General features: G+C 45.4%; 4 protein-coding genes across 10 annotated transcripts in view; 2 read left to right on the top strand and 2 right to left on the bottom strand.

The window, feature by feature from the left end:
- Positions 1–8,392, top strand: part of si:ch211-186j3.6 (neural-cadherin) — a 168,466-nt gene extending 160,074 nt beyond the window's left edge. Inside the window, exons 32-33 of the mRNA XM_031569628.2 lie at positions 5,405–5,559; positions 6,976–8,392. Of these exons, the coding sequence (XP_031425488.1) occupies positions 5,405–5,559; positions 6,976–7,644 (824 nt within the window). The 3' untranslated portion in view covers positions 7,645–8,392. The remainder of the gene's footprint in view (positions 1–5,404; positions 5,560–6,975) is intronic.
- A 4,712-nt stretch (positions 8,393–13,104) lies between these two features.
- dpy19l3 (dpy-19 like C-mannosyltransferase 3) lies at positions 13,105–43,702 on the bottom strand. 6 transcript variants are annotated; one of them, XM_031569624.2, is made up of 19 exons: positions 43,621–43,702; positions 42,150–42,278; positions 41,566–41,693; positions 38,225–38,315; positions 36,015–36,136; positions 35,630–35,775; positions 35,326–35,449; positions 34,710–34,844; positions 31,585–31,716; positions 27,631–27,732; positions 27,158–27,231; positions 26,363–26,521; positions 25,495–25,623; positions 24,906–25,017; positions 24,211–24,267; positions 23,815–23,897; positions 18,403–18,535; positions 15,944–16,102; positions 13,105–15,019 (listed from the first exon to the last, which is right to left on the bottom strand). In XM_031569624.2, the coding sequence occupies exons 2-19, from the start codon at positions 42,256–42,258 to the stop codon at positions 14,816–14,818; spliced, it is 2,199 nt and encodes a 732-aa protein (XP_031425484.1). In that variant the 5' UTR covers positions 42,259–42,278; positions 43,621–43,702; the 3' UTR covers positions 13,105–14,815. The 6 variants fall into 6 exon arrangements, with proteins under 6 accessions (XP_031425484.1, XP_031425487.1, XP_012670213.1 ...); XM_031569627.1 differs by lacking the exon at positions 43,621–43,702 and adding an exon at positions 43,451–43,508; XM_012814759.3 differs by lacking the exon at positions 43,621–43,702 and adding an exon at positions 42,859–43,230.
- Positions 43,332–45,912, top strand: LOC122132968 (protein AF-9-like). Of its 2 annotated transcripts, none has more exons than XR_006152465.1 (4): positions 43,332–43,517; positions 44,487–44,643; positions 45,076–45,154; positions 45,320–45,912. XR_006152465.1 is itself a non-coding variant. In XM_042708095.1 (4 exons), exons 1-4 carry the CDS (start codon positions 43,625–43,627, stop codon positions 45,377–45,379), a joined length of 669 nt encoding a protein of 222 aa, XP_042564029.1. In that variant the 5' UTR covers positions 43,332–43,624; the 3' UTR covers positions 45,380–45,912. The 2 variants fall into 2 exon arrangements, 1 of the variants encoding a protein (XP_042564029.1); XM_042708095.1 differs by having other exon boundaries at positions 43,332–43,997.
- A 1,717-nt stretch (positions 45,913–47,629) lies between these two features.
- Positions 47,630–58,318, bottom strand: znf507 (zinc finger protein 507). Its single transcript, XM_012814758.3, has 7 exons — positions 58,173–58,318; positions 54,505–56,891; positions 53,557–53,677; positions 53,028–53,145; positions 51,777–51,881; positions 51,298–51,432; positions 47,630–51,089 (listed from the first exon to the last, which is right to left on the bottom strand). The coding sequence occupies exons 2-7, from the start codon at positions 56,887–56,889 to the stop codon at positions 50,627–50,629; spliced, it is 3,327 nt and encodes a 1,108-aa protein (XP_012670212.2). The 5' UTR covers positions 56,890–56,891; positions 58,173–58,318; the 3' UTR covers positions 47,630–50,626.
- Positions 58,319–70,957: the final 12,639 nt, after the last annotated feature.

The raw sequence follows: 70,957 nt of genomic DNA, 5'->3' as shown, positions 1-70,957 counted from the left end.
AGACACACACACACACACACACACACAAACAGGCACGGAAGCCAAGCAGAGATATCCACAAATCACTGAGCAGACAAGCATCAGTGGACTGTTGCACAGATCTAAACATTTCCAATCCCAAAGAGGCCATCATTGGATGTGATGCTCAATTTATGCCAGAAATCTGTGCATAGAGAATGGAGAATGGAGTTGGACCTGCTGATGCTTTTCTGGATACACTCAGGAGGAGCCCATAGGGATGATTGACAGGGTACAATTCATATACTAACTTACATAATGCTTAACTAATGCATTACTCATGAGGATTTAATGCAAGATATCATGAATTCATGTTGCCTACCTTGGACTAATGATCAAGTCACTGTGGCCTTATGTGAATACTTCACACTTACTTCATCATCAGTTACAGGGTGTTAATTCACAGTTACTTCAAACAGTAATCGATATGCCACCAAATTAGCTGGATTCCATGTAACGGTAGCCAGCAGATACAGTGCTGTGCAGTGAGTAAACCTCATTCCTAGACCCCTTAACAGCTAGTCTTTACTAATTATGGGTTCATCATTACCTAATGATGAGTTCAAGAAAAATTTGTACCTTTAAGGAAAGTCACACAAAAGTCTTCTTATAGTAATTGTTAATTTCTTAATTTAAGTCTCTATTGCCCCATCACAATTACAAAGAAATAGCTGGTTTGGCATCCGTTCCACACACGTGTCGCCAAAGTGAACAGTGATGTGCATTCACTATACGGATTTGGTTTCCCATCTGTTGTTGTGATGAAATATATACGTGCAACTTTTGTGAGTTGTCGACAAATTTCTCAAAGATGGCTCTATCATTGAGTCAGTCATAGCCTAGGGAGGTTATAATGTATACACTAGGGTACAGTTGGAACAAGGGTACAGTTTTGTAACTTGCATAATTTATCAGCTGGTGTCTAGCCATAATTTCGATTAAACCCATAAACATGTGTGATGGCATCAGTATGCTACATTCAAAATTCCAGCTTGGGTCTCAGTCTGTCAAAATGTATAGACAGAAGTTGTTTTGTGGGGCAAATTTGAAACTTTCAAGTTTTGGGCGAGATTTTGACTGCCCAGGTGATGCATTTTGACAGGAGCACAAGCACCAGGTGGTTGTGATCAGTGATTGCCGATCTAGACGTTAGTATTATTAGCTGTATGCAGTGTGTTATTTTCCAATTATCTTATCAAATATTCAAAGAGGTCAGCTGGGGAAAGTTATACCACACATTACATACAATTACATTGCAATCAGCAAGTGTAGCTATTTGGTGAAATAGGCTAGCTACTTTTGCGAGTAGAGAGTGCTGGTCAAGTATGATAAGTAGCCTACAATAGGCTTAATTATAAACTGCTAACCCTGTTTTATACAAGTACTGGATACTCGTAACAGTGTTGTATCGAGGGAAATGTTGAGTGGACTACTGGTAGCAGGGTGAAGCTGTAAAGACTACAACTTGCAGAAAACCTGCATCCTCCACGATTTTGACATGGCTGTTGCCGTAGATTTTACTTTACCCCTTCAGACTGACATGCTACAATTGTCCTCAGCCACTCTTACTCCTGTCTCCGACACATGGGCACAAAGACACTCACTGCATTTAGATGAACATTAGAGTAAAGCTAAGCTAAGGCACATATTGAATTAATGAAGTAAATGTATAGAGACAAGAGGTGTGTTACGTATGTTACTACTACGCCTACACAGCTTCACACATTCATGTTGTCAATTTGTTGTTAAAGATGGATGCAAGCAAAGATGAGTAATTTCATGTTGAAATCAGTTAGGCTTACTAATGTTGACCAAGGTAAGACCAAGTGTCAACTTCATATCATTACTTGAATTCTTTTCTCTATTTTCAGAGATGCGCTAAGAGCTCTATTATTTATACCTCCTGCACCCCCCTTGTTCTTGTGCAACCCTACATGCACAATAATGTATTGTTTTAAAAGCAAGATATCATAGTACTATCCCTTAAGCCAGATTCAGAACCATGTGTGACGCACCATGTGAGTTATCAAAGGGAGGTACATTTACTCTGTGAGACGCACTGTGTACATGTGTAGACACACATTGTGTAGAAATATGCAAAATAATAACTATTACAACAAATAATTCAACCCCCTGTTGTTTTTTATACTCTGTGCAAACAAACAAGAGCTGCTAATGTTTTTTCTTTTTTTTTTTTAAAGAACTGAAAAAAATGAAATAAAACTGTCCAAATAATGTCTCTCATTTTTAATGTTTGCCATCTCATTTTCCTGTTCCCCACTCCCTCCCATTCCCTGCTATGTTAGGGATTGCCTGGTTCGTTAAGTTGCTTCAATTCAAATCATTAACAATGCAAATATCACTTTTATGTTATAAAAGTGCATGCAGCATGAAATATTCATTATGGGATTGTTGTAATGCTGTTGCACCACATAGCGAATCAAACCTCTATTTGCCCACTGATAGCCTGCTGTATTTGCTATATTCGCTTTTTTAATTAGCTGTGATGGGGATTACAGTTTATTATTTGCTCTCTGAGGTACAAGTCAGATTGTGTGTGTTTTTGCCCTTTATTTGACACTGCTGTCAAAAGAAGTGTTCTTTCCTTCATATCTCACACTGAACTTTCAACTCTACAGGAGATGACATTCAGTATTCCATACATAGTTAAAGCTGAACCAGAAATCGCTCTCCCTCCTTGACAGCTGTGAATGTTATCTCTCAAAGGTCTTGACAGGAAATATAACTTTTTCGAGGTAGCAAAACATGAATATTCGCCATAATTCTGATAAAATATAGTGACTTGTTAGCAAGCTTACACAAGCCTTCAATGGTTGCAGGTTTGTAATAATTTTTTTTATAAAACTGGTAAGAATGTCATTGTTACTATAAAAAAGAGTCGATATAAAACTCTGACTCCGTGCGGCAACACTTTTTTGCTCGTTGTGCCACTGCCGCCTCACCGCCATCTTAGTTGCCTGTCTCCAAGGGGATTAATTGCTGTGACGACAGCTGTAAATGTCAGGGGGCTTTCAAGCATTGTCTACACTTGGACCTTGTGAAGGTGTGGATCTAAGCTGAGACAGGGACAGACAGGGCTAAATCTCCTTCGATCTAAGGTGAGACATGGACAGACATGGCAAAATCTCTGAAAAGAGATTTTTTTGCCGATGTTAGCTGTGAAACTCCAGATGTGTATTAAGAGGCAATGAGAGGGAGAGGAGGAGGGAAATGAGATGAGGATGTGTGAATATGCATATATGTTATAAAGATCTAGATGTGTGTCTGTTTGCGTGTGTAGGGAGGGAAAGAGAGAGAGAGAGACAGAGAGAGAGGTAAACATTCCCTGAGGTAAACACTATTACAGTAGGCTAATAGCCCAGAGGCCTGTTCATCTCATTATTGGCTGATATTGATTTATTCATTTCAAGAAGTCCGTCCGCTGTCTGGTAGCTCTGAGTGAAGAGGAGATTTTCAGAGGGTATTTTCCCTCAATTTCACCCAAGCAGGTTGTATTCAAAATGCTCCTAAGTGTATACTTTTTCTGAAAGGTGCATCAGGAATAAATGGCAGTAGTCAGAGTTGCAAGCTGTTGAATCACTGGATATCAGGTCAGGTATAATGTCTGCTTGTTTTGTGTTGTGGCAAGCTTTCTGAATAATAGATGTGTCGGATGTTTAAATGTGAAATATTTTCGAAGTCGACACTTGTCAGGCTTGGCGTGAATCGGTCTGTGATTAATTTGCCTCAAGCTGCAGTTTTTCAGCCCAGAGAAAGCAAAGAAGTGATTTGTGACTGACTGAGATGCGTCCGGTGGGCTGAAAAGTGAGGCAGGTTATCACCGGAGTCAGAAGATCAATGAAGCAGACAGGTTGTGGTCTGGGCCATTTGGTCATCTGGCTGGACAAAGAAACGCCTCAATTTACTCAAATTCAACAACTTCAAAGTCATATGAAGTGACACGTCTTGCAAGAAGTCTTCTGAAGTAGCATCTTTTAGCTGGAAGATGAAAAAGAAACATGAAAGAAAGCCTTTAAATCATTTAATTTGAAGTGGGTTTTTTTTTTTTTCTGAGAAAGACCATGGAATCATTTGGTATATAATGTGCTTTGAGGTGTATCAGTCTTAGTGTCTTAGACCAAGCTAATACTTCACAACCTTAGTCTTTCTTGGAGCTTTGAATTGAAATGTGCTATCATTTTTCATTTTCCTCACATGAGCAATGCTCAGTGTCTACACAGCTTTCCTAGGTTTGATGAGTAAAAAATAGGTTTTTAAGGTAATTAATGAAAGGGTTGTGTCACTTGCTCAAATATTAACAGATCTATTCTCTAGCTGCTTCTGGGAACATCTATACCTCTTTGAAGTCCCTTTTAACAATATCTGACTGAGTTGTCTCTTTGGTGTCATTAATTGAGCTAACAGCTAAAAATGCATTTTAGCTCTGGGTCTCTGCGTTCTTTTGGCACCAATATAGCGTGACAAATCTTCACAGAAGACAGATAGCCCATGTTCCTATTCGTGGGTTGCAATTGGCAAAGAGTAGGGGATTTGTTTTTTTTTAGGTGTTAGATTTTTGTTGTTGTTGGTCTTTTGTGCTTCCGGCTGAATTGCACAAATACACTATTTCACATTTGCTCGGGTTTGACACATCAGTGACTGATTTTCCTTAAGTGGTGCTTTTAACTTTTGCAGGCTATAGTCAACTGCCATCTCAGCAAGAGGTTGGCAATGGCAGGCACAAGTGTGGGCTAAACATCACTTGATGAGATAAAGGTGAAGGAATGAGTACGAGAAAGAGCACAGTTAAGAGTACAGAAAAAGGAGACAGGCAGAGAGAAAAGGAGACCGCGGGAGAGAACATTAGAGAGAGCGCGCGCGAGCGAGCGAGATGGAGTGCGCTCAGGGCCAGATAATATACTGGAAAGGTCATCTGGGTCCCAGTGTGGATTGATTCTCCGTGCAGCGCTTGACATGGCTCCAAGCTCTTATCGAGTTAACGTCGGCGCTGTCGAATGGTGCCCCCATCTCGGCCACAGACATCGCTCTGTCAACACGGTACATCAGAGCACGCGAGCAGCCGCTCCGCTGTTCTCGCTCGGTACAGAGTGGGATGTCTGAGGAGTGCAATCAGTCTACTACAGGGCAGCACAGATCTTTCCTTTGAGACCCACAATCTGCAGGGATTCAATTTGTTTCCATTTCATTCTTGCACACTAAAAGAAAGCGAGTTTTATCCAAACCCTTCTTCATGCTGTGCGGTAGACTATTAAAGCACATAGTAGTATTAGAAATGTAAATTAACTGAAACTGAAAATCTGCTAGAATCTGGTAACCGTGGCTGATTTAAGTGTTTGTGTTGGCTATGCTGTGTTGCACCCCTCAGTGCTCTTGCTGGGAATCTTCTTGTACACCCGCTGGCGAAGCTACAAAGGGCTGAAGGAGGGCGTGTACCATGTGTCTGCGCATCATGACGGCTGGGAGGACATCCGCGAGAATGTCTTGAACTACGACGAGGAGGGAGGTGGAGAGGAGGATCAGGTGAGACCCATAGCACTATCCAAGTTATTTTCTCATTTCTCTCCATTTCTTATGCTTGTGGAACCATAATTGTTTTTCAAATCCACTCAAACATCGAGCCATTTTAACCTCTCCTGTCCCATAAATATAACACCTTCCTGCACAGTAACAATGTCACCGCAAAGACCACAGCAGTTTCCTATTTGCACCCTGTTGCTCCTTCATCGTCACATGCTGTGACACACCTATGGCTCCTGGTCGCTATGGCAACGCATCTTACTGAGCGCTTTTCATCCAGGTCACCATAGCAACCTACAACACCAAAAGCCCCCCAGCTATTCTTTTCTCACTATCCAGCAAATAATAATGTTTTTTTTGACCCTGTCTGAGCACAATAGAGTAAAAAAATATAAGACGTAAAAATGGCGGAGATACTGTAACTCCTAAGGCTACCACTTTTAAAACCTTTCAGCACGCTACAATTTTGTGCTGGAAGGCGGAAGTGTTGGCACGGTAGAGTGACACTGGCACTGTGTGCCTTATATAAGAACGCGCTAATGTGATTATCAGATGCCGAGTTCTGATCCCGTTGCATGATTGTCTGATGAGGTCCGGGATGTACGATGCGTTCTTGCACACTTCTCCTCATCAGGTAATCAATTACTGTGCGCTCCCACGCGGGCGTCACCCACACCTCCGCAGCCCCTCTTCCCCGGCGCTATCACATCCTCCAGGGAGCCGCGTTCTTTTCTCTCGCCGGCAAAAGCTCAGCTGCTGTAACGAGAGGAATCAGTCTCGCCTCAATGGGATTAATGTTGAAGTGATTATGCCCTGTTATATAAAAAAGGAAGGTTGCACCATAGCCGTCATGTTCAAGCTCGTCTATTCAGCTCAAGGCTAATGCTCTCTCCTTCTCACTCTACCTTTCCACTCAGATTACGGGCAGTGCCCAGGTGGACTATAGCACACGAATCCGCAGCTGCTAATATGGATTTAGTGTGAATGACAGGCTAAATCTGGATTTGCTTTCATCAGGGAAGCAATGATGATAATGACTGTAACTTATTTTACTCTTCTCCATTTGAGATTAGTGTTAGTTCAGGAGGAAAATGCTTTAGTCACATACACTGACTCACATATTCGTGCCAGGGCACACGTACACACAAACACAAACACAAACACAAACCCAAAAACACAGGGTAGTGAGAACAGAGTAAAGCCACCATGGAGATGGGCTGTAAACAGACGGAATGCCATCACAGCCTAACTGATATTAGATATTAGAAAGCTATTAGACAAAGATACAAAGATATTGGACCCATCTTGTCTAAATCAATGGTAAAACGAGGTGTTCTTTTCTGTTTTCTGTTGATCTCTTCTGTCTGCCTCTCTCTCTCTCTCTTTCTTACTCCCTCCTCTGCTTATTTATCTCTGCAGAATGCCTATGACATGGCGGAGCTCCAGAAGTCTCTACAGCCTAGCCCAGCCCAGTCCGTCCAGTACAGCCGCTCGCGGGCGGTGCAGCTGCACCTTCACTCCGCCCAGCAGCACTCCCTCCACCAGCAGCACCAGCACCAGCACCAGCACCAGCACCAGCTCCAGCAGCAGCAGCAGGCCCCTCTGTGCCAGCCGGCCACCCCTCTCCAGCTTCAGCACCAGCCGGACTCCTGTGCCCGCTCCAGCAGCTGCAGCAGCATGGCCGCCTCCTCCTCCACGGGACCCAGCGCCACCACCACCACCACCACCACGCTCCGCCGGGACGTGCCTCCCATGCGCACGCCCGCCCAGGGGCAGAGTGCCAGCAGCAGGGCTGCCCAGCTGGCCTGCAAGAGCCTGTCCTTCTCCAGCCAGGACCTGGCGCGCTACCTGTGCGAGATCATCCGTGACGCCGACCAGCACCCCGAGACGGCGCCCTTCGACTCCCTGCAGGTGTTCTCCACGGAAGGGGGCGGCTCGCCCGCCGGCTCCCTCAGCTCCTTCAGCTCGGCGGGCCTGGACGAGGACCACAGCAGCAGCAGCAATGCCCCTGACAGCCTCAGAGAGTGGGGGCCCCGCTTTGAGAAGCTCAAAGCGCTCTATGAGAAGGCTGAGGCTAGCGACCTCTGAGCATGCAGCCAAGACTTTAAAAAGCCTTCAAGGCAGGATAACTCATGAGAGATTCCCGTTAGAAGAAAAAAAAAAGCCCAGAGACAACTCAACACTCTTTGGGGAATTTATCAGGATCAGGAGATGGAAAGTGGGAAAAGGAGAAAAAAAGAATGAAAAGGAGACACTCATACATTACTTTTACCTCTTGCCAAAATTCCCATGTTTGATTTGTGGGCTCTTGAAAGTGCTGCTCACGTGGTCTTTGGAGTTCATCTGACACTGCAGGAGCAGATCCACCCAATGACACCATATTATTGGACATACATACAGCACTTACTGCTGGGGTCGGAAACAGCAGACAAACCCCCTCTGGTAGTGACTCGCGGATGACAATGATGTGTGGGAGAGATGCTCTCGATTCTGTTTGTTGACCACACCTGAGGACTACCAAGCGCCTCTAAGACCTTTATAATATGCCGTTCTATATGTCTGTATGCTGTCAGTGTTAAAAAAAAAGATGAATAAATATAACAAGAAGTGCTTTGACGTTTAATATGGGACAATTTCTCTGTGGCCTTGCAGGGGCTCGGTTTTCTAAATCAATTTGCCGCTTGTGCTGTCGAAGTCGCTGGTCTCGCTCATCAGTCATAGACATCCTTCGTCAGATTTGATTTTTCTGTTTATGCTGCCACATGTCATCATTTGTATTCACCCATGGTAGAGCCCCGGAATGAAGAAGTGGCTGTGAAGGGACCGAAGGGGTTTGAGGGGGGGGGGGGGGGGTGGGGGGGGTGGAGGTAAAGTAGAGTTGGGTGGGGATTGGGAAGAACTCCAAAATAAGGAGGAAAGTGTTTTTTTATTACTCTCATTTTTTAAAGCTTCTCTGGAATACAGATTGTGTCCTTTCAACTGGAGCCTAAAAGCAGAGCTGGGGCGAGTTTAGAATACAAATGCTGGCGAGTCGGATGAGAAAGCCCCTCCAAGGCTGCGCTGCCTGTTGTGGCGGACGGAGTCCTTCTGTTTGGCGAGTGATGGACGTCATCGGTGGGCTCTGTCTTGTGCCGGGACGACTGTGAGCAAAGCCCAGTGCGACTGTGAGCGCAGGTCACTGAATGAGTGATGGGGCTCGGCGTGAGGAAAGAGGCGGCGCGGGCCTCGCGGGCAGGATAAGCCAGTGCGTCCGAGAGCCAGCCGCATTCCTCCAGAGGTGAGGCGCGGCGCGGCGTACAGCCATTACTGAGGCCTCAGCAGCACATGGGGGGCCGGGCCATTTAGCCTTTCCCAGAGCGAGCGTTATGTCCTTAACACAAAACCTCTTACTCCGTCACAGAGCCCCCTTCATCCTCTTTGACCCCCCCCCCCCTTCTCCAAGCCACTCAACACCCCCCCCCCCCATTCTCCGCCCGTAACAGAAAAGAAACGCTTCAGCTAGCACTTTGTCCTCCAATCGTGTTATCCACTGCTAGGAATGTGATGAAGTCCAACATCACGGCACAATTACCCCCTCCCTCACCTTGGTCACCCCCCTCCCTACCTTCATCTCCTACCATGGAGAAAGCAGTCAGCGTGTCTGCGACATAGATAGAGAGAGAGAGAGAGAGAGAGAGAGAGAGAGAGAGAGCGAGAGAGTAGGCCTAGGGTTAGCACCACCTCGGCCCCTGCAGTTAATGCACTGGTGTGAGGGAGACGGTGGAAGCTCAGACGGAGCAGGGGACGAGGGAGCGGAACACGAGGCTCTGGGAGTCGTTTGGCTCACTGGAAATGGCATTTATCGGGAGTCACGTCGCGTCCTCCTGTGCCGCCTCAAAAGCTATCCTTGTATTTTTATGAATCTGGGAGCCAGAATTATCTTACCCTTTTCACACAGCATTTTTTTTTTATCAGGTTTCCTACCCTGCATTTTTGTTGTGTAGAAATCTTCACTGAGTGTGACAGCACAGTTGTAAAGGGTAGGAGGGTGCTGAAAGACATCAGGCCCTCTAAGCCTAATGGGAACTGATTGCTTGCTGTCATGCTGCAAACCAAAGGATCATGGGAGTTTCAAAAGTCGACTGAGAAGTCGTCGCTCTGATTACGGATTTCAAAAGTGCCAATTTTCTAAAAAAAAGGCAGCAACACGAGTTTTCAGGAAGGTTTTCTGTTTCAGTTCTTTTCGTGGACACCAAGCTGTAAGAAAGGGTGAAAATAATCACAGTTTAGAGATAAGCTTGTTTTCACCTCCCAGTTTCTTACCATGGTGACCAGATTGGTTCCACTGTCATTTCTCCACCAAGTCTTTTATTTGTGATGGATATATAGTATTGCATATCGTGAGATGTTATGGTTTTACCTCATTTGTACATAACAAAGAGAATTTATTGCTTTTTAAAGAAATACTGGGGGAAGGACAAAGAATACATTGTTACCTTTGTTCAAGTGATCTTGTGACTATTTTGTTACCAGCATTGTTTTTTTCTTGGAACTAGACACAGATACATTTGGTGTTTTGTATTTGCATCATTTGAACTGTTGTTTTTCTTCTCCTCAGTAAATAAACTCCTCAACCTCTGCTTTTGCTTGTGTTGTCCCTGTTTGTGCCGAACCAAATAGTGGCATGTTTGTTTGCTCTGAAATGGCCAGCATGTTTGTTCATTTTGAAACATACTGCCCGAGGGGCTTTAATGTGAATGTTGACCTTGTTGTCTGAGCAATGGCTTAGGGTAGGTTTCCTTACCATATCATGTGAAATTGATTGTGACATTGTTTCCTTCTAGCTTATTAGTTCATTGCTGGTTTATTTATTTCCATGTGTGTTGTCTTTGGTTCCTCCGACCACACAGAGTAGAATTCCCTCGCATTCATTTAAAATGATCACAGTCCCAAACCTGTTACTGAAGCACAGCCATGGAGTTAAGAACAAAAAGACAAAGCCATTTACACTCAGGGAAAAAAGAATGTCACACAGACCGAAGCCTGTGTTTTTCCCCTCATTATGCCCACAGATTCTGAGAACTGTACCTTTACACCTTATGATTAACACTGTGTCTTTTCTTCACTGTTAGGCAAAAACACGTTTGAGCTTATAAAACATTAGCACTGTAACCAGGCAACCTCCAACTATGGCCATTTCAAGTTCATTCATTTTCTAGGTTATATTACAACACTTGATGTGACAGGGACATGCCGTGCCATGTACTCTTATGTATTACAGTGTATTGCATGTAGATAGAGAACAGCACCTTTATTTCTATCAGAAAACATCCACCCTTCAAGGCTGCTAATACTCTAACCATGAATATCTATATTCTATCAGGGTATGTACACTCAGTTTGGGTGTGAGCTACAGTTAGCTCCCTAGAAAACTCTAGTCTAAATCTCAAACATCGTTTCAGATCTTAGCTCCCTTTCTATCTATCTATCTATGTATGTATGTATGTATCTATCTATCGATGTATCTATCTATCAATCAATCAATCAATCAATCAATCAGAATTCCCCCTTGCCATGCCACTGTGTGTGTGAGTGTACTATATGTTTGTGTGTGTGTGTGTTGGCCTCTGGGTGATGTTTGTGAACATCTGTGCGCACGAGTGCAGAGCAGTGCTTCTCTTAACATCACAACATGGCAAAGTGGCTGAGACAGTGTAACGTCACAGGCTGGGATGAGATCGATATGTGGGATGACATGACCGGACATGACATGTGGATGGGCTATTGAAATAGCTTTTGCAATTGCAAAGTACATTATACATTATTATTAAGTGTAGTCTTAAGTGTATGTTTAGGTTCCGAGTCTGTAGGATGAGTGAACAAAGCCTTGTTTGGCAAGGTCTCTAGCCAGGGACCTGAAATGGCATCCTGCAGGTTTGGCTGTGCAGGTAGGGATTGTGGAACAAGGCTGTGTGAACACTCCCATCTATCCCAACGGAGAAGAAAGACAGGTGATGATATGAGAGGAGGTGGGCTAACAAATTGCATTATAGAAATCTCTCTCTCTCTCTCTCTGATATGAAGGGCAGATGGTCTGTCCCTGCCTTAGTAAATGCCCTATGGGGTTAAATGGCGCAGTGCTCTTCATAGTAAAACTGAATGTTTCTATTATGGCAGCAACTACGGCTACTGAACCGGAACTATAGTTAGTGCACTATTGCTACGGAATTAGATTCCGTACCAATAGTTTGAATATTGTCGTTGCGGAATGGTTTTTCCGTGCCAAAAGCACTGCTATTCCCATTCTGTAGCATTAGAGAAGCATGGCGTTTGTCAGTGGAGAGGGTCTAAAGAACGGTGGCCTGCCCCACTGTGGTGATGGCAATAGGGCACTGCTCGGTGCGGGCACCTCCGGTCGCTAGCACTCCCTCCTAATGGCCCCATGTCGGTGCACCTCCATGATGTCACTGTAGGCCAGTAACTTTGTGATATCATAAATTGATTAAAAGTGGCTGACTATAATCAATTAATTAAAACTGGACTGGAAATCACACCCAGGTTAACTACTTGAAAGGGATCATTGCTAACCACTGCACCACCAGTAGACTGAACCACCAGTCGACAGGGGGCGCGGACTATTGATTAACTATTGACACGCAATTCAGTGTACAGTGTGTGCATGAACATGATCGTACAAGGTATTAACCGGTATAGCTTCCTCTGATGGTGAACTATCTGCAATGCGATGTGATAACTAGAACTACAGAAACATGTCATACACTTTACATACTTCAATTCATTAATCAACAGCATTATGACCACATGCAGGAAATTAATTTGACTAAATGATGAACATTTACAAAAGACTTTCTCTGGTCAGTGTCATGACAAAAACACCTTATAGTCAACAACAATTACATTTTATTTATTTGTTTATTTGTTTTACCAAGTGAAAAGATGGTTAAAGAATGAACCGATTTCAAGTATATAAATCATTTTATTACAAACCCAGAAAACAAGTTTGTACACGGCTTTGTGGAAATGGCTCTCATGACAAATATGAAGAAATGTAAACAGCATGAGCTTTGTCACTCTCAACACTACAATATTACTCTAGTGCAATTTCATACGGCCAGCAGCTCCAGCATATCCTAATACCTCACTATGCAAGTAGACAATACTGACACACATAAGTGCAACTCCAAGAAAGCCATTTCCCCTCTGTATCAGACCACTGTGGTTAGTTCTTTTTTGTTAAAATAGATGCGTATTTGATGTTGAGTAGAAGATTTGGCACAAGAAATTGATGGAATTCCACCCGAAGCAGTATGAAGTTCTCCGCTGTCCACTGAACCCAGGGTTAAGAGCTGTGTGGTTATTGAGGAGAGCGAGGTGCCCTCTTATATCCACACTTGAGCTTCGAAAGCCAAAAGCAGGCGTGGGGAGAGAATGTGCTAATGCTTGCTTTCAGTGCCCCACAACCCCCCCCCCCCCCCCCCCCCCCCCCCCCACCTCTCTCCACCTTCTCACCCTCGCGACACAACCAAATGAGTTCTGGAACCGCTCCAGTCAGAGTTCCCCACCTTATTTAGAGCACGACTGGGAGAAACAGCAACATGGGCAAAAATACAGTGAAGAAGAAGTTAAAAAAGACAAAGTGCAGCCCAAATGCTAGCCATCTGACTGAAACCATACAAACCCACCATACCATACATTTCCTTATTATTTTATGGAGATTAACAGCAAGGCACTTGCATCAAGTCAGCCTTCTGATTCATGAATTGCCAGTGAAATACAAATAGGATCATGCCACGTTACTGGATGTGAATACATACCTACGAACAAAACGTTTAACACTACGTATGACCCTGTAGAAAGCTTTCCAAGTCAGCAGTTAAATCAAATAAAAAAAAAAAAATGTAAATAATAAACGACTCAAGAAGACAAAAGCTTTGAAAATATGAATTAACATTCAGCGTCTTGCCCCCTTAATGGGGCTGCTTCGATAATTAGGGCTAGGGCAAAGAGGTTAGTTGACAATAACTGTGAGGGCATCCACGTTCTGCCTAATTAAGGCTTAATTTACCATGTGAGAATGTTGAATTCATACACTCATTTGTTTGGTGCCTCTTGAGTGCAACCTTTTTTGCTGTGCATTGTACTGAAGATTCGAAATAACAACTTGGCCCGGGTCTCAAGGGTTTAACAAGCTAGATGAAACACTATAAATACCGTTAACACTCGGCGTATGAACACAATTTACATAAACATCTTATCAGTACCATTAAAGGAAATATAAAAAAAAAAAGACTAATCTAAATTGTACCTCCAATTAAAGTAATGAATAGACAATGATATTCACAGTGATAAGACCATCAAGCTCTATACTGCACTCTGAGTGTATGGCACTTATCGCATTCACACACATTTTTTGTTTGTGTGTATGTGTGTGTGTGTGTGTGTGTGTGTGTTCCCTGGCAGCGCACAATTGCTGAGTGTGGTTATTAAAAATGAAAAGGCTTCTCGGAGTCAGATGAAGACATGACAGTGTGTCTGGGTTCGGCACTTGGAGCTGGGCTGTGATGGAGCCCGGACTCCTCTCAATTGCTCAAACCACTCCGACTCTTTCAACATCACTCCCGTATATCAAAGGCTCTCCCATTTTTATCCACTGTCGTCCCAGCTCCTTTAGTTTGCCTTTAGTTGTAACTCAGTAAAAGAGGCAAGAAAAGCTCTGTGTGCATGTGTGTGTGTGTGTGTGTGTGTGTGTGTGTGTATGTGTGTGTGTGTGTGTGTGTGTGTGTGTGTGTGTGTGTGTATGTGTGTGTGTGTGCGTGTGTGTGTGTGTGTGTGTGTGTGGTTTGAGCAAGAGGGGGTTAAAAGACATTGTGTTGCCTTCGCTTTCTGGAGAAGTGTTTTGGTCCTCTCTTTCCCTGTTGTCTCTGCTGCCTGATTCTGAGCCCAAGATTGGTATGCATGAGATCATCCGTCTGTCTAGCAGCCTCAATCAGGGCAGCTTTTTCCAATCAACATCTCTCTTCCAGGCCTTCCCCTCCTCAACACACACACACTCTCTCACACACACACACACACACACACACACACACACACACACACACACACACACACACACACACACACACACATATGTGCACCCCAACTACCCTTCATTTGCTCTTTTCCCCTTCTCTGGTGTGATCACACATACCAGACCTCAGGATGCCAGTCATGTTGGAGAGGCTGGAGGAGAAGGGAGGGGGGAGGGGGGTGGCCGGCTCGCCTAGGCGTCCCCATTCCCCGCCTTCCCCTCCCCTCTGGCCTTCTTCTTGGGCTTCGTCAGCCGGTACACGTTGAAAGTCTTGTTCTTGAAAACGCGCGTGAACAAGGACGAGTAGAGCGGAGAGTCCGTCTTGACGGCGTCGCAGAACCTCGGGTCAGGCGACGCCACGAGGTCCGGGTCGTTCTCTCCCGGGCCGTCCATCTCCTGGCAACACAGAGCGGCACCAGAGAGGTGACCCAGAGACTCAGAGACTCAGAGACCCAGAGACCCAGAGACCCAGAGACCCAGAGACTCTCACACAGTGCTGCTGGCTGCAGTGCCATCATCCCCACCCTGCGGGCGTCTCACAGCACTGCCGTCACAGTGGGCTCTCAGCAGGACTCAGAAGGACCAAGGGCACACACATCAACCCCCCCCCCCCCACAGGCAGGTGATGACCACTAGTTTGTATTAGTAGTACTTTTTTCTGTTTTAGGCCCACCCATGTAAAAGTCAAGCATCGTACCCACACACCAATACACACACACACACACTCCATCCAAACACACACACACACACACACACACACACACACACACACACACACACACACACACACACACACACAAACTCATGCAATCAGTGAGGATCCTCGCATCCCCTGACATAAGATGAAAGTCTAGGCCGGGGATAGATGCTGCATCCCCATCTAAATAAATAAATAAGCAACTATGAAAAGTGTCGCATTTACTGGCAGCATCAAACAGGGGTTTGAGGGGTGAGGAAGGGCTTTCATGCAGAGGTGACACACAGATCAGACAAGGCTCCATCTTGGGCCCCCTTCCTGCCTGTAATTGAGCTCTTTCAAAGCCATCACTCCCCCAGCTGCCGGTGACTGACAGCACTGACAAGCAGCCAACAAGTTATTTACAGCACGTGCACACCCCTCGTTACACACACACACACACACACACACACACACACACACTCAGACATACGGTACGGCCCACACTCACATATGTTCATACCATCACATGTCTGCGTAATGAATGTGTGCAGACTCACACCCCTATAGCACGCTCTCTCTCTCTCTCTCACACACACACACACACACACACACACACACACACACACACACACTCAACCTACATGTCCATTGGCCAGGTCCAGCAGGTCTCGGAGGCGGCAGCCGCGGCTGTGTCTCCTCTCGTAGCAGATGCTGTCCTCCAGCACCACGTAGTCGGCTCCCGCCGCACGCAGCACACGGTGGACCTCCTCCGGAGACTGACGCGCATACACCTGGTACACCTGCCAGAGGGAGAGAGACAGAGAGAGAGAGAGAGAGAAAGAGAGAGAGAGAGGGAGAGGGAGAAAGAGACAGAGAGAGAGGGAGAAAGAGAGAGAGAAAGAGAGAGAGGGAGAGGGAGAAAGAGACAGAGAGAGAGGGAGAAAGAGAGAGAGGGAGAGAGAGAGAGAGACAGATGAAGATGAGACCCTGTCCTCCGGGGTTCAACACTACTCCGTTAACCATCAAGAACAAGCACAAGCCTGCCGGTGGAAATAGGCAGCCAAACAGTAACCCCACACAATACAAATAAAAATAACCTCCATACAGCAGGCTCCATGCTGCTACAAACTGGCACAGACATGAACGTATGAATCGTTTCTTTTGCTAGTTTCCTTTGTAAGTGTGTGACCTGATGTGACACTACACACATCAGGCTCCAATCTGGATTGAGTGATGGTTAAGACGACTGGAGACGTCTCTACTGTAGTTAAGACTGCACTCTGCAGCACACTGGGCCGTGTTAAGTGGGCTCTCTGCATCAGAATGCGCGGCATGCTGGTGGCCTGGCCCATTCTGCTCACGTCCTCACGGCTGGGAGCACTAACAGCAGCGGTAGCAGCAGTAGCAGCAGAGGAGAGGAGAGGAGAGGAGAGGAGAGGAGAGGAGAGGAGAGGAGAGGAGAGGAGGTCCTGCCTCGCGCTGGCGGCCCATCCTCATTAGTCACCCTCATGCCGGGGTCTTCATGTGAACACGGCACTGTGCCACCCACAGTGCCCTGGAATGCACCCCACCCCACCCCACCCCACCCCACCCCCGCCTCGCCCCGCCGCCCCTGCCCCCCCTGCCCCAACACCCCCACAAGCTCCCAGCTTTGTATAATGGGCTTTCTAGGAGGCTGGGGCAAAGCAACAATTAATCTCTGCCGCTGACAAGTGCCTGACTAGTGCTCCATCTGTCAGAGGGAACAGACAATGAAAAAACATGGCATTGTTTTCACAGATAAAGAGACACAGGCTGAGAGAATTACAAAGGAGGGCCGAGATGGCAAGAAGACAGTGCAAAGGAGAACAAGGGGCGAAGAAGAGAGACAGCCTTAGAGGCAGAGAACGAGTGGAAAATCATGACTCACTGTGTCTTAACATTAGAAACAACGCCATCAGTAATATCAGTATTAACGCCCTCGCACACACCTCACACATTGGAAGACACTCTCCTGACTTCTCAACACCTTTCTGATCGAAGAATCTTTAACCAAGTGTTAGGTCATATGGTCAGCCCGACTTTCACACCTTTCAAATCAATATCAAATACTGTTCCACTCCCCTCCCCTCCAAAACGCCTTACACCTGGAGCCAGACCCCCAAGACACACTTATTGTGTTCAGTTGTTTTTCTACCTTCCTATAACTGAAAAGTTACTTGTCAAAAGATCATGCAGAAGACTGTGCCGTGTGGAGACACCAACCGCTACATGGGGTGAGAGAAGGGAGTGATCCCCTGACTTATACTTTTCAATAACCTTTTCTCTGAGTTGCTTGGAGTGTTCTTTGGTCTTCATGGTGTAACGGTAGCCAGGAATACTGATTACTGAATACTGACCAGTGAATGGACCTTCCAGACACAGGTGTCGTTATACTACAATCACTTGAGACACATTCACTGCACACTGATCCCCATTTCACTCATTGTGAGACTACTAGCACCAATTGGCTGGACCTCTGTTGAATTAGGTCAGTCACTTTAAAGGGGGTGAATACTTATGCAATCACTTATTTTTCATTACATATTTGTATCTATTACTGTGTAGAAATCTGTTTTCACTTGACATTAAAGAGGGCTTTAAAGAGGGCATTAAAGGGCATTTGACATTAAAGAAGGCTTTTTTGTCAAAAAAGCCAACTTATTCTGACCATGATTGATTTCTAAAAGCAATAAAAGGATAAAACATCCAAGGGGGTGAATACTTATGCAAGGCACTGTAGCAGCCCTGACATAAGGTCAAAACCGATCTTTTTGTACACACTCAGAAAAACACGAAAGAGCACCTGCACGAGGTGTGCAAGCCGGTGTTTTCACAAAAATATTGACTAGCAGCCTGTTTCTAGGTCAGGTCTCAGGTTCTGTTCTTCTACACGTGATTGTGTGCTCGTTGCTCATTTTAAACTTACACAAAACACCGTTACTTATTTATGGCTCCAGCATGCAAACTTCACCGGCAAACCTTAACAACAAAACCACACGCGCACGCACACAAGCGATCAATAGGAATCCTCCTGCTGCCGGTGCTGGGGAGTGAAGGTGTGTGAACGTGGCGTGGGTACCTGTCTGGTTCTCTCCCTCAGGGCCTTGTCTTCATAGTGTGGATGGTTGGTCAAGACTCTCCCCGTGCAGAGCTTTATCCCAGCCAGTAGCTGCATGCTGCCTGCAAACACTGCTTTCTTGGGGGTCTTTGAGCTGCGTGGGGGGGGGGGGGGGGGGGGGGGGGGGGGAGAGAGAGAGAGAGACACACAGAGAGAGAGGAATTAATAAAGAAAGAAAGAAGAGGGGACATCAGTCCGTGTGTTATTAACGATTCGAGCTCAATGAAGCATGGTGAGGATATTAGATGGCGGCAGAACTCATTGTCAGCGGTTTTACGGGCTCATCATAAATATCGGAAAATGCATTAACATGCTGGATTTCGGAGGGTCCTGCGCTCGACACAGGTTAAATTACCTGTGTTCCTTCGCCTCTCGACTATAAAGCACCCAACGGCGCTCTTTAAATGGCCAGCTGTGAGGACAGAGGCTCTTTCTCTCTCCGAGAAACATCTACGGAGTCCTCTTAACAGATTCCTGCAGTTAAATTCCACGACACTTTGGAGGCCAGTGGTTCTTAAAACATTCTTTTGCGCTAAATTATCAGTGGGCTTAAGACTCCCCTGGAGCTAAACATCAAGGACGCCTGCGACGCGAAAGAAAAACAGAAATACCTGTGTGAGGATTCCTGACACGACTAAAGGGCGTTTGTCCCTGGGGGACATCGGCAATGTGCTCGTCAAGGTGATGCAGACAATGAGAGAGAGTTTTGACTAACGGCCCGGCAGGAATGTTTATGAGTGCAGGTGAGGCCGGGGGAGAATGTCTTCATTAGTGCCTTTTGACCCCACACCACCAGCAGCAGGCCAGCCTGTCGAGCACACTTTGGGGATGAAAGACAGTGGAGAGTGGCTCCGAGGTATCTCATCCTGGAGCTCGGAGCAGATGAGGTCGCAGTCTCTCTCTCTCTCTCTCTCTCTCTCACTGTCTATCTCACCTCAGCTCACAGAAGGGTGGGGTGGGGTGGGGGTGGGGGTGGTGGCGCGGTGGACTCGAGAGACAGGGAGGTGGGGTGCTTTTAATCTCAGGCAAGGTTTGATGGTGCCATACTGGCAAGGAAGGAGAAATCGTTACCAATACCGAGAAAGTCTCAGCTGTATGTGAGCTGGCGTGAGTGTGTGTTTCTGTGTGTGTGTGAGTGTGTGTTTCTGTGTGTGTGTGTGTGTGTGTGAGTGTGTTTCTGTATGTGTGTGTGTGAGAGTGTGTGTGTGTGTGTGTGTGTGTGTGAGTGTGTGTGTGTTTCTGTGTGTGTGTGTGTTTCTGTGTGTGTGTGTGTTTCTGTGTGTGTGAGTGTGTATGTGTGTGTGTGTGTGTGTGTGTGTGTGTGTGTGTGTGTGTGTGTGAGTGTGTGTGTGTTTCTGTGTGTGTGTGTGTGTGTGTGTGTGTATGTGTGTGTAATTGTCTGTGTGCTCATCCTCCACCTCCGCCTCAGTTCTGATTACTCCAGCGCGGCCCGTGCCTGTGCACCTAGGGCTTCTGCTGCTAATAGACTGGAGTAGGGCCTGCCATTTGTCACCCAGGTGCTGCAGCCGTCTCCCAGAGGGTAGTGTGTGTGGAGAGGATGAGGCAGTCTCAGGCTCCTTGGGGCCAGCTTTGAAGTGAGGGGGCCGACACAATACACCAGGAAGGATCACTGCAGTGGATGAGCGGGATCCCAAAAATACCACTCGGGTTAGTCGGAGTGCTGCCGCTGTCGCTGCCGCTGCCAAAGTGGCACGCACAAACACCGCACATGCACACAGGAACTGGTACACCCACCCAGAGGATTAAGTCATTCAATTCTCTGTTAAAGTCTAACTGACTGTTCCCTCCAGCTGGTGTCATAGTGTTATCTATATTAAAAAAGGGGAACAAAATCGAATTATTTGCCAGCATAGCACGACACCACGCCATGCAGATCTATCTCTCTTCTCTGTTTTCTCACTCTATTCCCTCTCCCCTCTCCTAAGCCCCCCCTGTGTTATCCACAGTCCTGATTCAAATGGAAGAGAAGAAGATCTCTCCGTTCTCTCGGAATGATCCACCTTCTGGGACCGGCTCTGTGTGGGTGTGGGTGAATTGTTTCTGCTTAGGGGGGTGGGGTGGGGGTGTACTACAGGGTCATTAGGCACTCCGTTTGAGATGCCCTATTGGAGTGATGGGATTCACCTTTGACCTCCTCCCGGGTTGCCTACCTTCCCTCTCGGCATGCGTCCGTCTTTAATTACTGAATACCGACGGCAGGCCGAGGCTGATTTACATTTCATTTCAGATTTATGTGCTGTTATGTAAATGCCATCCAGCCTTAGCCCGGACCCCTGGTGACATTATAAAAATGGATTAATGTTGTTAATATTAGTGTGTGACCATGTGTGTGTGTGTGTGTGTGTGTGACTGTGTGTGCTGGCAGGAGGGTTGTGTTTGTGTGTGTGGCCACATTGTTATGCATGTCAGTGCCTATGTTGGTGCATCTCGCACCAATGTGGGTGTTTGCCTCTCAGAGCTCACGGAGGATAATTAATGACTTTGTGTTTATTTCTGGACACAAACACATCGGCGCCGCGGTTACTGTGACCTTATCTGGGTGGACTCGATGGGCAGAAGAGCACCTGTGCTGCCTTCATCTGAATGTGTGGCTGCTTAACATGAACGCAACGTCCTTCACCTGTAAGGTGGGTCAATTGATCTCAACGGAACAAATCACAAGAAGATGAGGCATCCATCTGTCAGTTGAATGGATAGATTTTCATTTGGATAACTGGTGAAGGAGGTATCTATCACACGGTGGATGCAACATCAACGTGGCACACACACACATCAATGCACTAATCTGGCCACAGATATAAATGGCAGGGGGACAAAGTATATCTGGTAGGCTTGCTGGCAGTGCCACTTGCATTAGTCTGTCAGGCTGACAGTGAGTTAAATTCACACTCACACACAAACACACACACACACACACACACGCACACACTCACGCGGACGCGCACACACGCACACACACATATACATACATGTGCCAGAGGGAAGCAGCATGAATGAATCTGATTCAGCTGAGAAAAAAGAGCCGGTAGGATTGAGGCAGGCGAGTGACGGCGGCTGAGCTGCATCCCAACAGAGCCCCTGAGCTCCGATCCTCTCCCTGCGCCGCCTCTGGTGCCTGCGGCTAATAGAGACGCGCCCCGGCTCCCACGGGCACTCGCCCCGGCACATCAGCGCCCGCGGTCACCGCTAGTGCCTCCTATCAATCGAGCCGAGCTAAAAGTGAGTTGTGATCTAATGACAGATAGCCAGGAGCAGACATTTGAAAAAAAAAAAAAAAAACGATCGATTCCGGAGACAGGGGCGAGGGTTGGTTTGAAAGAAAGATGCGGAAGCGCAGGGGGGTAGTGGGGCAGAGCGGACACGCTTCAATCATGGGACGTGGGTGTGGGGGGGTCAAGACACAGAGGCTGGAGCTACTGCCTCAGCTCAGTACAATCTGTAAGATAACTATAATATAAGTAGCTAATAGAGAAACCCGGCATGTTGAACAATAGGCTCAATTAAAGCCACAGACACCAGCCTGGAAAACGCTGGATTTTTGTTGAGAGAGAAATTCCACAGGGACGGCAACAAAAAGCTGCTAATTTGAAGCAATTGAAAACAGTGGAAGTAGAGAGCTTTAAGACTGACAATTAGCATGGAGGGGGGAGAGGGAGAGGGAGAGGGAGAGGGAGAGGGAGAGAAAATCTGGGGATGTTGACAACAGTAAAAAACAAAAAAGTCAAACAGCAGGAGAAAAAGAGACACGCTTTGTTCGGCTGGTGAACAGTGTAAATTGCTAAGGGCCGCCAACAATTTCCTTAGACAAAACAAAAGCCTAATTTGTCTTCATTATTCAAAAACAAGGCAGCATTTCAAAATAACTAAGATTTGTGCCATCAAAAAAAAGAGCACAATGACGATGTGAAAATCCCAACAGAAGGATGTAAATGAATCGTGTGGCAGGTAATGTTCAAAATGATACGGTTGACTGCTGCAAATGGGAATCTGACACTAAGAGAAATCCTAGCATCTCTGCCAATAGACAAGAGAGATACCAGCAAGTCTGAATGGTTAGGCTGGTGGGGTGGGAAGAACTGGACACACTGCCTGAGTGATGGCTGATCAGGCTGCAAAATGCAAAATCCCAGTCTGCAACCCATCCATTAGCTCAGGCCAGCTCTGCTGGTGCAGATGGCTGGCTAGCTACCAAAGCAAAGCTACAGCGAGGCAACTCCTGGCTAGATGCAGGGAATGTCTGAGCGTATACCTCAAACCTCAAGCTGTAGCAATTTCAGGACGCAATTTCACTTACTGTATCTACATGCTGCTATCCGCATGTAGGCAAACACACATCAGTCCAAACAGGGACTAACCTCTTGAGGAGAAATGCTGATAATAATAGATGCTTGGATGAGGCTGGATAAATGAAAGCCTGCCAGACCCATACACAAGTTCACTTATAACCCCAGTGGAAAATTCATTGGAAGCCATATAGAAGGCAGAGCCAGGCTAGGTAAATTATGGTTGAGAGTAATCCAGTTCCACCATTCTATAGGCTCATACCCCTCACCACCACCATTCACACACCGAAATAAATGTTCATTTTCAGCTCTAAAATCCCACCGAACAAGATACTAATTTACATTCATATTCGTTTATTCTTTACTCATTGATTAGCTGAGGGAAAGTAAACTGCCTTCACAGTATTACATATCTGTCAAGATTGTGAAAATATGATTTTTTTTGGGTAAGAGATTCACCTTCCCCTTCAACGAGTGAATGGGAAAAGAGTTCCCACCTCTCATTCTCGTTAGCTCTGCTAATCTCATGAAACTGGAGGAGCTTTGGTGATGCAGGGTTTCACGAAACATGATTCCCGCTTAACTCTTTCATCTGCAGCGTAATTAGCGCACTAGAAGCGGCTTAGTGCCTCTGTGTGAGCCAAGGTAACTCCAAACCTTAATCCCCCACGCAAATTGGATTTGCTCTGTAGGGAGGGACCGGTGTCATTACGCTCAAAGCGAAAACGTTCGCGATGCCGTTCTTCTCCGCCGGCTCCCTCATTTCTCCCCAGTCCTATGCTATTTTTACAAACGGCAAAGGGTAGAGAAGCAGTGGCCAGTACCTCAGTTTGCGTCAACCTTGATATGATTAGAACATTCCAGAGAAGCCAGAGCAGCTGCCAGATTTATCCAGCGGCCAAAATAAGTCTTATTCATGGGCCAAACAATCAACGCGCCTGATATGGCTTCACGAAGACACCGCTAGCCAGCTTCTCTGGCTGTGGTCTGGGAGTTCTGGAGAAATTTACAGTTAGCTTTTCACATTTACTTTTGGCTATGTGTGTCTTTTCAATAGTGTTGTGGTTACCTTATCCAGGTCATAAGCTCCACGGTGTCTGGGTCAAAGAATTCCCTCAGTTCAGAGACTTCTTCCATTATTCTGGGCCAGAACTATGAGCACAGAATATACACTGTCAGGTGGAAAACTCTGCCACTAGCCACAGTTAAACCTAATAACAAATGTAGTCAAATATGATTAAACATGCACACAATCATGCACACAATAACAAATGCATCTGAACTGCCACTTAGATAATTACACAGAAAACAGAATATTTACAAAGGAGTGAGTAAACACTTTCTGCTATTCAGGAACATCTCAATAATTCAACAAAATTGTTTGTCCATAGTAGTACACAGTTGTTACAGCAACAGCAGATGGAAATATGCAAAGTGCAATGAGATATTTTTGCAAATAGCTTACCTTGTAATAAAGAAATGCAAGAACTACAATTGGAACCGTGTACCTGATTAGCCTTAACTGCATGAATGGAAAAAAAAAAACATGTTAAAAGATGGAAAAAGAAAGACATAAAAAAAAGACCCCTTGTATCAGGTTGTGATCATACTGCCACCTAGTGGACTACATTTCAGTGTACTCAATTTGTTTGCTTGGGTACCACCCCTTATTTCCATATATTCAAGTATAATTTAAAATTACCATTCAGGATCACACAACCATAACAAATGTATATGGCCTTACATTTTCTCTCTTTTTAAAACAAATCTTTTCATCTCTTGTATGTCAGACAGATTTAAAAAAGTGATGAAACATTGGAATAATGATTGCAGCAGATGTTCTTTTAGAGTGTTCTTTTTTTATTAACTGACAGTTAACAGAAAAAATGACATATATGTCAAAAACAACACATCAGGCACGTCAGTTAGCTATAGACCAGTGAGCCTTTGCTAGAAATAAATCCCCCTTACTTGCTCAGTTACATATCTAGAGGTGTCTTTCTTTATAAAAAAAAAAACAATCTAATCTATTATATAAAACCCTTCTAATTAGATAAGTGATATTTTTGATTAGCACTAAGCTTTCCGGCAGCATGTTCAGGGCTAATGACTGAAGATAAAACAACTGCAAAATGATCTGAAAACAGTGTGCTGTTTCACCTTGGCTTTGCTACTGCAGTGAATGACCCTCAGGTAGAGCTGCCAGATGTCCTTGCCACACACACCGAAGGCAGCGAAGGAACACATGTGGCCAGTCCACAGGTACTTCATCCTGCAGATAAAGGGTTAGCATGGGCTCCTGTCCACCATCATACTCATCATCATCAACTCATTTGCCTTATCATTCGTTGGTCATCGCTAGCCGCATGCACTCCTCATTAGGGGCCAATGAGAGGAAGATTACGCATTAAAAGGTAACATGAGGGCCAGGAAATGAGACAGATAAGAGGAGAGAACAGACAGAGATAAGAAAAGAGGTGGGAAAGAAATTGAAAGAGGTGAAAAAGAAACAGATCACCCAATAGAGAGAGGGTTGGAGTCCGGAGAGGGACCATGGTGAGTGGTAAAAAAAAAAAGAAACACACAGCCGAGATGAGGGTGAGTGAGGTGACAGATATGTGTATCTGTGTGTGTGTGTGTGTGTGTGTGTGTGTGTGTGTGTGTGTCTGTGTGTGTGTGTGTGTGTGTGACCGACAGGGGCCCGGAGTTAGAGTGGCGGTCAGTGGCCCCCATCAGCGGCGAGGCTCACCTCATGGTGCTGAAGGCCAAGAGACCGAAGAAGACGGTGTGCAGGAGATTGTAGGCAACGTCTGGCCTCATGCGGATGACTGGCTCATCTCTGGCTTTGGACACGCGTGTCCGCGCAGAGGCTGAGTCACTGAGAGAGAGAGAGAGAGAGAGAGAGAGACCATGCATTAAACATAAAGTAGAGCTCGGCCACTGGTGACACGAGGGAGATTATTCCTTCCCTCCCAGCGCTCCGGTATGTTTATTTATATTTAATGTGGAAATGTTGACTGGGTGATGGGGGAGCGTGCTGTAATTGCACAGACTCCCCCCCCCCCCCCCCTCCCCCAGGGGGTTTAGCTGTGGGTGAGGGGCTGAGGTGTCTGGGTACGCCTCTGTCTAAATGATAACAACATGGAGAGGGGAGCTGAGTGCTGAGTGCTGAGACGTGACCAGACGAGTGGAGAGGAGAGGAGCTCCAACCCCAGCCCAGCCCAGACAGCATCTCAACAGCGCACACGGAGCGCTGAGGAGCAGAGCCTGAGGCACTATTTCTCTTGGATGTCTGTGGACTCTACCTGTATAGAAAACATTTGTTTGTGCTTATGTTTGTGATACTTTATGTGCCTGTGTATGTGAATCTGAATGGAAGGATGTAAGTTAATTCAGCTATGAGACAGTCACTATCTGTATGTGGTTGAAGAGGCGTTTGCATGTATAAAACACAAGCTCTAAAACATTTTTTTCTCCCACAAATAAACAAATCCATTAGCCAAAAGCAAGTGGGACTGAGGCCAGCAGAAGAGCTGAGATCTTCCGGCCATGCTAACACAACCAGGACATGGTGTGCAGCTTCACGTGCCTTTGCCAAGCCACACTGCTCCACTCACCTGAGGTTGGCCAGTGCCACCAGTGCCAGCATGACGAGCAGCACACTGAGGGTGGAGAGGTACGGGTAGAGCATGAGCGTGCCAGCCAGACGCTCGAAGGTGTCCAGAGGGAGCAGCCCGAAGGCATCCTCACAGAGATACAGACTAGCATCAAAGTCCCTGCAACACCAGAGCAGAGCGAGGGGGATGAAGCAAGAGACTCAAAGAACATCAACACACAAGTGGAAGGAGGAAAAGGAGATAGTGGAAGAAAGACGACACAGAAACAAGACTGAGCGAATTAGAAGAAAAAAAGTACCAGATTGTATGTTATATTTGTGATTTCATTGCAGTGATAGGGGGGGTGATTTGAAGAGACAAAGAAAAAGACATTGGACGTCGAACAGGCATTGGACATTGGACAGGCTAGACAAAAATCAACTGGACAGAGAGTGCAACAAGGATGGGTGGAACAGAGATTTGTCGAAGAGGAATAGGATCATAGATTTGAAGACTGTGTCTGATCACTGATACAGCTGTCTCGGGGCAAGTGCTTTATTAGAGAAAGCTCTGAGAACAGCTACGGATGGAGAAGAATGGCTCTCAGTGACCGATACCTTTTCCCTCTTTGTTGAATTTATGAATCTGCCAGGGATTAATGGACACAGCATTAAGCAATGTCTCTGGCCTCACAGCGTGATAAATACAACTCGTTAATCGTGATGAATAGTAATTAAAAAAAAACTTTGATCAGTCGTGTATGTGATGTGCATGCGGTGTGTGTGTGTGTGTGTGTGTGTGTATGTGTGAGCATACCTGGTGGCTCCAAGGCCAAACTTCGCTTTTATGAACTTAAAGATGTGCTCATCAGACCGCAGCTGCAGTGCTCTCTGCCAAAACGAAGAGAAAAACCCAGATGACAGACACGAGACGACACGACAGGGTTTGACGCGTCAGTATAACAACTTAGCATGTTTCTCTTGAAACGTACACTTTTATTTAAACACGTCCTCCCGCTTATGCCCAGAAAACACCAGGCAAATGTGCCTTAACACTAAAAACACGAACAGTACAAGATTATTTTAGACAAGTGCTGTGAAGTGGACGCTTGAGCCAAAAATACAACTGCGTCACACACACACACACACACACAAAAAAATCTACTAGCACAAGAAAGCACTTCACAGCACTTAGCCCATCCACGATTACTGCCTTATTCCTGGTGACATCATGTAGCAGGAGCAGGAGCAGAGACAGAGGGAGGTTGTAGTACACGTCTCATTGCTCACCTTGGCTAAATAATTCATGCTGAGTGCTAATGCCAGCACCAACAAGGTGTGCAGTACCAGCTTCGCCAGTCGCGACAGCAGCCCCCCTGTCTTCAGCCCCCTCTGCAAAAGAGAGAGAGAGAGAGAGAGAGAGAGAGAGAGAGAGAAGAGGACAAGCCATGTTGAGACCAGAGCTGGGGTGAGGTGACATCATCTCCTTAGTGTTTCGGTCGTAGTTTTACATCCAAAATTCGTCTCTATTCACTGGGAATAAAGATTCCTAGTCGAGCCTGGATGAACAGTGAGCGTTTAATCTCAGTGGACTATATCAAACATACATCAGGGAGTCCAGGGAGAGGCATTCCTGAGGAGGGGAATCAGTGGAGGATATAAACCATCTGAAGTTCAAAATGGGGCTCTGGCACAGCCTGCGGACATGAAGTCGAAACTGCAGAGGTCAATCAAAGGTCAGGACAAGAGAGTGAGAGGAGAAAGATGGCAGACTCATCAGCGAGTCTGGATCATGATCTGAACTCTTGAGACCAGTCTTCCAGTCAGAAATAACAGATTTTGGTCGAAAACGAACGGAGTGTAAAATCAATGAGGTACACAGCTGGAGGAGACAGGTCATGTTTACCTTAACTGGCACCGGGAAATAGTTGACTTAAAAAGTTAAGATTTATCAACTGACGTGGCAAGTATTTCTTTAACATATAAATAGCAAAACAGAGAGTCAGACTCATCAATCACTGATAATAGAACCGAGAGGAAATCAATTCTGGTGTAGATGAGTAGCCACTTTACTGATGAGTCAATGAAGAAGATTAAAGATTAAAGTGGACTGTCTTGGAGTACAAGAACTATATTACTTTCTGTGAGATGCACTGGAGCAAAGAAACAGATCTTTCCATTATCTTATAGTGGAACAATAGTGATAGAGAGGGGTATAATAGCATCTCATTTCAAAACTACTTGGACTATTTAATGAGTTGTTTAAAACCGCAGGGCTGCCAGAAAAAAAACTAAGTATTACAATCAAAGTCCTAGAAGAGACTAGAAGACCACAATGTCCAAGGATAGATCTGGATTTTAAATTGGCAGTTAATTTATTTTCTCATCAGTCCATTCAATACAGTGGTATGAGTTTTTTTCATGTTTTCTTGCCCTTTGTGTTTAAATGTTAATATTAAATTAAATATTCAGATAATTAATTTATTATTGAATTATTATTATTATTATTTTAAGAGTATATACATCCATCATTATTGATACTTTCCTACACTGCAAAAAGCATATGTGGTTTTAAATGTACAAAAATTCAGCCACCTATGCTAAGCTATTGGAGATTGCTTAGAAAGACATTGCTTAAAAAGGTCTATGTTTTATGTTACTCCCTCTGACCATGCGATGGATTTAGACTACATACATCATACTGTCTAACCTGCAACTGTACAAAGAGGAAATCATCTGGTTCTGATAACCAGAACAACGTGATCTCGCTAGTTAGCATAATAAATACAACCAATGAGAGTATCATTTCTACATTTTTGCAACTGACTTGAGCAGTTGTCTAGAAATTGGCGTGTACTGTCATTACAAAGGGAACCCTAGCTGAAGATCAAAATAACTGAAATCTTTTAACTTTCCTCAGAATATTTTGCAGCTCCATTTCTCCACTAAGTGCTGTCAGTTATTCTTCTGGACATCTCTTTGCCTTGCAGTTGAGAACATGCATTTAAACAAGCTGCTGGATGAATAGGTAATTGGAGCTCTTCAGAAATGTCTGCAAAGCCTGCTTTCAAGATAAATAGTCTGTTTCAGGTTAGGTTTTATGGCAAACGCATAGCACTCTTCATTAATAATTCACAAAACGAATTGAAGAAGTGATTCAGCTAAATGTTTTTTTATTCTTGAGCGCATGCATCCCCCATGGGCTGGTAGGATTTATTGGCAACACTTTCAGTAGGTGGGCAACAAGCGAACTTTAGGTGAACTTGAGTTATATTTTATATTTATATATATATATATATGCTTTTTAACCCTCTTATACCTGGACAGGTCTGAGTGAATCCACCCTATATTTCTTGAATTCAAATTGAACCTTACATCTTACATTTCCCCAGATCAGATGTTACTTTTGCCCAATATTGGCATGAAAAAGATGTGTGTCAGCAGAAAAGCTGCCATCAATCCCAATTGCCAGCACAGTTCAACTCCAAGCTGATATTTCTCTTCATATTCTTTTTCATTTTCAAATTCATTTTGATGGAATATGGTCAGATAGACAGAAGCACAGGTAAACACACCTGTTATTCCAACTACCCAGCAAGGCTATGCACCATGTGGTTCTGTGGGTCTGGTCGGAACACCAGATGAAAATATAAGAAAAGCCTTTAGAGCACAACATCGCCAACAATATCGCCAAAAGATGCTAGTTTTATCAGTGCCAAGTAGGCCGTTGGTAGTGTTTCTGCTTTTTAGGTCGGTACCTTGCTAGTTTTAGACAAAACGTCAATAACGCTTCTTTAATTCGCTGTACAATGCTCTTACTTCATTATTAAAAAAAAACAGAGAGCTCCTACCCAAGCACAGCAGCACAGGGGGGCTCCACAGGAGAACAAGAGAGCATGAACAAATGAGAGAGTCTTCTGTCTAGGGTAGAAACCTTCCTCTAAAATACAACACAGCAGAGGTACAACAAGATATAGCCAAACTGTTCCTGTGCAAATGACTGAGCAACAAAGAACAGCAGGGACGTCATATTCCACAGGCCTCACTTCCAGTCTGTGATGAAGAGAAATAGTTCAAACCCATCCACCTGTTTGAGAACAGGCAGGCACACTCACTCACAGTATACGCATTCTAACAAACTCTCATTTCTACATAATATTTTCCACCTAAATGGGTTTTTTTGATTGTGGGCATCAGCTGGTGGCATGTTTCAAGCCCTCGTTTGATTCGTCTGTATGCAATCACTCAGAGCGAGAATGAAACTGGCTGAGGTGAGACACACGGCATCGGAGAGATAACGAGGCTTCACTCGTACGGTCTGCTCTCGCGTCGGTCTTCAGAGGTTGTTAAACAACAGTGGGGGGTAGGCAACAACACAAGGGCAGCTTGAGTGAAAAAAACAATGCAACATGGGTCACAGCTGGACGAGCTCAAACTTCAGAGAATGTTTCAAAAAACGCAACACATCTCTGTTGACACTGTGCTTGGGGAGTATTAAAGAAAACATGGTGCTAAACTGAGTAATCTTATTAAAACGCAGTTACCCTCTTAGACTGATCAGGTTAAAATTAAAAAGACAACAAAGGTGACCTACTTGTGACACTCAAAATTCACTAACCTGGTATCGGAGATTTTTCAGGCAATTATGCTTGCATTGACTAATTGCAAATGACTAAATGTTGTCTTTGAACTTCAAACAGTACAGGGACCTGCATGAGCCTTTGTAAATCCTACAGACTGTTTTGTGTGTCAGGGGCCCATATGGGGGCATATATTGCCCATATTGTGGCACAGTGGCTCAGGTGCTTGCACTGCCGCCTCACAGCAAGGAGGTCCTGGGTTCGATTCCCGCATGGGGTGCTGTTGCTACTGGGGGCAGGTTCTCCCCAGGCCTTCAGTGCTCAGGTGGGCTATCTCCCGGGCCTTTCTGTGTGGAGTTCGCATGTTCTCCCCGTGTTTACAAGGGGTTTCCCCCACTAAGAACCCCAACAGAAAAAACATGCCGAAGAACAGAAAAAGATCACTCTCCTGTCTGTCCCTGGCCAAGACTGACATGATCACTTGACTTGGCCCCCGGGCACACTACAGGCTGGGGGCCTGGAGGAAGGACAGCCCAGGATGGGATAAATGCAGAGGACAAATTTCACTGCGAACTCTTCGGCGTGTGTGTGTGTGTGTGGCCACCCAAAAAAAAATGCACGAGTGTGACCATAATAAACTGACTGCCATATTATAAAATCTCACCTGGAAGTGTTTGACGAAGAGAGCAGACACAATAAAGCTGAGGGCCAGTGAGCCGAGGATCATGGAGTTACAGAACTGCAGCAGCCACACAGACAGCAGACTGATCACCTGCACCAGGTACAGCGATGTCACCTACACATAGACACATAGACACATATTTACCACTTTCAGATCAGAAGCTACAACAATAACATTATTATTAGTTTTCATTGGTTATCATTTACTATTATCATTCCGGTTCGGTCAAATGGAATAGTTTAAATGTTGGTTAAAACATTAGGTTAGATTCAAATTCAACTTTATTGTCATTGTGCAGTACAATGGGTACAATGCCAATGACACGCAGTTAGCATCTATTATTATATATGCAAATATTTTAAATACGTATATCGGACAGAATTAGTGAATTGTGAGTGCAAATGTAAGGTTGTATGTACGGTATGAACAGCATATGTACATTTGGTTAAGTGTGTGGAGTATAAACAACATATGTACGGTTGATTATATGTACAGTAACATTATTTGAACAGTGTAGGTGGTTCAGTCTGTGCAAAAAAACATGTTTGTTAAAGTAAACAGTGGGAGTAATGAGTGCAATGATCCTATTAGAGTGGTGGTGTGGAGTTCAGCAGGGTCACTGCCTCAGGGAAGAAGCTCTTCCTGAGCCTGCTTGGGCGGGAGCGGAGGCTCCTGTAACGCCTGCCGGATGGGAGGAGGGTGAGAAGTCCATGGTTAGGGTAGGAGGCATCCTTGATGATGTTCGTCTCGTCCTGCCCGGGCAGCGCTTGTGATAAATGTTCTTGATGGTGAGTAACTGGGTGCCGGAGATCTGTTGGGCACTTTTCACCACCCTCTGGAGTGCTTTACGGTCTGATGCGGAGCAGTTGCCAAGATGGTGGAGTTCAGGGACCAGGTGAGATCATCAGAAATGGAACTTGAAACTTGACACTTGACACACTCTCTGCCTCAGCTCCATTGATGTAGGTGTGTGTGTGTGTGCGTGGTTCCTAGCCTGCCTGAACAATGATCTCCTTGGTCTTGTGGGTGTTAGGCATGTTGTTGTTGTCGTCGGCACTCCAGTCGGCCAGGTGTTGAACCTCATCCCTGTAGGCTGTCTCGTCGTCACCTCTGACCAGACCTACTGCTGTGGTGTCATTTGTGAACGTGATGACCCAGATGGCGACGTGTGCACACCGCAAGGCTCAGTGTCTTACCAGATTTAGCAAAATAGTTGTATCTCCTTGTTACCCGGGTTACCTGATTCAGCTGTGTGAACTTCACATACAGCAAAGATACTTCAAATACAGCATAGCTTTGGACTATCCTTTCAACATGGTGGATTGACCGTCACTGCAGAACCATCTGCTCTGCTGGTCTGGAGAACCTGATTATTAAGTGCAAGCCCTTCTACCTACTACACCAGTTTACTTGCATTGTTGCTTCTGCAGTTGTTTATGTCTCACTCCGGATGCTAATGCTAAAGTGGCCATGACAGAACTTTACGCTGCTATTAGCAAGTTGCAAACCATACACCTGGATGGAGCCTTTATTGTCGCTGGGGACTTTAATCACTGCACTGAAATCTGTTCTTCCAAAAGTTTCATCAGAATGTCTCCTGCACCACAAGGGGATGTAAGACTTACCGTATCCCCGGTTCTCTAATACCACGAGTGAGGTATCTCACTATGGATACGACTCCCCTGTGTATCCATCAGAAGCACACTACCACTATGCCAGCCACGATTGGCTGGATGCACAATGAGGTTTTCCCTCCTGCTGAAAGCAAGCGATGCAGCCTTCAGGATTAGAGTTTACCCAGGACCAACCTGAGGAGGGGAATCTCCCAGGCTAAACACTGTTACAGAGAGAGGATCGAAGAGCACTTCTGCAACTCTGACAACCGGTGCATGTGGCAAGGCAAACAGACAATCACAACAATCAAACCACCCAGCACTGAGCCCCCCAACCAGATCTGCCACCCTCCTCAACGACCTCAACTACTTATACGCTCGCTTTGACCAGGGAATAGGCAGATCTGCCACCCTCCTCAACGACCTCAACTACTTATACGCTCGCTTTGACCAGGGAATAAGCAGATCTACCACCTGATGAGCAGCCTCTCACGCTCTCCACCTCAGATGTTTGTTCCACCCTGAGCAAGGTGAATGTACGGAAAGGCAGCTGGCCCTGATGGAATACCTGGCCATGTGCTTAGAGCCTGTCCAGAACAGCTGGCCAGGGTCTTTATGGATATTCTCAATCTGTCCCTGGCCCAGGCAGTTGTCTCCAGTTAGAACGAGACTATACGAAAACACAGACTGTATGACAAAATGAAAACATAAACTTTATTTTAGATCTTGACATATCCCTGAGAGCCTTATGTTATTGTTAGCTTAATGTCAAACTCTTCAATTACGTATTACGCTACTACGCTAATGCCTATACTTGTGTCAATTAACGTAACAACAACTTTGTTTGAGTACCCAACATTTGATTTAGGTTCACATTGTAAACAAGCAGCCTGTTTTGAAATCCCCTTTCATCCCTGTCAAACTGCCTGCGTCTGATTTCAATGTGCCTGATCTCGCTATTAATTATGTGTTATCTCACTTGTAATGAATACCAAACTGTGCCAGGCCTCAGCAGACTGCTAACAAGCGTGCATGTTTGAGAACGACTCCAGATCAATTGGAAAGCACAATCCTCTACCAATGAAGAGCAGAGGCTCTAAGGCACTAGGAACACTGAGATGCAAGGATACTGTGTTCAAACCCAGAGCAGAGTACAAAAATCACTCTGCAATAGGAAGCAAGGGTTTGGAGTTGGGACTCTAAAGGCATCAACTCCAAACCCTTGCTTCCTATTGCAGAGTGATTTTTGTACCCTGCTCTGGGTTTGAACACAGTATCCTTGCATCTTTTAGCAGTCTTCTCGCAACTAGGAGCAGTGTTCCTAGTGACTTAGAGCCTTACAGAACATGAACCCACTTATCATGGTCAACCTCACGCCACGTGGTTACATTTGGCAGCCTGCATCTCAACTTGAGACAACATGAGACAACATGAGACAACACGAGACTGTGGCAGAGCTGAACATCCAGACACAGACGCAGGCGAGTGGCTCACCTGCTCAGGAGTAAGGAAATCCAGGCCGTCCAAAGTGAAGAAGATGAGGGCCTGGATGAAGAGGATGAACTGGTTGAACTGCCAGGTGAGGCAGAAACAGAAGGTGGAAACGAAGACCAGCCAGAGCACAACCCTCTGCGAGCACATACACACACACACACACACACACACATACACACACACAAACACACATACACACACACACACACACACACACAAACACACATTCACACACACACACAAACACACATACACGCACACACACACACAAACACACATACACACACACACACAAACACACATACACACACACACACATACACACACAAAGACACAGATATGGAGTTAAAAATACCCAGGTCTGACAATAAAGATCACTCTTCATCTGTGTGAAAGTGAAATCTCTCACAGATGTCTGTAAATAACGATTAACCTCTGTGGAAGTAATGAGAGAGAGAACTGCCATTTACACTGTAGTCATCCGGGCTATGTCTTTAACGAGCTCGACTCTGAACACTTCTCTGTGTGGAAAATAAGCTCACGTTGGGAAATGAACTGAAAACACCTACGGATCTCGCCCGTTGAGAATAGAAGGTGACAGCCACGTCCTGTTTACCTGGTGAATGGGCTTGAGCTGAGGCCGTAGGTAGCAGGTAATGGCCGCCACCTGCAGAGCGAAGAATGGCATTGACCAGTTTTCCCTGAGCGAGATGGTGAATTCCACGCGTGTGGTGTCCATTCTGGAGAGAATACAGAAAACACACTAGTTCTGAAACTATACATCTTCACTTGGGCACCTAACCAATTCCACAACACAGTTTGGCAAGACCTCCTTCACTTGTGAATGCTCGTGAGTTTTGCGTGTGAGGAGTTTGCAAATGATGGCTGCTAGCTGGCGATGTGGCTACAGCGTGACTCACCTGTTAAGAATGTACCAGACTCCAGCCAGGACCCCAGCCAGCCAGGACCCACTGAGGAGCCAGCTGGTCATGTAGAGAGCGATGACGTACACGGCTTGCAGAGAGAACACTGTGTAGATGTAGAAGTACACTGGCTCCAGGTAAGTCTACAGAGGAGAAATAACATGCATCTGGTTGTCAAAGAAACCTTTTATACATCTGGTCAAAGCGATTGCATGTATTTAGCGAATACAATGGTCTCCATAGAATGTCTAGCCCTGACCCTGAATGCTCTTGTGGTTGGTCATTCAGTCCCTGGCTCTGCTAATAACATGCTCTTTTCATGGCCATCCACTTAGTCCTTTTCATGGTGGATTTGTCCTTTAACTGGACAACGTTTAAATACCTGAATAGGCAGAACTCTGTAGAGGATGCTAAGGAACACTTCCTGGTATATGTTCATACGCTGCAAGAGGTTGATGGTTCTCTTGGATTCGGTCATGTTGTCATTGATGAGCTCGACGAGGCCTAACAAGAGAGCAACAGAAAGAGATATTTTTTTTTTTCAGTTCAACTGTCACACACACGCACGCGCACACACACACACACACACACCACACACACACACACACACACACACACACACAAAGACACAGATATGGAGTTAAAAATACCCAGGTCTGACTATAAAGATCACTCTTCATCTGTGTGAAAGTGAAATCTCTCACAGATGTCTGTAAATAACGATTAACCTCTGTGGAAGTAATGAGAGAGAGAACTGGCATTTACACTGTAGTCATCCGGGCTATGTCTTTAACGAGCTCGACTCTGAACACTTCTCTGTGTGGAAAATCACACACAATCACACACACACACAGCATTAATAACTTTGGATGCTGGCTACAGCTGACAAGTGAAGCTCAAAGAAGAAGACACAAAGGCATAAAAGTTGAATTTCACACCAAGGCTAAGAGGTGTCAAGAGAAAAGCTACACGCAAGCACTGTGACTGCAGCCATTTAGCTGTTAATCAGCATGGGTCTAATTGCAGTGTTTCCAGTTGTAAGGCAGAGGAAACCATTTAAAACACAACTGTTAAGGGACTCACTATACCCCGGGCAACAGAAACATCCCTTTCTTCCTTTAAATGTTTTCCCTTTATTCCAGAGGTTATATAACATCAGTCCTTTAATGGCGCTATGATTACATCCAGGGGTTAAATTGGGATTTTTAATGGGTGAGGGGTGGTTCTGTTGTTTCAGCGTTGCCATGGATGCGCCATGTATGCGCACATCAGCAACGGTGACAGGAAAAGCATTTGACATGTTTCCCTGAAACAGTTTTATAGATATAAAAAGGTATGATTGATATAATTTGACAGACTGCACGTAAATATAACAAGGTCTGATCTGACAACCCTCTACTCTGAATGTGGCAGTGTGCAAAACTACAGCTGATGACAATACAAAAAATCCTGTAAGTGCAGGGATCGGTACTTGGACCCCTTTCCTTGGTGTCCTTAGGTGAAATAATCCATTCCCGTGGGTTCTTCTATCACTGTTATGCGATCATCCGGCCATCCCACATAATATTAACATCCAACTTGGTATATCTTCATTGACCCCAACTAATACTGCACGAAACTTGGGTGTTATTACTGATGACCAACTGCTTCGGTCTCGAGGTCTTGTTGGTTCAAACTCTATAATATTCAGAAGATCAGTCAATAACCTTCTTGTGCAGGCCCTGGTTATTTCTAAATTAGACCTTTGCTATACAACTTTAACAGGCCTGCCTGCATGTGTACAGAGAACGTTGCAGATGATTCAGAATGCGTTGGCGCTTTCGGCCTTTGATCAGCCAAAGAGGACACATGTAACTCCTCTGCTGGTCACCCTTCACTGGCTCCCTGCAGCTGCTAGAATTCAATCGATATCCCTCACTCTGACCTATAGGACAGCCACTGGATCAGCACCAACCAACTTAAATGCCACGATTCACTCCTCTGATGAGTGTCTGTTGTCTTGGCCTTCTCTCAGTCGCAAGACATCGCAGTGTTACTGAATTCCAACATTCCGTCCATGTTTTCAGCATTGCGGACAGCCTACAGTAGGCTATGAGGGGAAACTCCATGTGATGTTCACAAGTTGCTACATTTTATATAGTCTATATATTCACTGGTATATAAAGGATATGGTAGGAGTGAAAACGTGTTTCAGTCAGTCAGTTTCAGAAGAGCGTTTGAGTCTGGGCTGAGCCCTGGCTGAATTTAAGCCCTGATTAAATGAGTGATAATGGCAAGAGGACACTGGACACAGTGGTATGTTCTGATCGTCCTGCTTTTTTGGTTTGCACCCCTACCCGCATGCTAGACAGGGACACATATGGACAGACATTTGAATGGCACTAGCAGCTCCTCTGCCATGAGGAAACCCAGAAAGAGGACATGGTTAATTTACAGACAAGGGTATTGCTCAAAGGATAGGCAGCTTGCAGGCTTTCAAGTGTTATGATTCTCTGAGGACGCCTGTAGTACATGCAATCTTCACATGAAAGGAAGGCCAAGCCTGGGCCTGCATCTGTTAGCAAGCATGCCTAGATTAAGAGCAGGGCATACCTTGCTGAATGGAGGGGGCCTTCAACATCTGTTTGTAGTAGGAGTAGTACAGGCCACATTCAGTCCGAAAAGAGATTTCACGCTCAACCTCCTGGCAGTCAAGAAGGCAGGAAGAAAAGAATAAAATGCACAGGCGGAACAACATACAACAAAATGTCTTCTGCAGATACAAAAATCACACATAGACAAACAAACAGCTTGCCCTATTTTTTGCAGAATGTAAACAAACTAAATGTAAACCAAGATTCTGTGAAATATTGAGTTGTTTATGCAACAATATTAAAACCCCCCAAAAGATTAAAAGACAATGATGTTATGAGATGAGCACAAAGAGTAATTTTCACAATGCTGAAGAATTAGGCTGAGTAAGGAAAGCAAGTGTGAGGAAAACAAAACTTAAAACAAAACACATTTTCATCCATATAAAAAAAAAAACATTTTTTCCAAAAAGTCCTTAATCCTCTTGTTGTGAAATCAATATGGGAGGAGACAAGCAAAGCAAACCTTTTCAAACAATATCTTCACGGACAAGTCAACTTTTTTTGAAGATTACACAATCATACGACTCATCCGAGATTTGAACTATAGCATGTCCTCAGAGGAACTGTCCCCAGGTTCGTGCTGCTTACCTCCAGGTGGGAGAACCAAAGCAGGTTCTCGTGTATGGAGTTTACCGCCCACGCATGGAAGATCCCCAACGCCCCTGCCAATGACAACCCTGTTGCCATGGCAACAACATGCCAGTACAAAGCCAGAACTCCAGACTGTTGAGAGTTCCAGTAATACCCCCATTCTTCCCTCTCACCCACCCCAATGGACCGCTTTGTTCTGGCCTTTTCCACGGACACACTATCGCGGGTAATCCCGCCGTGACTCTCCAGCTTTCTCTCCCCTCTTCTGCGGGCCTCCATGTCAAATTTGAACTAGCCCTCCTTCCTCTCCCAGGTCACTTCTTATCTAACCGGCTGGAGCCCGCTAGCGGCGCACCACTTTCCATGCTACCACGTCACGCCGCCTCTCCGCTTGTGAAGTAATCGGTGGCTGGGGAAAGCAAAAAGTGTTCAAGTTGTTCATGGGCTCTTCCACTCTGCCTTCCAAACAATGCCTCTCCATCTCTTAAAAAGAAAAAAAAATATCAATCCCAACCACAAGAAAGTCCTTCAGAGGACACCGTGTGCTGAGCCCCAACTAGAGAGCAATGAGAACAGCATGCGCTCACACAGGCCAGACGACGGAAATCTCTGTGAAACACAGGCGGATCAGCCCCCAAAACTGTTGACCTCTCAGTACATTTTTAAAAAAAGAAGAAAGAATAGCTACAGGAAGGGGGTGGAAGAGGACTTGGAACATCATTTGGAAAAAATGGGTAAGAGCATTTGTCGGAGCGCTTATATTCTCTAAAACCGGAGAGAGTTCTGGACTTAAATAAACCCCGTAAGGTACTATAACTGTCATGGACATGACCTCACACTTGATGAATTCAAGGGGCTGGGCAGCAGCTGTCTCTCAAAGCACACAATGGCTTCCCAGAGGAGACACCTAAAGGACACCCACAGTAACTTCAAATGATGGTCGGGCACTGTCAGACTAAAACTAGCGAAACATAAAGCAATTTTTCTGAATGTAATATGCAGACACAAGGAAAACATATTTATGAAAATCCACTTGGATTCACTTTTTCAAACCTCCATTTTCCCCAAAGTCCATTTTTTAAGAGGCTATTTGCAAACAATACCAACCAAAGTCGGTTTCCCCATCACTAAGGTCTGCAGTCACATTGGATTAGACACAACAGACCAGTCGCCACTGACTCACTCTGGCCGTTCAAAGGGAGAGGAAATGAATTTAACAGTGTGTGCAACTTTTTCATAAAACGCCAGATAATGCTTCCCTTTCCCACAACCCCTGAATAACTCCAGGAGCCATTGTTGCCCAGGAGAAACAGACGGGGAAAAAAACTAAGCGGGATAGCAAAGCTCTGGCCATTTTATAGCTCCAAGCACTATTTAATTGCCCAATGTTCTGTCTCTAAACAGAGAGAACCTGAGAAGGCACAGAACGAATCATAGAATCACATGAACAGGACTCAAAAGACCATCCATTATGTATTGTGCATCCTTTGTTTTGTTAGAAACCATGTACCATGCACCTGAGTCCATTTTGAAATGTGCTCTTTGAAGGCTGACAAGAGAGCATAGCATGTATGCCACCCCTCTCAATCACGAAACCCCCACACATCAACACAGCAGGGAACGTGCAGGTAGTTGCACGGCTGGAAATGACATGCAACTGAAGATATTTCTGGGAAGCTCGGTGGCTTAAATGAGAACTGGCTGCACGTTCAAAACACAGTGTTCTCGAGCTCCCTGTTCACTGGAAAGGGGGAGGTATGTGTGCCAGCTCTGTAAAAGTGACCCATATTCATAATGGATGAGAGCATCTGCATGCTCCCCAACAGCAGGAGGAAGGCAGCGGGGAAACGAGGGAGCAGCAGAACCTGGACAACGGTTAAAGGGAGAGAGAGAATCTGAGCGCACAAAGGAACAAAGATGAGCGAACTAACAGTTCAGATCCCTTGCGTCATTATGATGATGAGACACCCACTCAGAGTGTTGTTTTTCACTGAACTGCTAAAGGATATTGTTTGACTCATCTGTAGTGCGTTAGCTCTGTGCTTCACATCACATGAGGAAAACCTGAACTCTTTTCAAAGCCAAAAGCCACGAGCCAACAGTACTGTCAAAATCTGTCAGGAGGTGACATGTTCCTTTTCCAGATTTAGCACCTGGAAGTCATGAGGTGGAATGAGAGGACGAGGCGGTTGGATATCAGTTCCCTCTCTCAAACTCTCTCTCAAACTCAGGTTAAATCAGGCTAAAGCAAACATGACACTGTATTTCAAACTCAGTAATTCATTCTGTTCAGCTTGGGGAAACTGTGAAGGAAGTTTCTTTGGGTTTTTTTTTCTGCTGCAAAAAAACCGAATATATCTCACAAAGCATATGGAAAATGAATCCCTTGGATGTGGCAGAAAATTTACATCTAAATGGAATCCAAAACTTATGAAACAACACCAAAATCATGTTTTTTTACTATCCTGAAAGATTTCGTTTAGAATATTGACTGAATTAGCCATCTTATTTTAACAGCTTTCTGTGCAGTCAATATACACAGACTGTTTATATGGATACTGCCACTGTATCGAGAGGACCCCTCAAGAGTCTAACCATCCTATAAAGGAGGTGTGGAATAGGCACTGATTGAACGACACCTTCTTAGGCAATCCTCATACCTGTACAGAATTTAAATCAATCAATGCAGACTGCCAGTTCAATGCTTACCTTTAGGTTGGAAAACCACAGGTCATTTTCATGTAAAGTCGCCACATAGATACAACAACCAAGGCCCAGGCAAACCCCGACAAGGGCCCCAAGTGTCCCCCATAGTATAGTCCACCCTGTCCAAACGTCTGCAACAACAACAAACATATATTCAACATGGGGCGTATGTCAAGCAGAAGAGGCCATCTTTGGGAATGAATTTATGCCAATAAATATTTCAGTGCTAGGTATGTTGTAGGAAAGACATTTCAATGGAATTGACAAGGCAGTCTGAGGAGACCATGCACTGCCAATCTCATCACAGACAGTGCAGTGCTATTTAGGGGAGAAACGTAATCAGTGTTGTGTTATTGAGAGGGGTATCTGAACCTCTCAATTGAATTTGTCTTTGAATTGACAAATAGTGCTTAGAAAGTTTCTAGTAGAAAGTCTGATACAGTTCGTAATGTAAACACTCTGTTGCGCTTGCACAAGATAGTGTTGTGCATCCTCTCTACGCTGTGCAAAACTGGGTAAAATGCATCACCTATATCTTAAAAAGGTGCAGTTTTAAAATGATGACTTGGATGTGGAAATAGCCTGACCTGGGCTGGTCCTATCAGTGGGTATTGCTGAGAAGTCTGGATTCAGGTTCTGAATATCAGGGCCAGGTTCCTTCCCTTTGCTGCCCTTCCTCTGCCGTGGGGCAGTCATGATGGACTCACGCACCAATCCTGCAAAAGGTATGAAGATATGCACATATTAAAAATCTTAATGACAGACTGTTTTTTTTTGTCTAGGTACAGCCAGACAAACACCAGGAGAGATTCTTAAGCTGTCACTCAGTGCTACATAGCTGTGGCGTATGAGTCTAATATGAATTCATGAATAATTAAGATAGATACGTCACATATTAATAGGCTAGAGGTTTAATGTGAGAGATCACAATGGAATCATATAGGGAACACATGGAGGCATGTTGCAATTTCAGGAGCCGGTTAATAACCAGGTATTGTTTTGATTAATACAACTATGTAATCAAATATCTAATCCATCATTAAACAACGTCAAAATATCTACGGCGAGCTCGGACATAAAAACACTGGTTTATATAGTTTCTCGTTCTCTCTTCAGAAGCCTTAAAAACTGTCACACATGAAGTGCTTCCAGAATAGATGAAACGGGAAAAACAAGACCGCTAATCGCAAGAAACAATGCGGCAAAGCACTGAAAAGACACAGAGAGCTTTCGAACCAACGTTACATTTTTTTCATTCATTGAAAGGCCTGTTTTGCAGCGGCGTTTCCTACTCACGCCGCTGAGGGGGATGTCAGCAAATCTCTGATCGCATCACTTGCTAATCTCGGTCTTCCGCGACGGACAGGAGCGGCGACGCACTGCGAGACTCATCCAAGCTTTCGTATACTTCAAAAGATAACGGGTGGAACATTTGCTATATTTCCTCATTCATTTAGCATCCTACCCTTTCAAACTGAACGTAGTTCCTTATCGGGATGCCTTCAAGCCCCTCCCCTAGTCTCCCACGAACAATCTTTAGGGGGGCTATGCTGTCCTGTCGAGCGCCAAAGGTGTAAGCATCCTACAATACAGAGAATGAATAAATATGCTTAGGAAGAAAGACGCTTTACAAAATGTCCAGGCTTGCTCAGCGAATAACTAGCTGCCACATAGTATTGTTAACGTGCCACGTAATGATGTCGAAATGCTTGTCGACGGTTCACCCCCCCCCCCCCCCATGTCAATATTATGCAGACGGATCCAAACAAAGATACGTTGTAACATTGGAGTTGACCTAGCGGTGAAACAGTCTACATCCACAGATACCGGTTCCAGAAACAAGCAGAGACTCCACAACCTGTTACAGGATGGATGGGTAAAGGGATACCTCTCAGTACGGGACACCTATGTGCACCAGACAAGTCCACCAGACCGCTGCCACATATGTTTAAACGGTGAAAATAACTTCAGTTACATTTTTACTGGACTCTAAAGCTTTAGAAAATACGGCGCTTCGTGCCACTCGGCTATCAAGTTTCTCAGTAAAGCTGTGGATACCTTTATGACCCGAAATGTTTGCTCGTCTTGTTGTCTGCCGTCTCCATGGGGCCGCTTGATCCTGTTCGAGTATGTCCAGTGTTTTCACTATGGCCAAATAAGCATAATTCTCAGACACAGACGGACACAAAAATCACCCAGGCAGCTGACAAAAATGTCGCTTTCGCGTTCGGGTTCGTTCAAGTGTAGGAATGATTATTGTAGTAGTAGAAGTAGTAGGCCTAATGATTATTGCAGCAGTAGTAGTAGCAGCAGTAGCAGGTGCAGCAGTAACAGTAGTAGTACTAGCAGCAGCAGTAGTAGTGGTAGCAGGATCAGCAGAAGTTGCACAAATCTAGCGTTACTATCTCGGGAGCCTACCTCAAATGATTCAAAAGGCAAGTATAAAAAAAAGCTTCAGAGATTTGATTGACGAGCGCATAAGAAAATGTAGCCCTGTGTGACATCTTTTATGAGAAATACATTATTATACGAGTTTTTTTGCAACCAATCTGGCATTTCAATATAACAAGGCTACTTTTACTGTAATCAGTACATTAATCTAACTCACCCGCGTTTTGCTAATACAGAATCAATCTTGGAATCAGAAAATTGGAAAGGTGAGAACATGGCAAGGGTTTTTGTGTACCAGAGTTGTCAGTGTTGGCTTAATATTAATCACTTAGTTAGTCACTTATTTCACTCTTGACACGTTAATTTACTTGCCCCTCATATTCTTGGTTAACAGCATTTTTAATTTCAAGTTTAGCTAAGGCATCATAATAGATTATTTAATACCATCTGCAAAAGAGAAAGAGGACATCGACTGCCATGATGGTTATGGCTTTATATGATTTAATTCTGTTATTATTGTGGTAATCCGGCAGATATTGATGAGGACATGAGCAAGCAACACACAGTGTGTTCCACAAAGCCAAACCCCAAGTATAAAACCTCCCACCAGATGATTAAGGAAAAACTGGGAAGAATAAAGGAGCAGATGAAGAAGACCTCAACAGAACACCTGTGTCGGCGCCCAGAGAGGTAGTAGCTACAGCGTGCTCACACTTCCCTCACGTTGTCATGCAACTACAGAAGAATTACACCTCATCTTAGAATGTTACATCGCTGAGGGAGTACCACTAACCAGATATTAAACCTAAACAGGGGGAGGACTTAGCTAATGTGATCATGATTGTGATCTCCCGTTCTGCCCGATTTAGTATGCAACACACTGCATGTTTGTTTCTGGGTTGCTTGGAAATGGTAAACTCCGCTAGTGGCAAGGCCCCCTCACCTCCACAACTCAGATAGAGCCAGACAGTGAGACGTGCATATGCGCAAGCTCATAGACAAACCGCCACGAGGCATGCCTGAAATAGTTCCTGTTGTGTTCCTTTAAATCCTTTCGTGCTCCACTTGAAGCCACCCCCTGATATGAGGTACAAAAACAAGCTGTATGAATGTGTTGTGCAGGAAGCCATATCATCCTTTTGTCTGGAACAGCTTGAGCCCTTACAGAGACACATATGAGATTGACTATCTCATTGCCATGGTGAGAGACCAATTTTCCTTCATGCGGTTTGAGTTTCAACAAAGCTTCCATATATGATTGTACCCCTTTAAAAACAATATGATTGGATGACATTACTGTTTTGTATAACTGACTTCTTACTGATAAAATAAGAAATATCTGAAATATATGTGTTCTGTTTTGCAGAGTTCTTCAAGTAGGCAGGGAGATGAAACCCCAATGACTCAAAAGTCTCCAGAAGCGTGATACAGTACAAAGCTATAAAATTTAACTTAGCACACTTTCTCTGTAACTAATTTATTTGCTATGACTGGGTTTCCCTGCATAGTAACTAAGTTGTAAAAACACCTGTTCACACTAATCCGGAGATCATTTTATTTGAAGCACTATAATTAAAAGGGTTTGTCATTTCATAGGATGTGTGTATGTAAATAATATTAGAATAACAAAATACATGAAAAACACAAACACTTGATCAATAAAAGCTCTTGATTCTCAAAGCTCACACTTGAGAGGACAAACAACAACAGATGATTGATCTATAATTCAACATGTCCTTCTGGTAAATCCCAGTCATCCAAAGATTCAAGTACGTTAGACTGTCAGTATTGAAAATGAAATCCAAATCACCCAGGCCACATCCTATTTATATTCCAGGGGGCCATGTCATTGAACACCCAGTTGCATTCCTTTTGGATATTAGCTGCACCAAAGGATGGAAATCTCTGGGCATCCAGATATGGAGAGCAAAAAAAGCCCTCCTTCCCAAAAAAATCTAAGAAAAAAACAAAAAAATTGCAGCAGCTGACATGAAAGAGCTGAAGATTATCAAAGAGATTTAAGAAAATAAATTGGCAGGCCTCTCATCGGAGTGGAGGATTATGGGGGAAGAAAAGCGTAAATGTTTAATGCCTCGTATTTTTCCTTCTTCATGGAAGGCACTTGTTTGTCTGGGTTTACTTCTTGATCAGCACAAAGCAAAAGTAGGTTGCAGCCATTCTGCCTGCATTTTGCCACTCGTGTCATCTGCCGCAAGTTTAGACCAAGAAGACTTCAAGTGGAGGAGGCCACGGCCTATTAGAGCTAAGCCTCATCTGTCCCCACAGACTCCAAAAGGAATTCTTAAGCCCAGGATAGAAACTTCTTTGTATTTCTCTTCCCTTAACTTACTAGAGCACAACATAAGGCTTTTTTTTTAAAATGGGGAAAGATTGTGAATTAGCTGGTATACAAGCACCAAGACCTAAAAGCCACTTGAACTAAGAGTGCTGCTCCTCTTTCTTAAGTGATTTTCTTTCTTTCTCTCTGCTCTGCTTCCTCGCTCAGTTTCTCCCTTGATCTCCATTCCCAGGGAGCATATAAAAATGTGATCTTGTAAACGAGACTATTGGTGAAATGGTGCAGCTTTGTGGCACTAAGACACTGTCAGAGTTTCTAGTGAAATGAAGGGATTAAGAGGTAGAATTACTTATTCTTAAGGAAAGGGATCCATTCTATGCTTATCACTGCACCGCCAGCCTGGGGTTACACTATTTTAGAGTAGGTTAAACCCACATGAAAAGTAGGGGATCTTTCTCAAGTCCCCTTATTTATTTAAATACATCACCTCCTTCCTAATCTCAATTTTATTGATGCACTGTACAGTGTTTAGAGGCAGTGAGTTAGCATTTTGATTTGGACTGAAATAACCAGTTTATGTAGCCAGACATTCCATTCACTCTCTGAATCACCACCATCCAGAGATTTGTGAAGCGGACCTGTTATAGGACCTCTGCCTTTTCAAATGAACTGGGATGATTACTGAAAGTGACTGTTCTATCTCAACAAAGCAGTTCATTTCTGCTGACATGTCTATTGGTAAGATACAATGGAGCTACAAAATATCAAAATGGCTCTGGGTGTTCAACTTCAAGTACTTTTCAGTAAAAAAAAAAAATGATTATGCTGACAAACCCCATTTGAGCTAAAAAATGTTTAGCCTCATATTTGGAGATTAAAGAAGCATTATGGAGTTGTGTTCTTGAAACTAGTGAGCTAAACAGCATGCAAAAACCACCAGTGCCATAAAACATACCAAGTAGGAGCGGATCATGTATCATTCATACTCTAATCACGGCTGGAATAGGATGTTAGCTTCTTATCCAAATGGCCAGAAATGGATTTTGAACAGACAACTTTTGATGGGCGATTTGGCATGTGTTTGTTTTAGTCTTGTTGCCAGGCTTCTCTAAATCACCAAGCCACATAAAGAAGATATGCTTCATGACTGAAGAAGGAAAGATGAAATGGGCCTACATCACAGCTGTGTGCCATTCTCTTGTGGCACAGTGTCACTATGAACGTGTGACACTCGGCCAAAAAGTGGAGCACACAATTAAAAAAATAACCCTGATGCCAAAGACTGCTTAAAGAAGGCATGGCATTTATCTCAGCCAAACAAGGAACTTTTAAGGAACCAATAACCTTTGCAGGGCCTAGTCATTGATTACACAATAACAGTCTTATCTTAACCTTTATTACCAAAAATACATTGGCAAAATCATAACAGAATACAGTATGAAGAGCAAGCTGATTGAGCTGAACTCGAACATTAACATGAAGCCGGAGTTGGCTGTAGTTGAACATTTGAATTCTGTAGGAGAGAACTGGAGCCAACGTGACATTGTCACCCTGAGCTTAGAAACCCTTCCCTCCTTTGGCACCAAAACATGCAGCTCAATGTGCTAAATTAAATTACTAAAACTAGTCATTCCCTCAGATACAATGCAATGATGAGAAAACCATCCCTTGATACTTTGGCTTAAAAAAAGTTTAAAGTTGGCTATTTTTTTTGTAGGCTATTTTTTTCCCTGTAGTGTTTTAACAAGGCATTTAGAAAAATAGACATTCTTTACAAAAACATGTCAGTTTTCAATACTACAGAATACATTTTCTTCTTATGACCAGTCATGTTGGATGCCAGACTACAGTACCATGGCTTGCGATGCTTCATAGAAAGACACAACAGTGAGACAGGAGAACTCAATTCAGGGTTGCCATGACGCCAAAGGGGTTTCTAGGGTACCCACTGTTGACAGCCTTACATGTAGCTCAACACTTCCATGTACCACTCGGGCCTTATCCCTTAACATCCCAAGCCGATATGAATAAGGGACATTTTTCAGGTAAAAATGACAGTACAGCGTACAAACATTCTCTTAAATGTCGGCAGTACACAAAGTCCGATTTGCTAAGAATGCATTCGTAGCTTCCTTTTGCATCCACGGACATGAAGTGTGAAGGCTTGATGGAGGCTTGAAGTTTCACAGTCCATGTAAGAGGTCTAAGACAAGTGCCTCACGTAAACAAATGTGAGTGAATGGGGAACAAACATCAACATTGTTGTTGCTGAAAAAAAAAATCCAAAAAATAAATACAACCCTTTTGCCCTTTGATCCTTTTCGTTCTTTTCAACTGTCAAAAGTTCTGTGGAATGAGGGAGACTGCCTTGGTGTGCTGGATGCATAATGTATGGAATACTTTGGTAGTTCAGTCAATAGTCAATGCCAATCACTCCAGAATCCAGAAGGTTTGTAGCCTACATCATGACTCTTTATAGTGGTCAAGAGTGTTATGACACCAGAGGGAACCTGGGGTGGCATCATGTAGGACTTCACACCGGCTCCTGTCAAAGCACTTCATTATGCAAAGCAGGGTGGCAGGCCAGGCTTTCATACAAGCCATGGTAGCATTGCCACATCATTTTGAATTGTAAATTAATCATCTGGTATGCTAATTTTTTTTTTTTACCGTCTTATTCTTGAAACAGCAACGATAACGATTTCATTTCTTTGATACACTTTTGCTATACAAATGCTATCCCAAAAAAAATGAAAAAAATATAGAAGAACTCCCATGAATTATGGATTTTCATTTTAGCCTCATGATTTTGCATTGCTTTCTGTTGACACGGGAAGCAGAAGGCGCATGCAAATGATTCTGTGGGAAATATTCTGCATACAGAATAACGTCTCCTCGCTGCTCCCAGAATGAGATACTGAGGTCAGGGGCCTTCAGGGCAGACAATCTGGAAATAGGAGGTAGAGATTGTCCGAACGGCCCGGTCCGTCTGAGAGGAAGTCTACCGCGGCTACGGCCAAATCACTGGCAGGTGAACATGAAGCGGAAAATAAGAAAACTTGGACCAGTGTGAGAACGGCATCCTCAATGAACTAACTGCTGAATAAAAGAACTACAACTGCAATGAGGTCTGACCTGTTGGTTTGGTTCTACAAGACACACTTAAAATTCTTATTCTATAGACTACCATTCCTATGCAAGATAACTCGTTGAATCTTGGAAATTCATAATGATAATAATGATAATAATAATAATAATGGAAATTTCAGAATTATCCAAAAACAAATTACACATTATCTTATAATAAATACTAGTAATAATTGTACTACCAGATAAATAAGAACTCTGGGGTAATGTAGCGTATGACCATGAGAACTTGACCTATGGGTGGTGTCTTAAAGACCGCAGATGGCAATAATGAACTACACAGCGTTCTACTGGCATGACTGAGGTCTAGAGCGCACTCGACCTCAAACTAAACATCTACTCATGGTCTGCTCAAAGAGAAAAGCACCAAACCAAGGGAAACCCTCGGTCCTTCATACAGGTGAAGATGCTCCCCTGTGTATGTAGGTCTACACACTACGTGAGCGTTTCTGTGTGCTTTGAGTGTGTGTGTGTAAAGGCACACATGTGTATGTCAACAGACATAACGGAAATAAATGCAGCACTATAAATAAACTGGATAAATATCAATGCAAGTACAACCGGTTACACAAACAATAACCCAAGCACCCAATCTACTCCTCTGCAACATGGCTAGCATGGCCAGTGAAACCTAAACCATCAATGCAAACCTTGTCAACATAAATACCGTTACAAAGAAATAGAGAAGCTGCCTTTGTGTTTAATGCAACACAAACCGTTTCTACGCAAAGCTGCTCATTTCTGCTGAGTCTAGTTGTGAGGTATGATAGGCATTGAATTCAATTCCTTCTTCAGCTATTGTACAACAATGTTTAAGCCTACACTTGTAACAACGCTATCTGAGAACTCTTTTGTTTCTGCAAAAAACCCTTTCTGAGTCCATGCATGTGAAAGGGGAGGTGGAGGCCATCTTCTGAACAGCCAAGGCATAATGAGGAGAAACTGGGGAAGGAAAATATTGGGAAGATATTTGGGGGAAAAAAAACAAAAAACACAACCCATTTCCGAGCATAGTATGTTGATTGACTGATATGTATGCGTGCGTGCGTGCGTGTGTGTGTGAGTGTCTGTGTGTGTGAGTAAAGTGCACAGGCTCCGCGTGAAACATTTACTGGCTCTACAGTGTGCAGGGATATGGGGGGGAAAGAGACAGACAGATAAACAAGAGAGGAGAGGGGAAAGGGAGAAGGTGAGGCAGGGGGGCAGTGCCTGAGTGGATACGCTCGCTCACGGCTCCACACTGCCCTCTGTTGGCAGCGGTGGAGGCTGCTGCTGCTGCTGCTGCCCCTGCTGCTGCTGCTGCTGCTGCTGCTGCTGCTGCTGCTGCTGCTGCTGCTGCTGCTGCTCCTTGTTGAGGATGATGCTGATGATGTCTCCCTCGTGCTCCTTCATGTGCTCCAGCAGCTGCTCCTTGCTGGTGGACTCGAAGCCGCAGATGCAGCAACAGAAGAGCAGCATGCAGTACTCCAGACCCGCCCGCTCCTTAGCCGCCGGCAGCGGCGTGCCGCCTCCCTCCAGCCGCTCCCGCGCCGCACAGGGGCCCGTGGGGCTGTCCCCGGGCCCGGTGCCGGCTGGCCTCGCCGGCCCCGTGGGCACCGGCAGGAATTTCTCCTGCCTGCCCAGAAGAACCACGGGGGGCTCGGCTGTGGGCTCCGCCAACGCTGGGGCTTTCTGACTGGCGGCGGGAGAACTACACAAGGAAGTGACACGGAGAGTTAGTACAAGACATAGAATCCACAGAATACATTCAACACAAACAAACATCACTGGCAGGAGTTCTGCATCCAGCAGAAACCTGAAGCACAACCCAGGCAGCCATTAGTGGAGAATAGTGGTCAATATTGCCAATACTGGGAGACAAAGGGTCATCCACAAAGAGCACTCACTCACTCACTCACCGGCCACTCTGGGAGATGGCTTCGTTGATGGCCTTGTTCACTTGCTCGTAGTTGTAGTTTTGATCGCCGGCATGCTTCCACATATGCGACTTCAAGGATGGCGGGTGGCTACAGACATAGCCACAAAGGGAACACCTGTAGGGGCAGATGGAAATGAGAATGAGACTGGAAGTCACCAGGCGTTACACACACACACCCCCCCACACACACACACACACACACACACATTATTATGCAGCATAACATGCATGGGCGTACATTTACTGCCTTTCTATCACCCTTGTGACATCGTTTGATTTTGATTAAATGAGTTGATTCTCCCTTGCACCATTACCCTTGAGATGTTCTTCCTTGCAATGTAGGACACGCATGTAAGCTCAGATGCACGCACACACACACACACACACACACACACACACACACAGAAGATGTACGGTCTTTGACTGAAGCCCCTGTGTTCAGTACTGTGCTGTCCTGACCTGTACTGTTCCAGCAGCTGGACCGCCTGGTGCTCCAAAGGATGCCTCTTCATGTGGCTCTTTAGGCTGTTCATGTTGGTGGTGGCAAAGTCACAGCTGCAGCACCTGCATCAGTACAGGCGCACACACACACACACACACACACACACACACACACACACACACACACACACACACACACACACACACACACACACACACACACACACACACACACACACACACCACGCAACACACCACCATTAGTCAGAAACAGAAACAGAAAATGCAGTGCTTTAAAACACAACAAATCTGTCTCTCACACTAGAAACCATCAGAGCCGTAAACAGCGCTATGAACTGCTTTAACCCCCATCCCCTGGCTTGGTCTCTCCATCCTGGGACCCGCTCTGATTGGTTTGTTTGCTCCATTTTAAGAGCACATCTCTGATCCCCGCAGCACCTCTGGGCCCATTTGTTGTGTTGTGTGGCAGTGAGTGCGCGCTGTTTGTGCGCCCTAACTAAAAACGTAGGGATGACATGGCTTAGTTAAGATGAGCGTCTCTGCTTTGATGTGCCCAATGCTAACAGGCAGCCAGGCTACATCTGTCCTACTTAAAGAGGCCCCAGGGAAGGAGCCAGAGGGGAAACAGCCAACGGGTGAATGGTGTGTGACTGTTGGCTGTGTATGTGTGTGTGTGTGTGTGTGTGTGTGTGTGTGTGAATGAATGTGGTCTGGAGGGAAGAAAACATCATCCATGTCTTGGACATCCGACACCCTCAACTCACTGTATAAACACAAACCGAGATCTGAGTCCTTTTCTGTCTAACTTGTGCTGCCTTCTAGTGGCCAATATGGTTATGACATCCACAAGAATGTATGCCTAGAATGTATACAAACCCTCATCACCTTCAGGATTTTTTTTCCATAAATACAGAATAGGTCACGAGCACCGCACACCACTGTACATTCCAGCTACGCTGACTAACAGCTATGGGAAACTGAGTGCTGTACTCGCTACAAGGACACACCTTGTGGCCGTACTGAAAAGACACAGAAGACTGACTGCAGATGAACGACTTGTGCCATGGAGGTCTAAGCTCTTCAGTGTTTCACTGGGATTCCATGGAGGCTTGCATATCAGTAATGCAACGTGATTACATCTCACTTTCTAACTAGCCTATGTGAGTCAAACGAGCTTTTAGAACGAAACACACATTTCTTTGCCTCCATCTCAAAAGAACTTAAGTATCGACCCAATATGAAGCGTACCTGTAGGGTTTGTCCGAGTTGTGGATTCTGCGGTGGTTCCTGACGCCTACGTAGGTCGAGCTGGTGTAGTCGCACACATCACACTTGTACACCCTCTGGGTGCTGAGTGGATCTGCCACTAAATACAGCACAGGAGACCACTCTTTTTACAACTATACATATTACAAATGTGAAAGCCATATGCTAATACCATGTTTAGAGACAGACAGACAGACAGACAGACAGACAGACAGACAGACAGACATGTTGTTGAAGTAGTTTGTGTTCTCTGTGTGGCTGGAATAACGTGACGGATTGGTATTGTGTCCTTTGTTGAGTATACCATGCTCATTAATTCATGATTCGTGATACAACAAGCCCTGAGTCAAGAGTGTCTTTGCCTGTACATTTGCCTGGGTCTAATTAAGGGATGGAGTACAGCTATGAGTTATGAAACGAGGACACACTGATCGGAAACGCCGCAGTGGCCATGTGCTCTGAGCACTGCTAAAAATGCCCCCACCCCTCCCCTCCCCTGTTCTGTTCTCACCCTCTTCCGTCGTCCGGTCCGGTTCCTCTGGCGCGGTCGCCGTGGTTTCCGAGAGGGGCGTCAGTGTTGCCGTGGCGTCGCCAACCCCATGCTGGTCTCGCTCGTGACTCCTCAGCTGACTCTGAGCGGGAGACACATGAGCAGTCAGCCATCAGCCATCAGCTGGCCAGTGATGATGGGCCATTTATAAATACATCCGGCACAGGCACAGACCCAGGCAGGTCAGTGGTGGGGTGGTGGGTGTCCCATTTGCCCAATTAGAAACCTTACACTCACAGGAGGTTGCTGAGAGAGCGTCACTGAGCCAGGGAGCTAATGCCATGCGAGGAGACGGCCTCTGCGGTGGGCAGCCTCCTCATTGACCAGACCTCCAGTAGCAGCAGTAATCAATAACCTGTGGGCAGCCTCCTCATTGACCAGACCTCCAGTAGCCGCAGTAATCAATAACCTGCTCTCGCTGCTGCACAGGTCCAGAGGAGAAGGCCTGCTTCCTTCCCTTCCCTGCTTTACTGCTCTGCTCTGCTCTTATCTTTACAGGCAGGTCTGGGCCTGACCCAACACAAACTCAAGTGGAGATGATTTTATTGAGCTTGCTCAACCCTAGTGCTGCAGGGAGGCTGGTGGGGTGAGGGTGTGCAGGCAGGGGCATTAGCTCACCGCTCAGGTATTCCAGTCAGACCTTTCCATTCTTGTCTGAGAGTGGAGGGTTCAGCTGATGCTGCGTGCATGCCAACTGGGCGGTCATCTATGGCCTGGCAGCTTGGCAACCGGCAAATATTATGTCTGGCAACTGATCAAGTTTTACTCTTGTGGTCATTACAGCCAGATGTGAGGTATAAGAACAGACTACAGGTTACAATGAAATACATGAAGAAGCAATGAGAAGCAACTCAAGTTATTTGTCTAACTCATCTTTGAGGTAGCTGCCCACATGGGTGTGGAACTCACCTTGTAGTAGAAGGCCTTGCTGCACTGCTTGCAGGGGTACGTCCTGGTCTTGCAGTGGTGGAGGGTGTGGCTCTCCAGGTCCTTACTGTCCAGTGCCACGTGCTCACAGATGGGGCACTGGTACGGCTGCTTCTGCCTGTGCACCCGCAGGTGCTGCTTGATGTAGCCTTTGTTGTCGCTGCTGTAGCGGCACAGCCGGCATCGGTAGGGCCGCTCGCTGCCCGCCACAAACTCCACCAGGCCTCCCTCGGCGAGCAGAGTGGGGTCGCCCGCTATGGTGCCCCCCGTTCCACCGCTGCCCACACCGGTGCCCGTGCCCGCCGGGTGGCTCTGGGCGTTGTCCTGCAGCTCCTTGAGGATGTCCTCGTCCGAGGTGTTCTGGTCGGATCGCTCGCGGAGCCGCTCGATGACCGTCAGCAGGGACAGGCTGATGCCCGCCTTTGTGGGACCCTCAGCCAGCGCGTCCTCCCGGGGCGGTTCGGGCAACGCGGCAGGAACGTCCACCCCCAGTGCCAGCTCGGCAGAGGGGGCAGCTCTGTGGTGATGGGCGACGGTGGGCGTCTCTGCCAGACGCTGGCCCGTGTCGGGGCGCTGGCCTGTGTCGGGACTCTGGGGGCGTAGGGGTGCTGTGACCTTAACACCCAGCCTGCTCAGCTCTGGAGCGCGGGTCGGCATGGCTACCAGCACCTCTGCTGCCAGTGAATGCAGCCTCAGAGACTCCGAGTGGGTCCTCCTGCGGGCTGGGGGCACGTTCTCATCTAGGGGAAGCTCTGTCGTCGTCGTGCAGCAGCCGTCCTCCTCCTCCTCCTCCTCCTCCTCCTCCTGCTCCTCCTGCTCTAACTCTTCCTCTATTTGCTGCTGCTCCTGCTGCTTGTCGGCCCCACTCCAGTCAATCACCACCTCCTCTGGTTCCTGGTAGAAGACTGCGTGGGGCTGGCCATCAAGCTCCACCTCTTCGGCCGCCAGCAGGTTCTTATCCCCGCCCACTTCAGGGCTGAGAAGGAGGGGTTTGTTGGTGACGGGCGCCTCGGCGCAGGGCAGCCTCTCCACTATGACGTTGACGTGGCCGGCGCTGTTGCCACGGCTGCTGATGATCTTCTGGGCAGAGCTCAGGAGGGTGTCTGCTCCACCTGCCTGCCGCCCGTCAGGATCGAGCTCCACCTCTGCGGCCGGCTCCGTATCCGTGGCGACCTGGACCTCCAGGAGAGGCTCCTCCGAGTGATCTTTAGAGAACGCCTCCTGCTCCAGGAGACTCTGTTTGGCTGTAACCACCCCAGGCACCTTCTCCCCTTCCCCAAAAACTGTTCCCACTGAGCCACAGAGTTCAATCTGCAGGCCAGAGGCTGAATGAAGGGCCTGCGGCTTCTCCCCTACTGCTGTGAGGAGCACAATGGCCTCCTCCTCCTCCTCCCCAATATGAGGCAGGGCAGCGCTGTAACTGGGTGTAGGGGCCACGAGAGCGTCTCGATGGCCTGACTGATCTGCCTCATCTTCGAAGATCGGGTAAGAGCAGTCCACCAGGCCGGCGTGCTTCCACGCGTGCGTCTTGAGCATGCGCTGCTGCACGCACGTGTAGCTGCAGATCAGGCAGCGGTACGTACCGCACGGCTCATAGCTGTACCACTTTTTCCCTCCCTCGCGTGGGCGAAGCGCCAAGTCGTCTGTGCTACTTCCGGAAGGCTCTGTCTCGGCGGCGGCGGCGGCTCCAGTCGACCTCTCCGCTGGCGTAGGCACCCCCCCCGCCGCCTCCGCCTCCGCCTCCGCCTCTGCCTCCGCATGCTCCAGGTGCTGCCGCACATGCGCCTCCAGCTGGTCCTGGCGGCTGGAGGTGAAGCGGCACTCGGAGCACATGAGGAGCAGCTCGCTGTGCTGCTCGTTGTGTTGGTGCAGGTGCTCGCGCAGCGCCGCCAGCGTGGGCGACAGGAAGCGGCACAGGCTGCACTGGTAGCACGTCACTGTCCGGCCGGCTGCCTCGCTCGGCCCGCCCTCCCCTGACTCCGCCGCCTGAACCACCTTACCCTCAACATCCTCCTCATCCTCATCCTCCTCACGCACCCTCTTGCAGGGGGACGGGGGCTCGGGGCTGGCTTCCCTCTGGCAGGAGGGGTTGCCGGGTGGCGAGACGCAGCGGGCGAGGGCCGCCCTCTTCCTGCCAGCGGTGGTGCAGCGTCGCGGCCGCTTCTCCACGATCTTGCTGAGCTTCTCGATGACCTGGATGAGAGAGTCGGCAGCTTGCCGATGGTGCTGGTGCTGCTCTGGCTGCTCATCCTTGTTTCCCTGGAGACGAGAGGCCACGGATGCTGCCATCCGGTCTGGGATGAAGACTGCATCCTGCTGGCCCCTCGCATGGGGGATGAGGACTGCCACACCACTGCTGTCCTCCATACCTGCAAGTCAGGTACACAAAGACAAAAAAAAAACTTAAACCTTACCTGGCAGGGCCAAACTCAACAGTAATGCTGCTGCAAGCAATGACACACAACAAAGCTCGAAGAGTTGTCTGTAATGTGTCAGTACAGCTAATTAAATGCAGAATAGCAAGCACATTACTTCACAATTCTATTAATATCACTGCCTCTCTTCTCAGATGGCAGCTGTCCCTCTCCTGAATGTTACAGTACTTTGGTGGTCAAAGCCAGACCTCCTCCAAGATTCTTTAAAAAAAAAAAAAAATCTGATTTGAGAGAACAAACAAAGTCAGCTACTCAACTTGACATTATTTACACAGATTAGTTTGCTGTACTAACCAGAATAGCTCAAGACCGTTTTAGCTCAATGAGGACAACACAGTTAGGTAGGTTATCAGTAGTGGGGAAATAGGTTTCCTTGTGGTTGAACGTATATCAGGAACAGGAGTCAATATCAGTGAAAAGATGTGGTTTCACATTTTCCATATCGTCTAACCACAACTCCTTGTTCCTTATTTCCTCAGACTTCTGCTTTCTAGGACTCTCTCCAGGACATTTTTACAGCGGGTGTTCAATGACTTGTTAGGATAGCCTACATGAGACACTCTAAATAAGGACCAGCTACCTATGTAGTAGACCTCTATTCTCTTCGGACAGGCCATGTCCATTCAGTGTGCATACAAAATCTGGCTTGCCATTCCATCATCGCTTCACTGTGATTTAGCAGGTGTGCACAATTCCCAAGCAAATAGGCCTACAGGCGTATGTTCGAGGATGATAGCAAAATGTGGCTAAGTTAGTTGTGTTCACGTTGACGGCACAGCAGGACATCGATATGAGCATGACCATATATACTGCTAATGACGAAGGGCGGGACAACCTAAAAATAAAATTTCTATACTCAGAGATGAATGTATAAGAAAGAAGGCTAATCAGTTAGCAAGCTAATTTACTGTCAGAGAGAAAGGAAAGGAAAGGAGAAATTAGGAAACTTGTGGTACAAGGAGGCAAGATGAAAGATCAACCTGACAGAACTGTACAGTTAGATAATTTAGACGAAGACATGGTGTCCGTGACCGTGGACGCGTAACGTGAGAAAAGGGGCAGGACATGTCCATGACAACTGTACAGCATGGCTGGCTAGAGCACGAGAGAGACTCCTACTAAAACATGCCCCCTAAAAGACAGCAGTAAAGCAACAACTTTGTTTAATAAATTACCACGGGTCATGCGACTTCTTTACGCCGGCTAGGTACTTACTGATGCGGGTATTTTCAGCGATCTTTGGCCTGAGCAATTAAACTCCCCTTGTATTCTTAGACAGTAAGAAGAAAGAGCTCTCTTTTTCTCTCTCACACACTACTCAAAATGGCGAGAATGGGATAGCGATCACGTGACTTGCTTTCCACAATGTCAGGTGACCAAGAAAACTGGGCGCACATTTGCAAATAGTGTTTACTGGTTAGGGTGGGTTGTACTAGAGCGAGTCCGTGTAACCATATCAAGATATTCTCTGGTTGTACCAAGAACGGATAAAACAAAACTGATGCCAGTAACATGTGGCCTTTTAATCTTACATCGATAACACTTCATGATAACTTCTTTGGGACGCTTAATCAATATTGATGAAGATTCAGGCTAACAGCCTTACACAGGCCATCCACTCCATTTCAGTTAACTTTCTTGCTGTTAAACGGTTATCTTAAAGTTGCAGTAGGTCTAACTGATTTTGTTGTCAAAACAAATAAATTAAAAACCCCATTTACACGGTGCTGTTAGAAAGTAGGCCATTCCTGCACAGTATCAAAAGCTCCTAAAAAGGCATGCAAAAGTGAATGAGCTGCAAGAATGTACAGGAACATTTTACATGCCTTCAGAATAGCTGGGTAAGTGTATGAACTTATGCGATTTCAGTGCATCCTGACATGGCGTGTAAGAGGATATAGCCGATGCCTACCATTATAAAGCACAATTGCAATTCAAGAGACAACACAAGATTCTGAAAACAAGAAGTGCCCTGTCGATTTAGTGAGGTTTGACACGTACAACTGGTATACTCCCTTTTTTTTAACGAAAACGTCATGCAGCTACGCTTACAGCTAGCCTACTGTATAGCCTATGTTTAAAATGTTAATGTGGACATGTATCGCCAACAGTTGGCAGACGGACAGGGCTACACCTTAGTAGCCCGTCTAAAGTAGGCTACTTAGCCTTTGAGGGTTGCATCTGAGAAGGCCCTAATCAGGAGCTCAATGATAATGCCCCTATGATGTCAGTCAACAGAAATTGTGCCTCTACGTGTGTCTGCCAGTGTGCCTATCCTTTTTTGATAAAAACTATGTACTGCTTAACACTGCCATCTAGGGTTCACAGTCAGGACTGAACAGTAACATTATCTAAAGAACAGCTCAACATGTTCTCTCAAAGTAATTTGAGTTAGGATGGGAAAAACATTGTAATTGTAAAAATAAATTACTCTTTATTTGGGCAGTTAATTTTGGACAGTACAAAGAGTCAGTAAATAAACTATCAACTAAATGTCTGCCAGAATCCTAACCATCACCTGAAATGAACTGGAACGTACTGGAGCTACTGCTGGTAGCTTGATTGTTTTCTCCTTTGTACGTCGCTTTGGATAAAAGCGTCTGCTAAATGACTAAATGTAAATGGAACCCTCACTTCATACAGACCAAAAACCAAAATCAGGAAATTTGTGTCAAAGCATTTTACATTTCTCACTTTCAATGGGTAATGCTTTCAAAATACAAATGAAAAGGTAGGTAAAAAAAGCTACCAAGGTAACAATATATTCAGGAGGGCGAAGAGTTTTAATTCAATCAACAGGGAAACTGTAATAGGCCACATATTAATTTGGTCCACAAAGACAATACTGAACAAATGAGAAGGGATATCCTCTTTGAAATGTACATATTGTTCAGAAGAGGCGGAGTCCATCAATGAATGTGTGTCTAAATCTCTAGGGCAACAGAATGTCGGCCCAATCAGACACTGTATTACTAAACCTTGAAGCTTTTCGCTTGACCTCTCAGTGACATAATTACTTCCTGTGGTAACAGTAGAAGCTTTTTTACAAGGAAGTGGAAGTGAAATATGTGTTGCCTCAGAGAAGATGTTTCCACTATTTTCCTCTTGAAATCTGTCTACATCAGTGAGACCATATTATGAGAAATAACAGGATCATCCTGACCCAATGTGGCCAGACTTCAGGAAACTGTGCTTATTGCCGCTGTGAGTCAGGGTGTGTTTGTTGTTTTCTGTTGGTCGTCAAACAATGTAGAACAAAGGGATTTGATTAGTGGATGTGTTAGCTGCGTGACGCTCCTCTGTTGGGATTGTTGTGAGTGCATCAGTACAGGTGTGTAGAGAGGAACCAGCCCCGGCCACATGCCGGGCCTCCACGGAAACATCTGTCTTCCTGTGAGAGCAGAGCGGAGCAGGGCAGTCCGAGAGGGTCTGAGAGGGAGATCAGCACAGAACACAGGGCCTTCAGTCATTTCCTCTGGCATGATCACACACCCATTCTGATACTGCTTAAAGGCACCATAGTGTGTGTGTGTGTGTGTGTGTGTGTGTGTGTGTGTGTGTGTGTGTGTGTGTGTGTGTGTGTGTGTGTGTGTGAGTGTGTGAGTGAATGGGGGTGGTGTAAGAGCATCTTTGCTAACTCTGGAAATAGCTTTGTTCTTTTGCTAAATAGATCATATGGTCTACTGCTGCTGTGTATTTCAAGGAAGGTCCACTAGCGCTGGCTTTCATTGCCCATGGAAAGAACATAAATGCAGCACTTACTTCAGGAAGACAACTGTGGGTGAAGCCCTTGTCAACACTATGCATGTGGATAAGATGTGAAATGTGTGGTTTGCTCTCAATCCAGCTGGAAAAGTCAACATTTGTACAGGTGTTAGTATAAAGAGGCAAAATGTACTTTTTCATCAAACAAAAAAAATGCTTGTAGACTGACTGTCATACCAAAGTGGATTCCCATCATTTCTGTGCATTCTCTGCTTTGTGTTTCTGTGTCAGGCCCTGAAAAATCTCTGGCCCTGAAAAAAAAAAAAATGTAAAGAAATGCACACAAACACCAGGAAACAGAAAACCACGGTGCGTGAACAGCACAGGAATCTCCAGAAACAAATCTCTTCTCTCTGTCCCTGCTGAGTTGCACTGTTACAATGGAATTAGAAACATTTTGTACATGTTGTACCTTTCATAGTTTTCATGTTGTTAAGAATGTCTTTAGAATTGCTGTGCTTTCCCAGAATGCAAAGTGAGTGTAAGTGGAGAGTCATAAAAAAAAGACTCACACGTTCATCTCCAGTATATGTGTTTTGACAGAACTTGAGAAGTCGTGCAGTTTTGCATCTACCGAGCTCGAACAGGCGCTGGATGTGTTGTTTGAAAAGCCAGCGGTGAAATACGGTCAGGTATGGGCAATGATAATGGTGCATTTGTGGCTGTGTGTATATGTGTGTGTGTGTGTGTATGTGTGTGTGTGTGTGTTGTGGAGTGAGGTCCAGTCTCAGGGTGTGCCGGCTGTGTGTGATGCAGTGTCTTGGTGCGGTCTGGGCTGAGGTCACCAGAGGGAGAGATAGAGAGAGCGAGAGCGAGAGCCAGCACTCTAATGCACCGCCTGGATTTATTGTTTTAATTAAACACCACAACACTTCATCATAAACTGTTTATGGAGGCTACTTGTCCAGTGCAGGTTTTTGTATTAGATTTAAAAAAAAAAAAAAAAAAAAAAAAAAAAACACATACATAACAAAACATTTTTTTTTAGCATAGACTCTGTTCCAGGATTCGCTGTGATTAGCAGCTCTCCACCGGCGAACCATCTCCGCCACATTGTTTCATATCTCTTAACACACAAGGTGTATTTTGACAGGAGTCATGAATATCTTATGTCATTTTTGAGCCACAGCTTCGACACAGAGGTGGCTTGTTTTCTTCATCCCTTGAGCCATCTTTTGCTCGTTCTCCAAACAACCCCTTTTTGAAATGGCAACGTGTTTATTTGATTTGATTCCCCCTGTGTGTTTCCACCGTGGCACACGCCGTCAGTGCTGTTGATGTGAACCTGGAGCTGGCAGCTGTGCAGGCTGCTGTGACAAGTTCATGTTCATTTCGTGTATAATTCTTTTTTTTTTCTCCCCCTGCTCTTGGCAAAGCTGCACTACTCACATGTAGCAGAATGAGTGAGAGGATAATGTACTGAGATGACAAGCCGAAGGGAGAGAGAGAGTGAGAGAAATAGAGAGGTATTAGGGATACACAGTCCATCTGACCCCTAACAGTAAATAAATACACATGCCATGGGTTGTGCATTATTTATATGTAGCGGCCAGCGGTGGGGCCACCATTAGAGGTTAGGCCCCCATGTTTGATTGGTGCGGGGCTAATGTAACGTCTCTCCCCATCGTGGTACTTGGTCAAGTTGCATATCTATCTTCTTCCACATGATTTTATTAACTCTAATATCTACACTTCCTATTACCCTAGCTGCCTCTCATTCACCCGTGCACAGGCGCGCCTCTCTAATCCAAAGTGACAAGCGATATACTTTCACTCACACATTACGTGCTAGCCTGGAGCAAGGGAGCCTGTTCCTTTGAAAAGGTTGGAATTAGGTTATTTCTATTGAAGTATTAAAGTAATACTTCAGTTTAAGCTATTATTTCAGCCCCCCCCCCCCACACACACCTCCTCATTCCCCTTTTCCCCCCATTGGAGGGCTGAGGGAGTGATAGAGAAAAGGAACAGAGGTGTGATTGCCGTAACCCTCTTATTGCGCTCGCTGACTACGGCAGGGCTGGATGTCATAATAGCTCGGAGTGAGGGATAGAGAGGAAGACAGAAAAGACAAGCGTAATGTATGGAGGAGCGAGGGAATAAGAAGGAGTCCAAAACAGCATGATTATGGTGCTCCTGATGACAGGCATACAGATGCTCTTTTGTATTCACGTAGTGCCTGGGATATGAAGAAGGAGGAGGTATGTTCAAGTCTGACTAAAGTCTTCAACACAGGCCGCATTCATGGAAAAGTGCTAAATCCATCGCCTATGCATTCCAATAAAACATGACATTACTGTTGGAAATATGCTCTCTGCCATGCATTAGCTATGGCATTGACATTCCTTATTGGCACATTGAGTAAGAACATTATCAGGCCTCTCAAATGTAGAGATACATCGTAAAAGATCCCCATGACAAGATGTGTTCAGAGATCTCTCATGATCTACCCTTCATCTCAGGCTGTCATTGCAAATTTAAACTCTTTCGACACTTCTGTCTGAAACATCAGAAATCAAGCATTTCTGTCAAAGATTTAGTCTGTCTGTGAGTGTGTGTCTCTGTGTGTGTGTGTGTGTGTGTGTGTGTGTATGTATGTGCGTGCTTGCATGTGCGTGGTGTGCGAGGGCTTGCGTGTCTGGAGCTGTTTTGTCTCTGGTGATATCTGTGAGTGAACAGGGAGAGGCCCCAGAGGAGTTAGTGCACCAAACCCAGTCTGATGATGTCACTTTGACGCCTGGCAGCCGCCACTCAAACGCCCACGAAACCTGACATCAGTGGCGTGTCACTCCAAACGCAAACTTGTGTCACTTTTTAAACGCTCACCTATCCTTCCCCTCATACCTCACCCACCCCTCCGCCCCCGCCCCCGCCCCCACTGTCACCACCATCTCCATGACACCATGCAGAGTGAGACTGACAGCTCTACCCCCCCCCCCCCCCCCCCCCCCCAGTCTCTGACTGAGAGCTGCATTTTCTCTCTCAGCTCTGACTTTCCCATCACTCTGGAGCCCTGGTGACTCATTTGGTACTGCGCCACAAAAAGCCGCAGTTCCCCAGCAGGCCAGCGGGCGGCGATGCAGGGCTGTGAGAGACCCTGCCAGCCTTAAGAGGCTGAGGCTGGGGCCGGAGTCAGGACGTGGTGACCTTAGACAGACGTTCATTTATCACCTCCGCTGGCCAAAGGGAACAGCGACAGTGTATTTGGCCAGCCTACCTCGCTGGCCCTGCTTCACGCTGTGTGCTGGCCATATACGTGTGGCACAGTGAGATGGAGGGAGAGAGAGAGAATGACTGGAAAATAAACAGAGCCGTATAGTTTTTCTTTGGTTGTTATTGTATTTTTTTTGCCGCAAATTGGTGTGATCCATCTGACCATGTGACTTCTGCAGCATACTCCCTGAGTGACCACCGAGGGGCTGGAATTGCATTGTGGGTCTTTAGGCAATAAGGGGACGATGTATGTCTTCCATTTTGCCTGGGAGAACAAACGAAACGTCAGCTCACCCCGCCCCCCCCCCCCCCCCCCCTCTCCTCTCGGCTCCCCTCCTCTCCACGCCCCACTCTTTCATTTTTTTCACATTCTTTCTCCCTAAAATATGTCCTCTTCGTGGGGGAAGTGTCAGCTCTTCGGCGGGCACGGTGCTGAAAACATTTTCTTCAGCTAGCGTGTGTGTTTGCGTGTCTCTCTCTCTTTATCCGAGTTCCGGCCCTCTCTGGTGTGATTTCTCACTCTCGCTGCAAATGTAACAAATCTCTCAGGAGTGCCCCTGTTCTGTGCCGTTGATTTAAGAAATAGGCTTAAGCAACTTTACTTTCACAATTTTGGTGTGGCAATAGGCTTGGGTGTGATATTTATTTTTGAAAATAAAAGTTTAAAGCCTCACTGTGAAAATCTAACTGACAACTAGCTCTGAACTCTAATGTTAGTTTACTTGACTTTTCTCAATTTATGTTACTTAGTTCATTTATTTGAAAATACGGCTTTGTCAAATGTGTATGTAAATAAAGAAGGGATACTATGGTGATAATTTAGGTAGCTTTTCAGAGACACAAAAGTCCTCTATGATATTACTGTTGTTATTCTGCTATGTGGAATGCGGTGACTGTATTTAGCTTTCATCTGTTCTCGGTGCTACGGGTAATGGCCACACAGAAATAGCAGGTCTAGAAGGTTGCAACAGATAATGAAAGATAATGATAAATGAAAGATAATGAAAGCCATTGTGCCATGGTAGAATCCCCTACCTCTAGTTTTATAACAGGAGTAAAAGGGGACATCTGGTCATAGTGAGTATGCAGGCACTAATGTCATTTATGAAATACTAAACAGGAAACCGGCTTACATAATAGGTGTAATTGCACGGCTTAAATAAATAGGGAGTTAACGGCAAAATATTAAAAGTGTAGATGCGTTTAGTAAATCCCATTTCTGAAGAGTTGCAGTTATTTTTTTTTAATTATTCACTCATTGTGCACCCAAAGTGACCAAATCAACAAAAAATGTTGATTATAGCTACTCTCTTTTTGTTTATCCAGGCATAGAACTATTTTCCTGTGGCCAGTGAAATTAATGAGTTATTGATCAGGGTCTAGTTGGATGAAATAAGATGAATAAATGAATGAGTGAATAAATAACAGTACGGCCAAGCTCAGGTGCTGCTAATATTCCCTGCAATTGTGTGTGTCATGCTTTGCAGCTTCCATTTCTCACTGGTCATTAACGGGACTGTGCGTATGCATGGGGCTGGCTGGGCCGGTCTTTGACCTAGGGCTGGGTTCAAATGAAACCTGTTAGGGGGGAAATTACAACCACCTGCCGAACAGACACAAGTGGCTCCAGTATCCCAGCAGCCTCTGCTTCCATCTGGTGCGGCGGGGCAGGCCATCAAAGCTGCTTTTTCGCAATATAAACTCTATCAAAGATCAGGGTTGACATTTCGATTTAACCCGCATGGCCAAACCTCTGGAAAAAAAAACCTCTACAGAGGCTGAGAGTTTGCTTTCTACTCCTCGCTGGATTTGCTCTTCAAACCGCTACTTCAAAGCGACCGCCTGTCCCTTTATTTGGTGCTGTGTCTATAGATTGCATAATGATCATGCCAGGGTGTGGGTGCACACACACACACACACACACACACACACACGTACACTCGCACAGGGACACACATACAAAGATGCATACTAGCACATAGAGACGTATATTAACACAGAAAGAAGCCGTTTCTCGTCCTTTTCAGTGTCCTCCCTGCACTTGGTTCATTTTAAAAGGAGACTGCGCAGTGGTTTGTCACAAATGTAAATGTACACAATTTTATCTCCAAACCACTTGATGGGAAAAAATGAGCTAGCAGCAGAGGCAGCATTAAGAGCAGGCTTGTGGTGAATTGATGAGGTGTGTTTCACCTTATGATGACTATGCTTGCCTATGATGAAAACTCTGGCCACCGCAATGTGAGGAAAGTTGTGCACTAATTGAAATTTTCCGGAGGATCTCTTTAAATAGATATCATTAACACATGGGGACAGGATCGGTCGGCTAATAAACATTTATTTATAGCAAATTATTGCCTAATGTATCAAATTAACAACATGCAGCAACCAAGATTTATACATGATGTTAACCACATTTATTACATTTACTTAAGGTATTCAGCTGAGCACATTTTCGTATAAAACACCTTTTTTATAGATTAGAGTTTATGATAAAATATGTAAGATTAACAGCTCTCTGTGTGTTTTTGTTTGGGTGATTTATGGGGCCTATAAAATGTGTTTATTAGACTGGTGGAAATAATTAAATGGTAGAGTTTTAAGTGCAATACTCACCTAATGTAAGGAAAGAACGTGCAGAAATATGGCCCCGTAAAGTGGAAATTATCACCGAAGTCAAAGAGTCAGAATATTTATCGCCGTAAATCTGCTCTTTAAATTGTCCTGCTTACTTGGACACCCAAGTGATGCGGCTTTTGTGCTGGATAGCATGAGATGAATGCTCGTTTGAAGCGCCTCTGTTGTTTTTCACCAAGCCCTCTAATTTGCTGTAACCTTTAAAACAAAAAGCAGAGGACACTGACTGAAAAACTTGACAGAAGCCAACGAGCACATCTGGTTTTGTTGCCTTCTGCCTGTGTATCAGTTGGGCAATGAAAAGTGATACTGCGTCAGGGAAAATGCTTAGCTGCACACACACAAACACACACACACACACACACAGACACACACACTTCATATTTGCTCAGTGAAATATACTAAAGTCAATGCGAGGCAAACGTTAAAACTCGTCCTTTGCTCTTATGGAAATACAGCAACTGCTCTGCAGAATATTGCTGCCTTTACTGTCGGGGTCAGCCAGATAGGTGCGGTGGATTACATGTGGTCACTATAGTGTGCGTGTGTAGAGGATGCTGAGGTATGAGCTGTGTGTTTTCCTTTGTGTGTCGTAGACAGCGTCGTCCTCCTTCAGCACCTCCACACCCCGGTGTGTGTGTGTGGACATTTCCTTCTTCTCCCACGCCACGCTGTGTGTGTGTGTGTGTGTGTGTGTGTGTGTGTGTGTGTGTGTGTGTGTGTGTGTGTGTGGACATTTCCTTCTTCTCCCACGGCACGCTGGCCCGCCTCTACAGAGAAACACACACAGCCATTATCAAACCCTTCCTCCCTGGAAGCCAGTCCAAAACACTTCCCCTGATAAAAGGTTTGTCTGTGTTGTCTGCGCGAGTGTATGAGTGTGTCTCTGTGTGTGCGCTATACATGTGTGTGTGTGTGTGTGTGTGTGTGTGTGTGTGTGTGTGTGTGTGTGTGTGTGTGTGTGTGTGTGTGTATATGTGTGTGTATGTATATGTTACAGATCAAAGCAAAAAAGAAACAAACAATTAATGCAATCTCAAAAGTTTTCCTCTCGCTGGGTACGATGTCCTTGTGCTTGTAAAACAATATTCCACGCACACACACACACTCCTCGCTTCTCTGGTGTGTGTGTATGAGAGAGAGGCCTGTGGTGAGAGAGCAGGTCAGCCTGTGTTTGAGGATGAATGGGGTCTCATACTATATGCTTAATATTTGATTTCTGTGAGTGGAGACCTCTTTCATGCGGTTCCAAGCAGATCTTCCTCAGAGGGGTAAGTGTGGCTTCAAAGAGACACGGAGAGAATGAAAGAGGGTGGGGGTTGGGGGTCATTTTCCGTCATCAAGGGAAATAAAAAAGCAAACATTCGTACAAATCATCCTACATGGCCCTGGACTGGACTGGATTCTCAGCCCCTCCACCCCCGCAGCTCAGACCCACTGAACATACAGGCGCTTATCGTGTTAGGTGTGCTAGCCTCTGGTTCTCAGCAACGAGCTTCTGCTACAGTACTCTAGCATTGAAGCTCCCCTCGTTAGATACATTAGGGTATGTCAGCTTCCTCCTTACCATCACTTTAACTAATATAGTGAACAAATGTAGCTACCAAATATGAACATTATATGTTTGTACTGTTGTTTTTTTTGGTGTTATTTGTTTCATATTTCTGTTCATAACAAGAGTTGTGTTTTGAGCTGAATCATAGGTAATTGTTGCTTGTACAGTGAACATGCGCTTGCTAACCTTTTCCTTTGCCTGGCGTGTTGCTGAGATGCACTGTTCCCTCCGGTGCTCCAGCTCCTAGTCTGTGGCTCACGACACGGCACATTCTGCAATGCCCCGCACTCCAAACCGGCGCTGCTGTTTTTGGGTCAAGAGGCACAGCAGTTTGTCTGTCTCAGGGCTAGCAGAAACAGATGTTTATTTGGTAAAAAAAAAACTCAAACTCAATACTGCAGGGAGCCCAGGCGAGATATATTTATAGACAAGTGTGCCGCACAATCAAGAAGCATTTGTCCTCAAGTGAGGAAAATATGGTTTCAGCAATATTCGGTGGCACCCAGTGAAAGTAATGATTGATTATAGCCAGAGAGAACACTTTGTACTAATTTCATCATCGCTGGGTGAAGGGGGGGAAAAAAAATCCGACAGGGCCACTCCTGTAACAAACCCACTATGTTTTCTCTCTGTCTGTCTTTCTTTCTGCTTTCTTCATATTTTTTATACGTGTCATAGAAAATTAATGCAATTAACTTGCCCCGAGGCGTACTGTTGAGTTTCAAGTTTGTCACACTGCAATTCTGTTATCCCCGCTGAAGGAGAGAGAGAGAGGGAGGGAAGAAAAAAACAACAAACACACACACACACGAAACATGATTCTCCTCCACTTCTCCTCTCCTCTTATAGGATATTCCTCTGCGCTCGAATGTCAGTAGCGTTGCTGTCATGGCATCCATTCCCATTTGAGCTCTTAAACTTGACATGGCTGTCAGCCCGGCTTGAAATCAGGCTTAATGTGTCTTAATGAGTAACTCCGACTGCCGTTCACTTCTGCTATAAATATTTCCATAGATCCGGCCCTCGCCTCCTGTCTCCTTCACGGCAGTAAACACACTCAGGGCAAATAAGAATCACCACCATGTAGACAAACATCACACGGCCTTATTGAGAGAGATGGCACTGCTTTGACTCTCCATTACTCACAGGAGTTGATGATCATATTTCCATAGGTTTGACAGTGATGCAGTGCTGTCAAAAAGTACTGGGTTATATCAAATGAAATATGTCAAACAATAACATCTGCCTTTATTGTGTGCAGACTTTCACTGTCATAGCAACAGAATAGTATAGTGAGGCTCTACATTTGTCATCTTGTCCTTTCTATGAGCCGTTCTAATATGACATTTTTTGTCTTCTGATCTGACTTTTTTCATTTCATAAGCTATGTTTGAGCTCAGGTTGTGTGATGGTGGAGCATATGGTGTGTGTTGCTGAGGTATGTATTTGTGTGTGTGTGTGTGTGTGTGTGTGTGTGTGTGTTGAGGGGGGAAGTCGGGTGTACGGTGTTTTATGAGCGACTGATTCAGGAGAGTGATGTGGCTCTCCGTGCTCAGGCTGACCCCAGACAAGCCGCCCTGACCCCATTAGCTGTGTTTATGAAGGGTAAACAAAGCCCTGGAGTCCATTAGCTGGGGAAATGCACATGGCAACGTCATTCATTTATACCCCCTCTCCACCCTCCACCCTCCACCCTAGCCACCAGCTCTATCTGGGCCTTTTTAATGGGCAGAATTAAGGAGGGGAGCATTAGAAACATGGAGGGTGGCGGCAGCGGTGGTGGTGGCCTGGTCGTGTAGCCACCCGGTGACCCGTGTGTTCACTGTTGCACTCTCAGCAGTGTCTCAGCAGAGCTGCTCCCATCTGTGTGCTGGTCTCCCCACGCAGGGTCAGTGTGTGTGTGTGTGTGTGTGTGTGTGTGTGTGTGTGTGTGTGTGTGTGTGTGTGTGTGTGTGTGTGTAACACTCTCTGAGAATGCGCTTAATGAGTGAGATGCTGTTTGTGTTTGGTGCGCATTACGGTGTGTGTCAAATGCAAAGGATGGTCATGTAAGTAAGGTACAACAGTTGTTTGTCTTTTGTCTTCATTTCGATATAAGTAGAATATACATGCTTACAATAAAAGTACATGAGTGTTATATAGGAACTGGGTTTAATGTTGTGCCACGAGGTCGGCAACAGTCGGCCATTGCATACCGTAACCTATTCAATTACGTGGATGCTAAGAATGGTTTCACCTGTTGGGTGAGCGATACATGGAATCTCACAAGGCGCAGTACAGTGAACACTAATGACCCCACTGACATTCTGTCACACATAGGCAGACAACACACACTCCGCTATTCACATATGAATCAGTAAGTGTTCAAGTCTAGGAACCTCTGGAGCAGGACCATCTGTTGTCTTCTCTCCACAGCACGAGATCAATCAAGACTCTTTAAATTAGTGCTACCTTGGTGGTAGAATGAATACCTCGTGCTATCCGAAGAAGCGACAGCCATGTGACGTTCAAAGAACGTTTAAAAACTCACTTCTTTAGAATTTGTGTCATACTACTACGTTTGTTACAACCCCTTCAATTATTATTGTTATTATTGTTAATTTTACTATGATATACAATACGGTTTAAGCATTTGGTTGTATTGCGCATAATGCTTTGGTTGTTTTTTTCATTTGTTTTGGTAGGTCACTTCGGACAAAGGTGTCATTTTCAACCTTTGTGTCTTGATCACAGCTGATATTAGTTTAATAATACATGCATTTTATGAAGACTTGAGGGCTATCTATTGATGTATTGTGTTTTGTTAAACACAAACTATGTGTGTGTGTGTGTG

The sequence above is a fragment of the Clupea harengus genome, chromosome 6 (genome assembly GCF_900700415.2).
Source record: "Clupea harengus chromosome 6, Ch_v2.0.2, whole genome shotgun sequence".
Taxonomy (NCBI): Eukaryota; Metazoa; Chordata; class Actinopteri; order Clupeiformes; family Clupeidae; genus Clupea; species Clupea harengus.
Note: the sequence above shows the minus strand (reverse complement) of the source record. Positions and strands in the feature narration are given on the sequence as shown.

Coding starts and splice junctions, on each gene's coding strand:
- dpy19l3 (XM_031569623.2), bottom strand. CDS start 39,135: ATGGAGGCCCGCAGAAGAGGGGAGAGAAAGCTGGAGAGTCACGGCGGG. Junction 16,103..18,402: donor TGAGGGAGAGAACCAGACAG/GTACCCACGCCA, acceptor TCCCTCTGGCAG/GTGTACCAGGTGTATGCGCG. Junction 15,020..15,943: donor TGGACCTGGCCAATGGACAT/GTAGGTTGAGTG, acceptor CTGTGTTGCCAG/GAGATGGACGGCCCGGGAGA.
- LOC122132968 (XM_042708095.1), top strand. CDS start 43,625: ATGACCCGAAATGTTTGCTCGTCTTGTTGTCTGCCGTCTCCATGGGGC. Junction 43,998..44,486: donor TACCTCAAATGATTCAAAAG/GCAAGTATAAAA, acceptor GTAATCCGGCAG/ATATTGATGAGGACATGAGC. Junction 44,644..45,075: donor CTGTGTCGGCGCCCAGAGAG/GTAGTAGCTACA, acceptor TGTGTTGTGCAG/GAAGCCATATCATCCTTTTG.
- znf507 (XM_012814758.3), bottom strand. CDS start 56,889: ATGGAGGACAGCAGTGGTGTGGCAGTCCTCATCCCCCATGCGAGGGGC. Junction 53,678..54,504: donor GCAAGGCCTTCTACTACAAG/GTGAGTTCCACA, acceptor TCTCCCGCTCAG/AGTCAGCTGAGGAGTCACGA. Junction 51,090..51,297: donor GCCATCTCCCAGAGTGGCCG/GTGAGTGAGTGA, acceptor TTCCTTGTGTAG/TTCTCCCGCCGCCAGTCAGA.